This window comes from Nicotiana tomentosiformis, chromosome 7 (genome assembly GCF_000390325.3).
Source record: "Nicotiana tomentosiformis chromosome 7, ASM39032v3, whole genome shotgun sequence".
Lineage (NCBI taxonomy): Eukaryota > Viridiplantae > Streptophyta > Magnoliopsida > Solanales > Solanaceae > Nicotiana > Nicotiana tomentosiformis.
The window spans coordinates 109,641,945-109,714,033 of record NC_090818.1 but is presented as its reverse complement, the minus strand read 5'-3'; the positions used below and the strand labels follow the sequence as shown (position 1 = coordinate 109,714,033).

General features: G+C 37.2%; 4 protein-coding genes across 4 annotated transcripts; 2 read left to right on the top strand and 2 right to left on the bottom strand.

Moving 5' to 3' along the window:
- Positions 1-32,798: 32,798 nt before the first annotated feature.
- Positions 32,799-33,275, bottom strand: LOC138896194 (uncharacterized). Its single transcript, XM_070180981.1, has 2 exons — positions 33,092-33,275; positions 32,799-32,986 (listed from the first exon to the last, which is right to left on the bottom strand). Exons 1-2 carry the CDS (start codon positions 33,273-33,275, stop codon positions 32,799-32,801), a joined length of 372 nt encoding a protein of 123 aa, XP_070037082.1.
- A 5,813-nt stretch (positions 33,276-39,088) lies between these two features.
- LOC138896193 (uncharacterized) lies at positions 39,089-41,180 on the bottom strand. The gene is made up of 3 exons (XM_070180980.1): positions 40,760-41,180; positions 40,147-40,577; positions 39,089-39,499 (listed from the first exon to the last, which is right to left on the bottom strand). The coding sequence occupies exons 1-3, from the start codon at positions 41,178-41,180 to the stop codon at positions 39,089-39,091; spliced, it is 1,263 nt and encodes a 420-aa protein (XP_070037081.1).
- Positions 41,181-43,021: 1,841 nt separating this feature from the next.
- LOC104101239 (uncharacterized) lies at positions 43,022-46,803 on the top strand. The gene is made up of 3 exons (XM_009608688.3): positions 43,022-44,006; positions 44,783-45,322; positions 46,237-46,803. Exons 1-3 carry the CDS (start codon positions 43,089-43,091, stop codon positions 46,363-46,365), a joined length of 1,587 nt encoding a protein of 528 aa, XP_009606983.1. The 5' UTR covers positions 43,022-43,088; the 3' UTR covers positions 46,366-46,803.
- Positions 46,804-60,634: 13,831 nt separating this feature from the next.
- Positions 60,635-61,060, top strand: LOC138896192 (uncharacterized mitochondrial protein AtMg00240-like). The gene has a single exon (XM_070180979.1). It carries the CDS (start codon positions 60,635-60,637, stop codon positions 61,058-61,060), a length of 426 nt encoding a protein of 141 aa, XP_070037080.1.
- The last annotated feature ends 11,029 nt before the right edge of the window (positions 61,061-72,089 follow it).

Genomic DNA, 72,089 nt, shown 5'->3' with positions numbered 1-72,089 from the left:
TCTGATATTTCCATATCTCACGTGAATGCCACAATAGCTACTAAAGAAAGACCACACCTATTTTGCAATTTCACTTGTGCAAAATAAGTGAGATATAGTTTCTGCCACAGAAATTATACAACAGACACACCTAGGAGGGACTGCCAAATTTCTAAATAGCATCATCTGTGGGTAACCTATGCTGAAACAGTCTCAGCATAAAAAATGATATCTTGAATGGAAGCTTTTTCTGCCAAATCATCTTGGATGTCATGGAGATATTTCTTTGCCTTCTCACAGTATGCCAGACATTTTTACATGTGAAACTTCTTGTGGTCTCAGGTGTCCACAAAGAAAAATCATCCCTCTCTACATTTATATCAATACTAATGATGGTATTGACAATATTTATAGGTAAGAAGGTTCTTAGTGAACCCACATTCCAATTACCATCTTCAATGAAATATTTGACATTTGTATTCTTTGGTGCAACATCAAAATAAATTTGTTTTGACAGGGCCCTTGCACCTGTCCAGTTATCCCACCAGAAGGAGATGTTACCTGATCCAATCTTCCATAAGATATATTTCTCAGCATCTTCTTTGACATCTTTAAATCTTTTCCATGTATGAGATTTCCCATAAGTCCATTTTCTTGTAACCGGGTGCTTGCTTTTTCAAATTTTAGCTTCAAGGAACTCTCTTAACATAGTTTTCCGAGTTCTAAAACTCCACCACATCTTAATATATCATGCAAGGATCTAAAACCAACTCCACCTTCAAGAATGGTATAACATAAGTCTGCTCAAGCTTTTTAGTGATGTTTGCTTCTATCCTCAAATTTTCCCCAAAAACAAATTTGCCATGATCTTTTTCATTTGTGCTAAAACAGTTTTTAGAGGTTGTAATATAGATTTTACCAATACAGCTTTACCTCCATATGATAACATCTTTTATTGCCATTCATGAAGTGTGTTGGAAACCTTAGACACCATGTTATTGAAGTAGACCACTTTCTTTCTACCATAGTAGATAGGGCACCCTAGATATAACATAGGGAATTATAAATGAGGGAAACCAATAGTGCATTTGATATTCCTAATTTTCTGTTTATCACAATTTGATGGCACACAGAACCCTGACCTACTCCTATTAACCATTTGCCTGAAAGTTTTTCATATGCCTCCAATTTAGACATAATCATATGCAATGACAGTAAGTCTCTTGATGAAAAAAGTATAGTATCATCTGCATAGCACAAATGAGTAACTATAGGACCCTTTTTATCATATGAGTAAGGAATGAAACCCTCTTGTGGAAGTATGTTCATCAACTGAGATAGAAGTTCTTCTCCATCACAAATAAATATGGGGACAGGGGATCAACTTGCTTGATACCTCTACTAGACTTGAAGAAACCATGCCGAGCACCATTAATATTGATGGAATACCAAATATTTGAGATTAATCTCTACACTCTATCAACCCGTATTTCATCAAAACCCCATTCGTCTCAGCACTTTGCACAAATAATCTCAATCCACTCCGTCGTATGCCTTAGCCATATCCAGTTTCATAACAACATTATCGGTGATAGACCTACCTTTAATAAAACCAGTTTGAGACTCAGAGATCAATTTTTGCATCAAAGGACTCAATCTATGATTCTTGGATTTAGAGATAATCTTGGAGAAAAAGTTATTCAGGCTGACATGCCTCGGTTCATTAAATTGTTGTGGGCATTCCACCTTAGGGATCAGAGTTAGGCATGTATGAGTAAAAGCCTTTGGTTAATGAGATTCTGCAAAAAAGTCAAAAACCATTAGTAGTAAATCATACTTGATGATCTCCCAACACTTATAATAGAATTTTTCAGATATGCCATATGGTCCAGGGAAACAATGAGTATTCATGGAAAAGACTATGTCTTTTAATTCCTGCATAGTTAGTGGTGCTATCAATTTACTATTATTTGCTTCAGTCATCATCATCAGAATACAATTCAAAATTATGAAATCCCTATGTTGTCTTTCTTATGAGAACTGCTCCTGGAAATAAAATAGCTTATTGTGCAATATTATCATCCCCTTCTATCCATATCCCATCTTCTTTTTTCATCTTTTTGAGACTCAATCTTCTCTTCTTCCCTTTGATAACAGAGTGAAGAAATTTGGAATTAGTTTCACCCTCAACCAACCATTTGATTCCAAATTTTTGTCTCCAGTAGGCCTCTTTATCCTTCATAGCTCTAATCAAATTTGCATTGGCCTGATTAAGAGCACATTTGTTAGAATCAGAATTATCTTGGATGAACCTCTTTTCCAGCTCTTCTACCTTACCCTTCAATTCCTTGATCTTGTCAGATATATTACCTAGAGAATTCTTGGACCATTGAGATAACTTTCTGCATGTGTTCTTCAACGTCAAATGAAATCTCCAAAGAGGTGATCCCTGAACTCCTCAACCCAGGCTTGTTCCACCACATTCATCAAGTCTTCTTGTTCATTCCATAAATCTAGGAACCTAAAGTATTTCACTAGTTCACTGAGTTTTATCTTCATGGAGCATAAGGGAGGTGTATGATCAGAACTTGTGCTAACCATGTGAGTGACATTTGTGGTATAAAAGATGTTCATCCACTTATGATAGACAAGGACTCTATCTAATCGCTGCCAGATTCTTCTTTGAGAAGACCGGCCATTACACCATGTAAAAGCAGAACTAGTATAGCCAGCATCCACTATTCACAATCTATAATACATTGGAGAAAAGACAAGATTTTTGACATCCTATGTAGAATACCCTCCTTCTTCTCACGAGGGTCAGTGATACAATTGAAATCACCAGTAATGAACCAAGGCATGCTATAATTTTCCAGAGATGCTCCTAAGTTTATCCCACAATTCTTCTCTCAAATGATATTCACATTTTGCATAAACAGAAGCCATGAGAAGTGAAGTTCCATTGTATTTGATAATAAAAGACACATGTTGTTCATCCTCTTCCACCACATCTCAATCAAGATTAGCCTCCTAGTAAACCCAAATTTGATTGTTGTTGTTAGAAAGGCATGCTGGTATCCCAATATTCTTTTGTATTTTTCCAACTTATTTTGGCCTTATAGAAAGGGACACTCAAGGCAATAAAAGGAAATTTATGTGATCTAATTATTTGTTTAATTATTTTAAGAGCACCATTTGAATTAATGCTCCTTATATTCCAAAAAAGGGACTTAAACATGGTTATTAATCTGAGAAGTTGTGTTCTTGATATTTTCTCATAGGCCCTTGATTGGTGTATCTGCCACCTCTTCCTCTTATTGAATAGCTACCTCCTCTTCTTCCACCTCTGCTCCTATGAGATGAGTAAACTGTATTGGTAGTAATGTCTGTTGTTGAGGCTATAAGAACCTCAACCATATTCTCGGAAGCAAAAGTCTCAAGCAAAATATCTATATGTTCGTCACTATTGATCTCATCACTATCAACATAAGAATAATCATCACTATTTTATGAACTTTGTTTGTCTACATAATCCATGTCTCCTGCACTTTCATCATTCTCAGATGAATTCAAAATTTCATCTGATATGATGTGTTATGTCTCTCAATTATTGTGATTTCTTGTAACGATCCGACCTGTAATTTTGAGCATTGCATCCCATTCAACTATTTGAAGTCTTGTGTATCATCGTATGATGTATTATGACTTATGTGAATTGTCAGTTTTGGTTTTCAGGTTAGTTAGAATTTATTTAGAGGATTGATTTTCATGATAGAAGCTTTAAAGTTGGAAAAGTTGACTGAGTTTGACTTTTTAGTATTTAACCTCAGATTGGAGTTTTGATGGTTCCGTTAGGCCCGTATGGTAATTTTGGACTCATGCGTATGCCCGAATTTGCATTTGGATACTTCTAGAAGGTTTCAGCGCTAACTGGTGGAAGTTAAAAATTTAAAGGTTTGGAAAGTTTATAAGTTTGACCGGGAGTTGAGTTTGATGATATTAGGTTTGGATTATGGTTCTAGGTATTTGAATAGCTTCGTTATGTCATTTGGGACTTGTGTGAATAATTTGAGTTCATTCCGAGTTAATTTGATATGTTTCGGTGCGAGTTATGGAAGTTGAAAGTTTATTAAGTTTGATTTGAGGTACGATTCATCGTTTGATGTTGTTATGTGTGATTTGAGGCTTCGAGTAGGTCCGTGTTATGTTATGGGACTTGTTAGTATATTCAGATGGGGTCTCAAGGAACCCGGGTAAGTTACAGACGTGTTTCAGATCATCTTTCATTCATGTATGATGGTTGGTCTTTTTTGGATTTGGTGTGACCCCACCTGCAGAGCCATGGGTGCAAGTGCGGAGACACAAAAGCGGAAGTGGTATCGCAGAAGTGGAGACTGTGCTAGGGACAGGAGTCCGTAAATGCAGAGTTTTCTTCGCATCTGCGAAGGCGCAGATGCGGTGCATGAGGGCGCAGAAGGGAGAGACAGTGCATGTGCGTGAAGTTTGTTTGCACCTGCATTTTCAAAGAAGCAGAGATTTTCCATAGGTGCAATGACAGTGCTCATCCGCAGGTGCGAGATTTTGGTTGCACGCGCTTGTCTGCAGAAGCAGAAATTAGTTCGCAAATACAAACGACACTGGGTAAAAGCTATATTTTTTAGGGTTGGTCATTTTATTCTCATTTTTGAGACTTGGAGAGTTTGGCTAGATTCGAGCCGTTCGGAGGTCGGTAAGCGCGGGATGGCATTTATGGAGTATCATTTGGCTTGCTCGATATTGGATTTGGCTTGTTCAAGGTAAGTAACACTTCTAAACTCGGTGCTGATTGTATGAACCCGTGTGAATTATCACTCAGTTATTTATGTGGTATTGTGTAGTTACCTGATTTTATCTATAACCATGAAAATCTCTACGTGCAAAGGTAACTGAGCTGTGATCCATGTTAGAAATCATGTTTAGGCCACATGTTGGTACCGTTGGGACCCACAAAGGTCGTGTTACATGTTGAATTAATAGCTTGATTTGAAATTTATATTCGGTCACATCTATTATTTGTATATCATATCTTAGTCTATGTTGTCCTATATTCATACATCATATCATCACTGTTTGGGATGATTATCATGATTCTTGTGAGCCCGAGAGACTGGAGAGATTAATAACCGAGTGAGGCCGAGGGCCTATTATGAGTGATATTTATGGGTTCGGGTTGCACGCCGCAGCAGGCCTTATTGATTCATTCCAGGATTTGGCTTATTATAGTGCTTGAGCTGGATTGGCCCCTCCGGAGTCTGCACATCCATAGTGGGCGTAGTTGATATGGATGTTTGGGCCGGATTTGCCCTAGATTCATTTGCATTGGGCTAGATCTGCCCTGGATTTATTTATATATGGGTTGGAGCTTCCCTATATAGTACTGAGTGACTAAGTGTGAGTATTTATTTATGTTTGGGCTGGATCTGCCCTGTACAATACTGAGTGACTGAGTGACTGAGTATTGAGCATGATGAGTGAGATTATGAGACAGTGAGATTGAGTACTCTGAGAGTGTGAGTACATGAGTTCACCAATGAGATGTATTACATTTGACATGCGTACTTGAGATGCATGCATAGAGATGCATTTCCTCATGCTACCCCATTTTGGTGACATTCATGATTTCACTTGCATATCGACATGTAGGTATAGAGAAGTACTTTCCTCATGCTATCAGTGAAGGATTTGGGTTTTACTGTTATACCTAAAAAGCATGACTATTTTCCGTAACAGTTAACGTGCTGAGCATCATATCTCTGAGTTATTTCTTTTAGTACTTTATTACATTGCTATGAACTGTTGTTGGCTATTGGTGTTGGACTCTGACCTTTGTACCAGCTCATCACTACTTTCAACCTAAGGTTAAGTTTGTTACTTATTGAGTACATGGGGTCGGTTGCACTCATATTACACTTATGCACCTTGTGTGTAGATTTTGGATTCTGATGTAGCTGTGTATGGTGGGAACTAGCATTGAAGACATTCATGCATTACGGTTATAGCTGCCTCTTGTTCATGGCAGCTTTAGACTTATGAAAAATCTATTTATGTACATTTTAGACAGTTGATGTATTTATTTCATACTAGCTTTGTAAACCCTGAATCTTAGAACTCATGATTTGCACTACCAGTCCTTGGAGATTCTTGTATAAAATAATTCAGTTATATTTTTATTATTTCTCTCAGTAAATCTCATTTGAATTAGATTGTTGCTAATTGGCTTACCTAGTGGGTTGGGTTAGGTGCCATCACGATTAGTTGAATTTTGGGTCGTGACAAGTTAGTATCAAAGTTCTAGGTTCATAGGTTGTACAAGTCATGAGCAAGTGTATAGTAGAGTCTTTAGGATCGGTATGATGATGTCCATACCTATCTTCGAAAGGCTACAGGGCATTTAGGATAAACTTCTCATCTTTCTTTCCATATCGTGCGACATTGATTTAGCTTGAAGCGCAACTCTTTGAATTCCTTCCACGCACTCCTATGCGCATGTGAGTGCTCGGTATCAACTGTACATCGACGACTTGTGATTCCATGGATGAGGTGCGAGATGCAATTTCAGTGTGCTGATGATGGGTCAGTCTGGAGGACTTGAGGCCGGGTTTTGACTGTAGCTTGAGCACGGGGATTTCGGTTATGTGAATAGGTGTTTTTGGAATTATAAGTCTGGTAGTGTCCTTATTAGTGGTATTTCTGGCTCGATGAGTGGTTGGATGGCTATATGATGAGTATGATGTGACCACGGGATGTGTTCAGATTGTTTGAATGTGATGAGAAGAGTTTGCTTGAGATATAAAAAGGATTATTAGGTGCTTGATTTTTGTCTTGATGTGACGTATAGTCTCGAGTTATGAGTGTATTGAAGGATCTTTTATGTTTCCTAATTGTGGAACGGAGTGGATTCTCAGGTCTTGTTGATGAGTTCAGACTCAGGAAGATTAAGTGATTGTGTAGTAGTTGTGGCTGTGAAAGAGTATAGAGAGATGTCAGTTTGAGGCTAAGCAGGTGGGTTACAACATGGGGGTAATCTACGGATGTGTGATCCTTATGATGTTGTGTGGATGCTTTCTTTTCTACTAGTGGGCTATATTTGTATGGTTTGAGTTTGGATCGGTTGTAATAGTTGACCTGACCGTCACGTGGATGAATGCGAGCTTAGTAGATGATTTGAGGTACTATATGGTTGTGTTATGTGAGTTTATGAAGGATTTAGTTGAATCTCCCTACGGTATTATGGTAGTAATAGAGTATGGGTATTGTGAGTTATCAAATGTTTTGATCTATGGCTTTGAGGTAAGTGGGGGAGTCTGCTATCACCAATTTGATTGCATGGTTATGTGTTGTACTGGTTTTGGTTTGAGGCATACTTGTGAATCAGATGTGACTTGCGGAGGTTGAGATCGAAGATAACTCGAGTAAAGGAATTTCTGGATACGGGTTATGGTACACTTTATGGGTATATGGGAATCATGGGATGATTGAGTTGTTTATTCATGAAGGATATAGTGCGCGTGGAGTTGGAAATTTCTCGGTTAGTGAAAGGTGAAGATTACTTCTTTGGGTGATGTCGTGCTAATGGGGCATAGGTCATTCGGCCCGTTTGGTCGGTGCAATTGAGATATGAGCAGAGTGGATGACTTTCGAGAATGTTCTAATGGATTCAAGATTTATTTGTAGCAATTGAGAATTTTGCGGATTGGTATATGGCTAGAATCTGTGATTTAAGTTGGATGGTGTCAAGACTTGTGGCATTTCTATATCATTATGGATTCTATATTTCATCAGCAGGAAGGTGAAGGAAACGACTTTAGATTCACAGAAGGTCTCTTCAGAGTGGGTGTCTCGGTGGTGGTACTTTTGGGGAACTTAAGAGGGAATACAATGACTTATAGGCCTTAAGGCGGTATGGTTTTATTCTAGGATCTTGTGGGGTGAGTTTTGGTTGAGGATCATGGAATTATGGCGAAGAGGAGTGTCAACGTGAAGGCAATTCATAAGAAACTTGGAGGAAACGGGGCAACTTGGTAGTAGGTTGGATCAATATAGCAATGGTATGCTCGGTTCTTTTGGTTATTATGATAAGGTGATGCTTTACGAGCATTTTGTGGCAATACTCTTGGGTTTGGCAACCTGCGTGGCTTGGTTGAATTAGAGAGATTCAATTCTGATGGCTTGGTTGCGTGTTAATGGGTTTCGAAGAGTTTTAATGGTTTCTACTATAAGGCCCCGTAAACTTTCACAATGGAATTTTTGGTTTCGTGGTGCCGAAGTAGGCTTACGTGTTTGAGGATTGTAGAAATTCTTCACGGCTTGCAAGCTCGCCGCGACTCGTACCTTTTGGATTGAACAATGTGCTGGGGAGTAAAAGAAAGTTTTGGGCAGAAAAGGACATTTTTGTGGACCACATAACAGCCGCAGACTGAAGCAGTATTGCCTAGTTCCGGAGGGTAATTGTGCGGTTCATTGTGCGGACCGTAGAAACATTATGCGGTTGCATATGCGACCGCAGATCAGCGTCGGGGCTCCATTTTTCTAATTTTTTTTTACCCGACCTCATTTCGTTTATTTTGCCCTAGGGGTCATTTTTGAGGGATTATATGATATTTTAGAGAGTGGAGAGAGCTATTCTAGAGAGAGAAAGGGGAGGTTCAAGGATTTTACTACTCAACTTAAGTCAAGCCTTGGAATTTCACTAAGAGGGACTTGCTAGGACTTCAAAGATTAAGCATTTCTTTCCCCAATTCTTCAATTTCGGGATTAGGGTTAATTATGGATGATGATGGTAGATTTATTACATGCATGAGCTAATAGGGATTGTGGGAAAGTTGTATAAAATTCTTGGGTGGTTTTGTGGTTGAATTGGTTGAGGGAAAGGCCAGGTCATAGTTGTAACAGCCCTTGCCATATGAATTTCTCTAATCGCGCTTGTAATTCTCTCCTCCACTATAGATTGGCATCGTTAGGAGTGCTGGGAGATTAATGTTGCATTACGAAAAGCTCTTTCGAGGTATGAAGGCTAAACTCTTATTCTAGTATCAGAATTTCTGAATTCTTGTAAAATTCTATCATGTGTAGTTGAACTTGTAAGGCTATTGATGTTGGATGTTCAAGCTAGTAAATTGATTCTCAAATTTGCATAATGTACCCGAGACCTCTTGTGTTAAAGATTGACTATTGTGACTTAATTATGTTATACCCTTTGTGGGAGGAACGTATTGTATGAAATCAATGTGGTTAAGCTCTTATTTCTCATATGATGAAACTGTATGAACTTACACTGCTAAGGCCAAAGGTGCCAAGTGGTTGATTTGAAAGGAAACTCTTTTGTACAAACTATTATAGTTTTGTGACCCTAAATTGTGGTATTGTGATTACACCTCCACCCGCATATATTGGGGTGAGGCGGCGGAGCCGCTTTGTGTGGTGTTATGGTATTATGATTGCACCTCCACCCGCATACATGGGGGTGTGGCGGCAGGGCCGCTCTGTGTAGAGATAGTTGTAGAGGATCTCCGACTTGAAATTTATATATGTTATTGAAAGCTATTAATAAATTTTTTGTGGCTTTAACAGCTAATTAAGCATTTTATTGTTATCATAATTCATGTTGTATTTCCAAGTCCTTGAATAGGTGTTTGGTTTTCATACTAGTACTATTCAACATGTACTAACGTCCCTTTTGTCGGAGGCGCTGCATCTTTAATGGATGCAGGTGGTTCCATAGCGGAAAGCATTGACCAGTGATAGCGGTATACTCTTCTCCCAGTTGACTTGGTGAGCCATACTTCTTTTCGGGGTTGTGCATTTTTTTGTTGTTCCGTGTGTATTATGTTTTGAGGTATAGCCGGAGCCTTGTTACCGGCACCATCATTGTACTGTTTTATATCTATTAGAGGCTCCGTAGACATAGTGTGGGTTATGTATTAGTGTGGGAAAGTTAAACTAATGATGTCGTTATTGTATCTCCCGCTTCCACTGTAAAACTATGGTTGTGAAATGTATTGTTTTGGAGACTTATTAATGAAGTTTATATCCTCTTTATTTATGGGTGAGTTGGGTAGAAAGAAATCCAGTAGGCTTGCTTGGCCGGGTAATTTTGGTTGAGCGCAGGTCGCGCTCCCCGAGTTTGGGGCATGACCAATACCATGGTTAGAGATGAATATTTCCTACCAGTGTGAGTAGCATGTTGCGTATCGTGATTTTCTCTTGGGTGGGATCAATGGAAGGTTTCTGACTGATAGGGTATGTATTTTGCTAGTGACTCAGAGTTGATTATGAGATTCTAGTACTTTTCATATGATGGCATGATAGATGTGGTACATTGTATGGTATTAAGATTTGCATGTGCAAGGTCACGGGTTAGTTTGGAAGGGAAGGTCATGAATTTTTAGACAACATGGACGATTTCAGATGACTAGATGCTAGGGAAATCAATTACAATAGATAAATCTAAGATCTTTACATTTCTCCCAAATGGCCAACAAAGTCAACCCGAGGCCCGCCCGGTCAAAACCCTTCTCCAATGGTAAATTCCGACTATCCATGACCCCACGAGTTTATATATATGGTTAGTTTCAAAATTTGAGTCCAAATCGATTCTCAAAACACCATTTCTTATTTTTCAAAAACTTGACAAGGTTTCACAAATCTTCACTTTGATTCACATGATTTTGCTGATAAAATCTAAGATAAATTGATGGAATATGATTAGGAATGGATTAGAATCACTCTCCCAAAGTTCATTGATGAAATTCGTTCTTCAAAATCACCACCTACCGAGCCTAGGGTCCCAAAATATGAAAATGAGGCTAAAAATCTCGTCCCTTAGCTTTTTGTCTAGTCGCAGATGTCGCAAATGCATCCTGGGATTTGTAAATGCAAACCCCGTAAATGCGATGAAATCATCGCAAAAGAGAACTCCTTGCATCTCTGCTGTCATCACAATTGCGACGACTAGTTCGCAAATGCGAATACTAGAACCTCGCAAAAGTGATCTATGTTGTTGCTAGGCCATCTTCGCAATTGCGAACAAAAATGTTTGCAAATGCTATCATAACAGACTTGGACAAACACCGTAAATGCGATCCCCCACCTCGCAATTGCGAGGTCTGCAGACCACACTAGCAACAGAGCTAGTCTCCAAAGTCCAAAATTAGTGCGTAGCCTATCCGAAACTCATCCGGGTCCTTGGGTCTGCAAACCAAACATCAACTCAAGTCTAAAAACATCATACGAACTTAACGCGAGATCAAAACACCCTAATAATTCCTAGAACTACGAATCAGACATCAAAATGTATGGTATTTTAAAAGAAACTCGAGAACATGCAAATTTATAGCTGGACGTCCGAATCATGGCAAATTAACTTTGTTTTGCACCATATTTTGCAGACAAGTCATAAATGGTGAAATGAACCTATTCCAAGTTCCGTAACGGAAATCCAAATCCGATAGAAACTAAGTCAACCTACGGTGAAACTTAGGAATTCTTTAAGCCTTCAAATTACTAGTTTTCAACAAATTACATTAAATCAAGTTAGGGACTTCTGAATTCGATTCTGGGCCTATGCCCAAGTCTCAAATTATGATACGGATCCACCCGGACCGTCAAAATACTGATCCGGACCCATTTACATTAAATGTTGACTGTAGTCAACTCAAATTAGTTTTAAGGCTAAATTTCACATTTTCTTAAACTTTTCATATAAAAACTTTCCGGAACAAGACACAGACTGCATACACAAATCGAAAAACACTAAACGAAATTAGTCAAGTTCTCGGAGCTCAGAAATAAAGGCTAAAACTCAAAATGACCTATCAAATCATCACATTCTCTACCTCTAAAATAAACATTCGTTCTCGAACGAACATTGAAAGGTACCTGAACTGGTGAAAAGGTGTGGGTATCTACTACGCATGTCGGACTCAGACTCCCATGTGGTTGTCTCGATTAGCTGACCTCTCCACTACACTCTAACTATACGATAACTCTTAGACCTCAACTTCCCGTCCTACCGGGCTAGAATGGCCACGGGCTCCTCCTCATAAGTCAAATCCTTGTCAAATTGGACTGAGCCGAATCTAACACATGGGATGAAATATCGTGATACTTCCGGACCATGGACACATGGAACACCGGATGGAAAGCTGATAAAGTAGATGGCAATGCTAGTATATAGTCCACCTCAGCCACTCTTTCAAGAATCTCAAAGGGTCTGATATAACTAGGGCTCAACTTGCCATTTTTTACAAACCTCATCACACCCTTCATGGGTGAAACCCGGAGCAATCTCTCCCCAACCATGAATGCAACATTACGAGATCTCTGATTGGAATAACTCTTCTGCCTAGACTGAGCCGTGCGAAATAGATCCTGAATCATCTTGACCTTTTCCAAGGCATCCTGAACCAAATCGGTACCAAACAACCGAGCCTCTCCCGACTCAAACAAAACAATTGGGTGCCTCCCGTACAATGCCTCATAGGGAGCCATCTAAATACTCGATTGGTAGCTGTTGTTATAGACAAACTCCGCAAGCGGCAAGAACTAATCCCAAGAACCCCCAAAATCCATAATGCAAGCACGAAGCATATCCTCCAATATCTTAATGGCATGCTTGGACTGCTCGTCCGTTTAGGGGTGAAATGTAGTACTTAACTCACCCCGTGTGCCAAACTCACAAATTATGGCCCTCCAAAATTGCGAGGTGAACTGCGTACCTTGATTAGAAATGATGTACACGGGCACACCATGAAGACGGACGATCTCACGGATATAGATCTGAGCTAACCGCTTTGAAGAATAGGTAACTGCCATTGGAATGAAATGTGCCGACTTTGTCAACCTGTCCATAATGACCCATACCGCGTCGAACTTTTTCTGAGTCCGTGGGAGCCCAATAACAAAATCCATTGTAATACGCTCCCACTTTCACTTAGGAATCTCCAGCTTCTGAAGCAAACCACTAGGCCTCTAATGTTCGTACTTTACTTGATGACAATTCAGACACCGAGCTACATATGAAACTATATTCTTCTTCATTCTCCTCCACCAATAATGTTGTCGCAAGTCATGATACATCTTGGTAGCACCCGAATGAATGGAATATCGAAAACTATGGGCCTCTTCAAGAATCAACTCACGAAGCCCATCCACATTGGACACACAAATCTAACCTTTCATCTGCAATAACCCATCATTTCCAATAATAACCTGCTTGGCACCACCGTGCCACACCCTGTCCTTAAGGACAAGCAAATGGGGGTCATCATACTAATGCTCTCTAATGCGCTCATACGAAGAAGACCGAGAGACCATGCAAGCTAGAACACGGCTAGGCTCCGAAATATCTAACCTCACGAGCTGATTGGCCAAATCCTGAACATCTAATGCAAGCAGCCTCTCACCAACTGGAATATACGCAAGGCTACCCATACTCACAACCTTTCTACTCAAGTCATCGGCCACCACATTGGCCTTCCTGGGATGATACAAAATGGTGATATCATAGTCTTTTAAGAACTCCAACAACCTCCCCTGCCTCAAGTTGAGATCCTTTTGCTTGAACAAATACTGTAGATTCCGATGATCTGTGAACACCTCACATGACATGCCGTAGAGATAGTGCATCCAAATCATCAATGCATGAACAATGGCTGCCAACTCTAGGTCATAAACATGGTAATTCTTCTCATGAACCTTCAACTGACGTGATGCGTATGCAATCACCCTACCATCCCGCATCGAGCCCAATACGCAATGAATCATAATACACCGTATAGGATCCTGAACAAGTGGGCAACACCAACACTGGCGCCATAGTCAAAGCAGTCTTAAGCTTCTGATAGCTCAAGTCACACTCATCCGACTACTTGGATAGAGCATCCTTCTGGGTCAATCTAGTCAATAGGGATGCTATGGATGAAAACCCCTCCACGAACCGCGATAATAACCCGCCAAACCTAGGAAACTCTGAATCTCTGTAGCTGAAGTGGGTCTAGGCCAATTCTGAAATGCCTCAATCTTTTTTGGATCCACTTTAATGCTCTCGACCGATACAATATGCTCCAAAAAGATGACAAGTCTAACCAAAACTCACACTTTGAAAATTTGGCATATAACTGACTATCTCTCATAGTCTGCAGTACAATCCAAAGATGCTGCTCATGCTCCTCTCCACTAATGAAGTATATCAAGATATCATCAATGAATACGATCGCAAAAGAATCCAAATAGGGCTTAAATACCCAGTTCATCAAATCCATAAATGTTGCTGGGGCATTTGTCAACCCAAACGACATCACTAGGAACTCATAATGAATATATCAAGTCCGAAAAGCCGTCTTAGGGACATCTGATGCCTTAATCTTCAATTGTGAGTAGTCATACCTCAAATCAGTCTTCAAAAATACTTTGGCACCTTGAAACTGATCAAATAAGTCATCAATCCTCGGCAACAGATACTTGTTCTTGATAGTGACTTTGTTCAACTATCGATAGTCTATACACAGCCTCATCAACCCATCTTTATTCTTCACGAACAACATGGGCGCACCTAGGGTGAGATACTAGGTCTAATGAATCCCTTATCAGGAAAATCTTGCAATTGTTCCTTCAATTCCTTCAACTCTGGCGGGGCCATACGGTATGGTAGAATAGAAATGCGTTGAGTGCCCGGAGCCAAATGGGTTGAAAGCGGGTTTCGACACGTGATAACTCTTTTAAATGATATTAAAATAGAAGAGTTGCCACCTAATGATTTTAAGGTGCGTTAGAGAACTTATTTGCAAATAACTTTGTTAGAACTAGTCTAGGTTACCAAAGATCGGGTAATGGCTCAAATTACCTCAAAGAGAAGGTGTTAAGCACTCTTCGAGGTCCATAATTGTGGGTCCCTCCCAAAAATCATGTTATGTAGATTATTAGATTACAATTGTCCTAAGTGATCATATAAGTGTGGGAAGACAAAGAATTTAAAGGTTCTGTTATGAACATATGCAAAGCAAATCGGGGAAAAATTTGACTATATAGATAATCAATACAAGTGTTTAGAGGTTGCAAGGTATAATTTAATTTTTCTATGTTCGACGACTAAATATGAACACTAAACTTATAACGAAGAGAGGGGAGGGGTCCTAAGGTTTTTAGCCTAAAGGATCACCCCGTGCAACATAAATAATACTTCGCAACTTTCTTAGGGTAGGGGTTGCTCATATTATTCAGGGGGCACATGCTATCATCTCATGCTACCCAATTACTATGTTAAATTTGTTTACCTAAAGCATTCTAATTCAATTCTAAACCGAGTCCTAGGCGTGCACTACCCGTCCTATGCCTATGGTCCAAAAGGCTTTGGACCTGCTATTTGAATGGTTCTAGACTTTACTTAGGATGCTCAAAAATGATAAAACTAGCGCGCATTCAAAACATATAAGACTTTACATAAATACAACAAATGGCTCAAGTTCACCTCCACACATAAGCAAGAAATGCACGCAGACAGATTTAGGCAACTGGACAATTTTAGAGTTAAGAAAACTTATAGCCATTAAGTTCTATAGTTATAATTTCTAGGTGATTCTGATTTCCAATATTTGTACAGTCAATACGGCGGATTTAGATCAATGAATTCGCAACTTATAAATATTACAAACCCTATAGGCATGATATCTAAATGTTGCGCAGTGAGGCAGTGAAACACCTTGACAACCCAATGTTAATAGCGTTAATTTCAAAAATAGTTCTTCTAAGCGAGTGAGAGTATCCTCTAGGTAGAATTTCTAACAATTGACAATTGGACCTGATTTTATAACACTTATCCCTATAGGCAAGTCGTCTAAGTGGGGAAGTACAATTAAAATAATGAAAGCAACTGATTAATTAATTAACCTTATAATCATGGTATTTAAATAAGTGTCATCGAAGCGTGTATTATTGCACCTTATAGGCATGTTGTCTAATAGTTAAGCAAGACGTTTGATCCCTAGAAACATTGTCACGACCCAAACTCCCTCCATATAACGTCGTGACTGCACCTAGTCTCTACGACTAGGTAAGCCTAACAGATTGCAGAAAATAACAAAACAAGAGTAAAACTTGGCAACTAACAGTAGTGGATAACTGAATAACTAGTAACAATGCCGCTCGACATGTATAATAACTAATACTCTATAAATACACAGTCTTCCCAAAGCCCGAAACATCATAAGTCACAAGCTACAGAAGGAAACTAGTATCCCTATATACAAGAGTCTAATAAAAGAAGTACGGAAGGTAAATGACATAGGAGAGAAGAGAGAGGGACTTCGAGGTCTGCGGACGCGGCAGAGGTACATTGAAGTCTTCGTACAATAGCAAGCACTCTCAGCTAATAGTGGGACTGATAAGAAGCACCTGGATCTGCACACAAAATATGTGCAGAAGAGTAGCATGAGTACACCACAACGGTACCTAGTAAGTGTCAAGCCTAACCTCGGTCGAGTAGTGACGAGGTCAGGTCAGGCCCACTGGTAAATAATAAATAAGGCATGAGAATATACAGTATAATGAGAGACTACAATTTATCAAAAGGAAATACAACGAGACAATAGTACAACACACAAGGGTAAACAACAGGGGATCTCCCGAGATACCGTCTCGTATGTAACACCTCGGGAAATTTTGAAGTACTTAAGTGTAAAGCCTGGTAAAATTTGCAAAAGAAAATAAAGTTTCATGGTGCCGAATTAGGCTTACATGCTTGAGGATTTTATAAATTCTTCGCAGCGAGCTTGTGAGCCGCGGTTCAGAATTTTTGGGTTGAACAATACATCGAAAAGTAAAGGAAATTTTTTGGCGGAAAATTACAATTTATGCGGTCCATTATGCAATCGCAGAATCACTCTGCAGACCGCATAATGGCTGCAGAGTGAGGCAGTTAATTGGTTCAGTTGGAAGCAATTATGCGGTTGACTATGCGACCGCATAACTGTTATGCGGTGCACTATGCGACCGCAGAACAGTTATGCGGACCACATAGTGACCGCAAACTCAGGCAGATTTTTGGTCATTTTGGACACCAATTATGAGACAACATATGCGGTTCGCATAACAATTATGCCCGCAGAACCTGTTTCGGAGCTTCATTTTTGGGTTTTTAAAATCCGCCTCTACTTCGTTAAATACACTCTTTGGGCCATTTTTGAGATATAATCTAATATTTTAGACTGAGAGAGAGTGCCCTAGAGTAAGAAGGTGTTCTTCAATAATTGATTCTTCAATTCTTGCTCAAGTTTTGGAAGATTAAGAAGGGAAAACTCACTAGGTCTTCATCCTAGAGGTAAGATTCTACACCCTAACCCTCAATTTTGAATTTTGTCTAGAAATGGTTAATTAACAAGATAATTTTTGGGAATGAGAGTTGTTTATTTTACATGAATGTGTTATCAAAGGGTATAGGAATATTGTTGAGCTAAGAATGGTAAAGATTGGGTTGTGGGATGATGGAATACTCCAAAGAAGGACCTTGAAACCCTATGCACACCTAGTGTTTGATAAAATGCTCAAATGAGCTAGAACCATGATCATCTTCCTAATTTTGATTCAATTTGTTATATTTCTACAATAGATTGAAGTTGCTAAGAATTTCGGAAAATTTAGAGTGTAAGGAAGCTCGAGTGAGGTATGTTGGCTAAACTCTTCTCTTAGAATTGAATCCCACGATAGTCATGTAAATTATGTAAGTCCCGAGTGATTCATTATGAAATTGGCTATTCCGAGTAAGATTGGGTTGAAAGATATATGTTCAACAAGCATCCCAAATGCTTTATTCATATTATGTTACCAATTGAGGATGCGTTAAAATATGGGTTGTGCATTAATAATGTTTCAACTTTAAGTCAAGTTCAAATGAAGGCTATTATGCCAAATTTTGTGAAATATCTCTATGTGCCTTAGACTCTAAATTGCTCACATGCGTACTACACACCTTGATTTGAATTGTGTTTGTTGTTGTTGATGATGATGATAATTGAAATTGAAAAGGTGAGCATGAAATACTAAATATGGCCAATGTGCCACGAATGATCTTATGATTATGGCCATTAGAGCCAATGAAATGAAAAGATGTGAAAGTGATATGAAATGCGATGATTGATATAAAAAGGTTGATGTCTCAAATAAGACAACCTAGCTGGTCGGGTCATGATCGGACACCATGCTGCACACATGGTGGTGATTGTGATGGAAATTGTAATTGAAATTGTGATTGTGGTCGATGTCCCTAATGGATAGCCTAGCCGATCGGGTCGTGATCGGACTCCGTGTTAAAGACGGTGGTATTGATATTGAGAGTAATTGTGGTTGATGGCTCTAATGAGATAGCCTAGCCGATCGGGTCGTGATCGGACTCCGTGCTGAGAGTACAGTGGTACTGGTTTTGTGAATAATGGTATTGTGGACAATGGTATATCGATACTAAAAATATCCCAGAGTGAGATATAGAAATTAATTTGAACAATGTCTTGACCCTAAATTGAGGTTTGATGTTGATTAAGACTTTCATTGATATTATGATAATCTTGTTTGTATTATTTGTCATTCTATTGAGAGGGTGTTTAGTTATACATACTAGTGCTATTCGACAGTACTAACGTCCCTTTTGCCTGGTGAGCTGCATCTTTAAATGGATGCAGGTGGTTCCACAACAGGAGATATTGATCAGTGATAGCAGTACACCTTCTTCCCAGCTAACTTGGTGAGCCCCACTTCATCCTAGGGTCATGTATCTTTTGTACTTTGTGTATTCGGTTTAAGGTATAGTCGGGGCCTTGTTGCCGGCATTATCATTGTACTCTTCTTTATCTAGAGGCTCCGTAGACATAGTGTGGGTTGTGTATTGGTGCTGGGAAAGACAAACTATGTTATATTGTTGTTGTATTATTTGTCCATTTGAGACTTTAAAAATGATGAAACTATTGGAAATGAATTGGTATTGTAGACATGAACACATTTTCGCCTAATTAATGAAAATAGGTATTATCTCCATTCGTGGATGAGTTTGGGTAGAATGAAATCTAATAGGCTTGCTTGGTCGGGTTCACTCGGTTGAGCACCGGTCGCGCTCCTCAGTTTTGGGGCGTGACATCGTAGTCCCAAAATAAATATATAGGGAGAACTCACGAGGTACCGCCTCATAGTCTCAAAAGAATATGTGCAGAGAGAACTCCCGAGGAACCGCCTCGTAGTCTCAAAAGTAAATGTGCAGGGAGAACTCTCGAGGAACCGCCTCGTAGACTCAAAAGTAAACACACAGCTCAAACCGATAAATACAACAATTAACAAGATTTCTACAGTTATACTGATAAAGAACAAGGAAAAGCAGGAAATCAACTAGGAATGCTTCACAGAGTTCAAATAAGTAGTTAAAGCACGTAGACATGCGATATTAGACTACACAGGATAACTACACATATTAGAATAGCTCAATTAAGAATGAAAAACAAACTAATACTCATTTAAACGGTATAACTCAAATTAAAGGAAACACAAGTTACTACTCAGTAAAATAAATTGGGTTTTACAACAAATAGCCTGTGTACGTACTTGTCACCTCACATACACGACGCTCACATATCACAAAAATACCAAATCCTAAGAGAATTCCCCCCCCCCCCCCACAAGGTTAGGCAAGCCACTTACCTCGAACCAAACTCATTCAATTGGCAACAATGCCTTTTCCATGAATATCCGACTCTGAATGGCTCAAATCTATCCAAAATCAATTATATGTCATAAATACAACTATAAGAAACTAATGTAATTAATGAAATCAAAGCTAAAGCAAGAAATTAGAAAATCGCCCCAAAAAGCCTCCCCGGGCCCACGTCTCAGAATCGGGTAAAAGTCACAAAATATGAATACCCATTCACTCACGAGTTCATTCGTACCAAAATTATCCAAATCCGATATCAAAATCCCAATCAAAACTCAAAAACTTAGTTGAAGAACTTCTCCCATTTTTCCCAAAACCCTAGGTTATTCATCTAAACCCTTGATTTCACCAATTTTTACATGTTAATCTACCCCTAATCTATGTATTTAACTCATGTTGTGTAGAAATTACTTACCTCAAAGTGCTAGGTGAAAATCCTCTTCCAAGAGCTCCAAACATCGCCCAAGAGATGAAAGAAAGGAGCTAAATGGCCTAAGTCTCGCATTTAATAAAGTTGTGTACATGTCTTAGATGTCGCATTTGCTACATCTGGTTCGCAAATGCGACAAAAAACATCGCAAATGCGAACTCGACTCCCACTACCAAGGTCGCAAATGAGACCAAGGACTCGCAAATACGAACCCTGTCAAGGTCGCAAATGCGACTGATTTCTCGCAAATGCAAGTTATGCCCAGATCAGGCTTCTTCGGAAATGCGAAAAAATTCTCGCATTTGCGAGACCTGCAACAACTGCCAAGAAAACCAGAAAACTTCAGCAATTTGCCCAAGTCCCGATAGATATGCAATTAACACCTCTAGAAACTCACGCACAACTAGTGCTGAATCCATGGAAGGAACCTCCGCACTCGAATCACGAACATAGGCCAAATATGCTATACATACCTTCTTGACCATACGTTGAGCCTTCACATAAGAAATAACCCTACCGGTAGAGTGGCTATGGGTCCTTCTCCACTATAATCTAGGAAACCCCGACATAGCTAAGGTCACCGTCTTTGCGTGATAACCCAATATAGCATGATAAGGTGACAACCAATCCATGCCCAAAAATAACATCAAAGTCCACCATGTCAAGAAGTAGAAGATCTAGACTAGTCTCAAGACTCCCAATACTAATCACACACGAGTGATTGACACGGTCTACAATAATAGAATCTCACACAAGCATGGACATATACACAGGAGCACTAAAGAATCATGAGGCATAACCAGATATGAAGCAAAATAAGTTGACACGTAGGAATAAGTAGCCCGGATCAAATATAACTAAAGCATCTCTATGGAAAACTGGAGCAATACCTGTGATAATGGCGTCAGATGACTCAACCTCGGGTCTAGCAGGGAATGGATAAAAAATAGGGCAGGTTCCCTCCACTGTGACCTCCGTCTCTCGGACGGCCTCTAGCTGGCTGGCCTCCACCTCTAACAGACTGGCCTCTACCTCAAATAGCATGATCTCCACCTCTGGTTGCTGACCCCTACCTCTAGCTGGCTGCATGGGCGGTGGAGTAACCTGTGCCGAGATCATGGCATGAGAACTCTGCTGTGGTATTCTGCTCAACAATCTCGGATAGAACCTCCTGATGTGGACGGTACCCCTACACTCAAAACACGCATCCTGCTACTGTGGCTACTGAAGCTGAAGCTGAAGCTGAAGCTAACCAAAACGGCCGGATAACCACGGTGATAGCTCTGGATCGAAGACGCACTGATAGGAGCTGATGGTGCACTATAGGCTAGCTGCCAAGGATGAGATACATAAGGACCACGACTATCCGAAGCACCGTGGGATGCCTGAAGTGCTGACTGAAATGGCCTAGGAGGATGGCCTCTACCAAAAGTACCCCTGCCTCCAGACGAGGCACCACTGAAACTACCGGAATGACGAGGCCTCTTATCAGACACCGGGCCCCTCTCCTGACCATGAACCATCTCTATCCGTCTAGCAATATCTACGGCCCTCTAAAAAGAAATATCATCTCCAGTCTCCTCGGCCATCTATAGCCTGATACTGAAAGTGATCCCATCAATAAATCTCCTCACTCTCTCCCTCTCAGTAGGGAGTAAAACAATGGCATGGTGAGCAAGGTCCACAAATCGAGTCTCATACTGGGTAACAGTCATACTACCCTAATAAAGATGCTCAAACTACCTGCGATAATTCTCTCTTAGAGTGAAAGAAATGAACTTCCCCAGAAATTGTTGTGAAAACTGATCCCAGGTAAGTAGAGGTTAACTAACTGGTCTAGTCAACACATAATCCCTCCAATATCTCTTGGCAGAATCGGTCATCTGGAACACTGCAAAATCGACCCTATTGCTCTCAACTATACCCATTTTGCGCAATACCTCGTGGCAACAGTCCAAGTAATCATGTGGGTCCTCAGAAGGTGCACCGCTGAAATTAATAGGACAGAGCTTGGTAAACTTATCCAACCTTAGCAAAGCCTTAGAAGACATAGAGGGCCTATCACCGGCTTGTGCCACAATAACCGGCTGAACCACCCCAACTGGCTGAGCTGCTCGAGTCTGATAAAGGGGATCCGCCTGCTACCGGTTGTTAGTAGCGGGAGTCTGTGCTCCTCCCCTATCTTAAGGAACAGCTGGTGTCATTGGAAATGCACCGGTCTGGGCCACACTCTCCATAAGGCCAACCAAGCGGACTAGAGCATCCTGAATCATTAGAATGGCTACGAACCCCTCCGGGACATAAACCGGTCCGACAGGCATGGTCTGAGCAAGGACCTCCTCCTCATGATCAATCCGAGGCTCTGTTTCGGGTGCTGCTGCTTGAGCTCTAAGATGAGCTATACCTGTGCCTTTGGCTCAACCTCGTCCTTGGCCTCTGCCCTTGGTAGTAGCTGTCACAGGAGGCTCTAACTCCCGTTCGGTTGCCTATGTTGTGCGTGTTCTCTCCATCTGCGAGAGAACAAGAATAAAATGGTTCAATTATTAATAATAGAATGAAATCGCACTATAGAGATGGAAAGAAATTAAATTTTCCCTAAACTCCATATCCTATGGAATATAAGTACATACGTCTTCGTACCGATCCTCCAGACTTTACTAAGCTTGCTCATGACTCGTGAGACCTAGGCAACCTAGTGCTCTGATACCAACTTGTCACGACCCAGAATTTTCACCCTCGGGACCGTGATGGCTCCTAACATTTCACTTGCTAGGCAAGCCAACGTTAGATGTAGGCATTAACTATTTTTAACAAATCAAATGAAAACTAATAAGCGAAATAAAGTGAAATAAAGTAGATAAATCTGATAACCGGCGATATCCAAATACAAATACTAGAACTGGTGTCACGAATACACGAGCATCTAGAGTACTACAAATAATAATCTGAATAAATGCATAACTGTCTAAATCGAAATAAATAGCTAGGGTAATGTAGAAGGGGACTTCATGGTTGCGAACGTTGTGCAGTTGTACCTCAAGTCTCCGTCAAGCAGCAGAAGCAAGCAATCTACTGATCGCTACTAGGACCAACTCCAAAATCTACACAAGAAGTGCAGAGTGTAGAATGAGTACTGTCGTGCCCCGTTTTCTCGCGAAAGCAGGTTTCGACACGTGACAACTCTTTTAAATGGTATTTTGAAAGTATATATGGTATTTATAAAAATATGAGGGCAAAATTAGGCACCAACAAGTACAACTGACCCCCTGTACTCTGTAAGTGCCGAGCCTAACCTCGACAAAGTAGTGACGAGTCTAAGGAATAATAATAATAATAATAATAATAATAATAATAATAATAATAATAATAATAATAATAATAATAATAATAATAATAATAATAATAATAATAATAATAATAATAATAATAATAACAGGGAAGGAAATAGGAAATGACGGTAAAGTAATTAATTTATGAAAATGTACTCAATCCTCGCAACCAGAGAATCCAGAATATCAGACCTCAAAATATCATATAAAAAAGGCTGAAAACTAACACAATAACATAATGAACGTACACAATTTATTGCGGCGCGCAACCTGATCTGACCGTACACACAGAATCACATATAAAATCTGTCACGGTGTGCAACCCGATCCCACCATATCATTATAATCAATGTCATATTCCTCTCTTATTTCACCGTATCATAATTTATCAATATCAAGTATTACATTCACAATCGTTGCGGCACGCAACCCGATCCCATCATATTATAATAAACAATATCAAAATCCTCCCTTATTCCACCATATCACAACCGTTGCGGTGTGCAATCCGATCCACAATTATTGTCAATAAAAGCAATCAATTCAATAGCTCAATTTACAAGAACGTCTGCAATTAAGGAATATGAAAGCAAAGCAATAAAGGAACCCCGTACTTATCAAAGGAATACTACAATTAATACAAAAGCAATAAGGCAAGCCAAGTACATGACAATTAAGGTGTGCAAGTAAGACAATTAAGGCAAGTAGCAATTAATCACGAAATCATGGAAGGAACGAACAATGTAATACAAGAATAATTAATGACAAGTAACCAATTACGGCATAGAAGGCAATTAAAGCATTTAACAATTAAGGCATAGGTAAGATAATTCATGAAATAAGAGAAAGACATGGAAAAAATTATTTTGACGGCGTATATACACTCGTCACCTTGCATAGACGCTTCTAAAATTATTTTGACGGCGTATATACACTCTCAAATCAAGGTTAGACCCAACACTTATCTCGCTCCGCAACCAAATCAAATCTCAACCTGGGCCTTTCCTCTAAAATTCGCCTCCAAACCAATTAAATCTAACCAAAATTAACTCCATATCATCAAACAATGCTAGGGATATAAATTACAATAGATAAAGCTAAGATCTTTACACTTCGCCAAAATTGTTAACAAAAGTCAACTCAGTGCTCGATCAAAACCCGGGTCCAATGGTAGATTCCGACTACCCATGACCCCATGAGTTCATATATGTGGTTAGTTTCAAAATTTGAGTCCAAATCGACTCTCAAAACTCCATTTCTTATTTTTCAATAACTTGACAAGGTTTCACAAATTTTCACTTTGATTCACATGATTTTGATGTAAAACTCAAAGATAAATTTATAGAATAGGATTATAAATGGATTAGAGTCACTCAACCAAAATTTTTAGATGAAGTTTCCTATTCAAAATCTCCTCCTACCGAGCCTAGGGTCACAAAATATCAAAATGAGGCTAAAACTCTTGTCCCTCAGCTTTTTGTCCAATCGCAGATGTCGCAAATGCGACCTGGGGGTTCGCAAATGCAAACCCTACAAATGTAAAGAAATCATCGCAAAAGCGAACTACCCGCATATCTGTTGTCATCGTAATTGCGATGACTAGTTTGCAAATGCGAACACTGAAACTTCGCAAAAGCGATCAAATGATCGCAAATGCGATCCCTGCTGTTCCCAGGACATCTTCGCAATTGTGAATAAAATATTCACAAATGCGATCATCACATACTTGGCCAAACATCGCAAATGCGATCCCCTACCTCGCAATTGCGAGGTCTGCAGACCACACCAGCAACAGAGGGTCTTCAGTTATTCTCCAAAGTCCAAAATTAGTCTGTAACCAATCTGAAACACACCCGAGCCCTCAGGGCTCCAAGCCAAATATCAACACAAGTCTAAAAATATCATACAAACTCGCTCACATGATCAAACTACCAAAATAATACCTAGAACTACGAATCGGGCATCAAAACGTATGGTATTTTCAAAGGAACTCAAGAACATGCAAATTTGCAACCGGACGTCCGAATCACGTCAAATCAAGTCATAAATGGTGAAATGAACCTATTCTAAATTTTGGAACCGAAATCTGTAACCGGTAGCAATAAAGTCAACCTACAGTTAAACTTAAGAATTCTTTAAGCCTTCAAATTATTAGTTTTCAATAAATTATGTTAAATCAAGCTAGGGACTTCCGAATTCGATTCGGGGCATACGCCCAAGACTCAAATCACGATACGGACTCAAAGGGACTGTCAAAACACTGATCCGGGTTCATTTATGCAAAATGTTGACCGTAGTAAATTCAAATTAGTTTTAAAGCAAAATTTAACATTCTCTTAAATTTTTTAGATAAAACCTTCCAGGAACAAGACACGGACTGCGCACACAAATTGAGAAACACTAAACGGAGTTAGTCGAAGGCTCAAAATGCGGAAAAAGACTAAAATTCAAAATGACCTATAGGGTCATCATAAATACCCACTCAAAATAGGCACAATAAGGATACACGTACAACATTTCAACCACATAAGCAAATAAACAAATCTTGGCAAACCAAAATAATACTCAACAACACAAGTAGGGACACTGCCAAGGAAAGTACTCCTAAGAAGCCTACCATGCACAAAATCATTACCCATTATGAAGCCTACTCCCAACATACTACATATACTGCCATTACCACCGAAAAATCCCATCACCCAATCGATCACTCAATATCACTCACCTCACCCCAACAAAACAAAAAGAAAACCCAAACCCATCCGACCACCCTCAAAACAACCATCCTTACCAAAATATCTCGCAGAGACACCAACACATACACAACTGAAAATTACCGCAACTACAGCCACCGCAATAACTACCACCACCAGCGATACCACCACTACCCACGTTACCACATCCCCTACGAACACCATCAAACCCAAATGACCGACTACTATTTTCAAACAACTGTAATACCAATCCCCATTGCCATGAATCAGACACCCAATGTAATGCCAATCACGCAAAAGCCACCATCAGCTCCGTGGATGGATGTACATGGACTTTGCCAACATGCCCAATTCTTATTGGAGAATACCTAGGAGCTCATCGAGCACCTTCAGTAGGGATGGGGTCCAAACATAGGGATCAACATGGAAACAATGCACAATCAGGAAATAGCGGCTTTAGAGATGGTGAACCACCTGAATGCAGTCGTGCAACAACCACCATAGACACAGGAACACTACTAGACAACACAGGTCCAGGAAGTCTAGCGGGTCCATACACCCCCACAAAATAGCTGATTGCTCTCATCACCATAAATGGATGAGATAAATCTACCATAAAATCTGGATATCGGGGAGAATGCAATACCAATGGAGCCATTGTCCCCTTTGAACCTGGAAGAGGATATAATCATCTTAATGAACCCAGAAGTGTAGGCACCAAGCATCCTAGACCAAATGCTACAACACATCACACCGAGAGAGTCATTGTCGACAATACTCCTCGAAAACACATAGAAAAATGATTCTTTATTATGGTTCCAAAGAATGTACTCCGAATAGCAGTGAATGTGCGCAAATACCCCTACTCGATAATCCATAAATATGCAACACTGATTCTGCCAACTCTGACGGAGGAAGACTTTCCACTAGCAGGGAAGAATGTGGAGGACTATCTATTGGTTGCACACCTGCGCATGTCACTGGCTCCAGGTGGGAGCTCACACATAACCAATGAACCCAAAATAAAGATCCTCCTTTGGATTTGCAGGGGATGCAACAACCAAGAATTCAGGTGCAATTTCAAAGACATTGTTGACTGGAACAACCCGTCAATTATCTACTTTACTGAGACGCATATGTAAAGCCACTACGAGCTCATAGAATTTATTGGCTTCACTACGCAACTGACATTTCCTCTTTCATGGAACACATGAAAGAATGGAATAGGACTACCTTTGGGATTATTTAAAAAAATACATCTCTCCCGAATTCTGGGAATCCAAAACTTGCAATCAGAAAATAAAACCCAATTCCATCAAAACCTAGAAATTAATCTGATTCAAGAATACAACACAATCCTTCAAAATGAACAAAACTTTTGGAAATTAAAATCAAGAGTTCAATGGATTACTCATGGGGATACTAACACAATATTGTTTTCATATATCCGCTATCCAATGGAGAAGAAAAAATAGGATATTAAGGCTTAATGACTCTGTTGGTAATTGGACTTTTGACCCTCAAGGAATACATGATATTATTATAGAACACTTCAAAAATATATACACAACTGAACTAACTTCTTGCCCAAAAATCATGACACCTAACCCAAGCCTACTCCACATACTATTAGACCAAATAAAGAAACTCTTGTTAGACCTCTTTTACTTTTCGAAACTAATAATTCTATAAAATCCTTTAAACCATTAAAGGCACCGGGCTCAGATGGCATCCACCCAATTCTCTTTTAGAAATACCGGTCTGACACAAAATCAACTATCATTGATACATGTACAAATTTTTTTACTACTTTAGTAATTCCGGAGGACATAAACAGGACTTACGTAATACTTATTCCTAAAGTCAAACACCCACAAACTTTCAATATAGGCCCACCAGTCTATGTAATACAATCTACAAGACTATTACAAAGATCATAGTAAATCGTATGCATCCCTTCCTCAATAAATTATTAGTCCTAACCGGTGCAGTTTTATTCCATGAAGGAGAGCACTTGACAATGCAATAATTATACAAGAAGCAATCCACTCTTTATGTAATGGGAGGACTGGAAAGATGATGCTCAAGATCGATCTTGAAAAGGCCTTTCACAAACTTAAATGGTCATTTGTTAGGAGCTCATTGCACGCACTACATTTTCCACAAGACCTAATAACGCTTATCATGAACTGCATATCTAGCACAACAAAATCAATCATTGCTTATGGCAAACCTACCGACTTTTCAAACCTTCAAGAGGCATTCGACTAGGTGATCCACTCTCTCTGTATCTATTCATCATCTGTATGCAATCTCTAACAAGACACATTGATTATGAAGTAGATATTTTGAATTGAAAACCCATTAAAATAATCCAGAGTGGCCCCACAATATCATACCTCTTATTTGTAGATGACCTTATTCTTTTCTCAGAGGCGGACAATGCTAGTCCAACTTCTATCATAAACATATTTAACTTCATATCCTGTCAATCTAGTCAGAGAATAAATGTTTCAAAATCAAAATAAATATTTTCCTCAAATGTATCACCCACCATCCAAAGAGCCCTAGCTATCAGCCTAAACATTAAGATAAAAAAAATATGGTAATATACCTAGGCTTTTCAATTACCAATTTACAACCAAAACGTTTGGACTACCAATTCATACTTGATAGGATGAACACTAGACTAAAATTATGGAAGGCTAAACTCTTAAACTTATCAGGGAGATTAACTCTTATAATATACTCTCTCTCGCATTCCCACCCACTCCATACAACTGAATCTCCTTTCACCTAAGACTAGAAATAATATTGATCACATCCAGCAAAATTTCCTATAGGGCTCTACCATATACCACATGAAAATGGGATATTAACTTCATCTAAGCAAAAAGTAGGTCATGGGCTATACAAAGCAAACGAAAAAAATATTGCCCTCCTCTCAAGCCTATTATGGAGATAGCTCTCCAATCCCAAGTCTTTATGGGCCAAAGTGATGAAGGATAAATACCTAAAAAATTTGCAAAGAAATAATATGACTTCTAAAAACAACGACTCTTACATATTGGAAAGAACTTTAAAAGAATATTTATTATTCTCCAAAGGACTAGTTTGGAATGTTGGTAATAGACGACATATAAGCATTTGGGAAGATAGAAGGAATATTGGCAAACACACACTAAGGGAACTAATATAAGGGCCTTTAACTAAAGAAGACAATAATAAAAAATTGATCCATATCATTAGTAATAAAAATTGGAACCTAGAAGCTATTCCATATGACCTCCCACCTACAATTTCTGACCTCGTTGCACAATCATACATCTCATTCTATGACAACATAAATGATTCATTCTTCTGGAAAGAAACAGAAGATGAGAACTTCACAACAAAATTCACATGCAACCTTTTCGTCAGTCTCATAGAAACAACCCATAATTCTGACAATTTTAATTATTTTTGGATAGGGAAAGCACCATGTCATAACAAGAAAAAAACTTTTCTATGGCTACTAGTCCATCAGCGACTCGCCACTGCAGCTATCCTGAGTCAAAGAAAAATAATTGAATCTAATAATTGCAAACATTGTGGGATAGAGGAAAACATAAACCACTTATTTTTTCAATGCCCTACGAACAATGTCAGATGGGGAATCTTAAACATTCCAACCCCAACCTTAAACTAATTAGATTGGATAAAGAGTACATGTACCCTACTCTGAACATCAACCTACCCAATAACACAACAATTCCCCTGTCAATTATAACACCAATAATATTTTGGCATATATGGCTCAACCGTAACCACAACTACTTTAGCAACTGTTCAAAACAAATCGACAATCACAGAACATTTACACACGGAATGGAATATGTTTACCTAACAAATGATAATTTCAAAAAACAAATGATCTCAAAAATACAAATAAAAAGGATACCACCACCACCAAACATCAATAAACTTAATATATATGGTGCACACTAAAAAAATACCAACATCGGAGGAGCAGGAGGAATTATCAGAGATTCAGACGGGAACTGGATTGATGCATTCTCTAGCCAAATAGTGGCTTCATCACCAATACAAGGAGAAATTATTTTCTTACTAAAGGGATTGGTACTTGCTTCCACAAAAAATCTAACACCGATAATAGTGAAAATAGATTCACAAGTATTACTCTCCCTATTACACGGCAAACTCCACAGCAAAACTAATGTTAATTTTCTTCATGACTGCAGGTCCTTACTTGACGTACTGGCCAGCCGGATGTTAGGCATGTCTACCATGAAGGAAACTAAGTGGCACACACATTGGCGCAATATGAAAGGAACTGCAACTTAATTACTACGCTGAGTGTGAAGACCATTTCTGGAGTAAACCACCTTTATTTGCTTTCTCTACTTTCTACAAATACTTATTAGGAAATTTATCGTTAAGATCAGTTCTGGGTTGTAATGATACTTCTTAATTTCTTGCTTAATAATAAATTTTCCTTTTAGCAATAAAAATAAAAATATATAAAATATATGTATTATCTAATCATGGGTAAGGCCTATCTTTAGCAAATTAAATCTAAACCATTAATTTAGAAGTGGGACATGTGTCTTCCATACAAGTAAGAACTTGAAGAAATGGAGATAATGAGAAATGGAGAGGAATTGTTTTAATCAAAAGTTCATCATATATATGGGGGGTTAGACTGGACCCCTACCTGTAGATAATCAAATAGAGTCGATACATAGAGGATGACATAAACCTTAGCCTACTTAATGAGATAAAGAATGATGTTACTCATTCTGGTGACTCTTTAATCTATAGAAACTACTCTAGGTTGGGAGGACTCCTCTATTGCAAGATGAGTACACTTAGTTTCACAAAAAGGTACTATGCATATATGTACCATAACTATACAACATTCTACTCTATCAATTAAAAGCATCACTAATAAAAAAATGATTTTTTCTTATTTTGATTTTGAATCTTGGAACCTCCTCCTTATCCATCTTCACTTCCGCTTTGATCTGACCAGGTAATGATTCAACATATTCAAAAATAGTTTGGCATCTTTGTTTTCCCCCAAGTTTGCTAATAAATCAGCCACCATATTTTCTTCTCTAAGAGTATGTACAAAAATAAACTCTCCTTTGTCTGATAGTTTTTTCATCTGCTCTATGATCCTTATAAGCTACCGAGGTGGTTTCATTTTGTTGTTAATCATATCAATAATTAGTTGCGAATCAGATTCCACAATAATCTTGATTCTTCTCCTACTAATGTAAAAACTTAAGCACTGCAAGATAGCTTTGGCCTCAGCCAAATTATTGGCGGATTGACCATATAATTCAACAAAAGCCAATATCATATTACCTAGGTTATCTCTAAGAATTTCTCCACAACCTGAACCTCATAGATTCCCTTTGGTACAGCCATCGGTGTTAAGCTTTAACCAATAATTATTCGGTTTTTTTCCATCTAACCAATTGGTCAGTAGTTATCTGTTGTGCCTTTTCAATTGTTAAGCATATATCTCCCCATGAATGAGGCAATTGTAACTTAGGGAATTGACAATCCAATAGAACCTTCATATATCTAGAAACTTGTTGATTTATGAACCTGACATTCATGTTGATATTATCAAATCTGGCAGAACACCTATTCTTCCACAATTCACATCATATAATAGAAGGAATACACTTTAGGAAAGTTGCATGAGCTTCATTCCTCGTCTTGTAAAGCCACCAACTAATTAGTAGTTGTCTGATATTTTCATATCTCATGTGCATGCCACAATAGCTACTAAAGAAAAACCACACCTATTTTGCAATTTCACTTATGCGAAACAAGGGGGATATAGTTTCTGCCACAAAAATTCTACATCAGACACACCTAGGAGGGACTGTCAAATTTCTGAATAGCATCATCCGTGGGTAACCTATGCTGAAGCAGTTTCATCATAAAAAATGATATATTGAATGGAAGCTTTTTGTGCCAAATAATCTTGGATGTCATGGAGATATTTCTTTGCCTTCTCACAATATGCCAAATAGTTTCACATGTGAAACTTCCTATGGTTTCAGGTGTCCAAAAAGGAAAATCATCCCACCCTACATTTATATCAATACTAATGATGGTATTGACAATATTTATAGGTAAGAAGGTTCTGAGTGAATCCATCTTCCAATTACCATCTTCAATGAAATATTTGACTTTTGTATTCTTTGGTGCAACATCAAAATAAATTTGTTTTGACAGGTCCTCTACACCTGTCCAGTTATCCCACCAGAAGGAGATGTTACTTGATCCAATCTTCCATAAGATATATTTCTCAGCATCTTGTTTGACATCCATAAATCGTTTCCATGCATAAGATTGCCCATAAGTGTATTTTCTTGCAACCGGGTGCTTCCTTTTGCAAATTTTGGCTTCAAGGAACTCTCTTAACATAGTTTTCCGAGTTCTTAAACTCCACCACATCTTAATATATCATGCAAGGATCTAAAACGAAGTCCACCTTCAAGAATAGGATAACATAAGTCTGCCCAAGCTTTCCAATGATGTTTGCTTCTATCCTCCAATTTGCCCCAAAAATAAATTTGCCATGATCTTTTCCATTTGTTCTAAAACAGTTTTTGTTGGAGTACAGACAATAAATGAAGAGGAAGAGCTTGTAAAATATATTTCACCAATACAGCTTTACCTCCATATGATAACATCTTTTCTTCCCATTCATGAAGTCTTTTGAAAACCTTAGCCATCATGTTATTGAAGTAGACCACTTTCTTTCTACCATAGTAGATAGGGCACCCTAGATATGACATAGGGAATTATAAATGAGGGAAATCAATAGTGCATTTGATATCCCTAATCTTATGTCCATCACAATTTGATGGCACATAGAACCCTGACTTACTCTTATTCACTATTTGCCCTGAAAGTTTTTCATATGCCTCTAATTTAGACATCATCGTATGCAATGACAATAAGTCTCCAGATGAAAAATGTATAGTATCATCTTCATTGCACAAATGAGTAACTATAGGACCCTTTTTATCAAATGAGTAAGGAATGAAACCCTCTTGAGGAAGTTTGTTCATCAACTAAGATAGAAGTTCTGCTCCAGTCACAAATAAAGACGGGGACAGGGGATCTCCTTACTTGATACCTCTACTAAACTTGAAGAAACCATGCCTAGCACCATTAATATTGATGGAATACCAAATATTTGAGATCAATCTACACACTCGATCAACCCATATTTCATCAAAACCTCATTCGTCTCAGCACTTTGCACAAATAATCTCAATCCACTATGTCGTATGCCTTAGCTATATCCAGCTTCATAACAATATTGCCCTTATGAGGAGACTGGTTGATCTTATATACCATCTCTTGGGTAAGTATTATATTATTGGTGATAGACCTATCTTTAATAAAACCACTTTGACAATTATAGATCAATTTTTGCATCAAAGGACTTAATCTATGATTCGTGAGTTTAGAGATAATCTTGGAGGAAAAGATACCCAGGCTGATAGGCCTCAGTTCATTAAATTGTTGTGAGCATTCCACATTAGGGATCAGAGTTAGGCATGTATGAGTAAAAGCCTTTGGTAAATGAAATCCTGCAAAAAAGTCACAAACCATTTGTAGTAAATCATCCTTGATGATCCCCCAACACTTGTGATAGATATTTTTAGATATTCCATCTGGTCCAGGGGCACTGTGAGTATTCATGGAAAAGACTATCTTTTAATTCCTGCATAGTTGGTGGTGCTATCAATTTACTGTTATTTGTTTCAGTCACTATCGTCGGAATACAATTCAAAATTGTGAAATCCCTATGTTGTCTTTCTTGTGAGAACTGCTCCCGGAAGGAAAATAGCTTCTTGTGCAATATTATCATCCCCTTCTATCCATATCCCATCTTCTTTTTTCATCTTTTTGAGACTCAATCTTATGTTCTTCCCTTTGATAACAGAGTGAAGAAATTTAGAGTTAGTTTCACCCTCAACCAACCATTTGATTCCAATTTTTTGTCTCCAGTTGGCCTCTTCATCCTTCATAGCTCTAATCAAATTTGTATTGGACTGAGTAAGAGCACATCTGTTAGAATCAGAGTTATCTTGGTTGGACCTCTTTTGCAGCTCTCCTACCTTAACCTCAAATTCCTTAATCTTGTCAAATATATTACCAAGAGAATACTTGGACAATTGAGATAACTTTCTGCATGTGTTTTTCAACTTCAAATGAAATCTCCAAAGAGGTGATCCCTGAACTCCTCAGCCCAGTCTTGTTCCACCATATTCATGAAGTCTTCTTGTACGGTCCATAAATCAAGGAACCTAAAGTATTTTACTGGTTCACTAAGTTTTATTTTCCTGGAGCATAAGAGAGGTGCATGATCAGAACCTGTCCTAACCATGTGAGTGATATTTGTGGTATCAAAGAGGTTAATCTACTCATGATTGATAAGGATTCTATCTAATCGCTGCCAGATTCTTCTTTGAGAAGACCGGCCATTACACCATGGAAAAACGGAACCAGTATAGCCAGCATCCACTAGTTCATAATCCATAATACATTGGAGAAAAGACAGACTTTTTGACATCCTATGTAGACTATCCCCCTTCTTCTCACGAGAGTCAATGATACAATTGAAATCACCAGTAATGACCCAAGGCATGTTATATTTTTCCAGAGATGCTCCTAAGTTTATCCCATAATTATTCTCTCAAATGATATTCACATTTTGCATAAACAGGAGGCATGAGAAGTGAAGTTCCATTGTATTTGATAATACAAGACACCTATTGTTCATCCTCCTCCACCACATCTCAATCAAGATTAGCCTCCCAAAAAACCCAAATTTGATTGTTGCTGTTAGAAAGGCATGCTGGTATCCCAATATTATTTTGTATTTGTCCAATGTATTTGCCTTATAGAAAGGTTCACTCAAGGCAATAAAATGAAATTTATGTGATCTAATCATTTGTTTAAGTCTTTAAAGAGCACCATTGGAATTGATGCTCCTTATATTCCAAAAAAGTGACTTAAACGTGATTATTAATCTGAGAAGTTGTGTTCCTGTGATTTTCTCACAGGCCCTTGATTGGTGTATCTACCACCTCTTCCTCTTATTGAATAGCTACCTCCTCTTCTTCCACCTCTGCCCCTATGAGATGAGTAAACTGTATTGGTAGTACTATCTGTTGTTGAGGCTATAAGAACCTCAACCATATTCTCGGAAGCAAAAGTCTCAAGAAAAATATCTGCATGTTTGTCACTATTAATATCCTCACTATCAACAGAAGCATAATCATCACTATCTTCTGAACTTTGTTTGTCTACATAATCCATGTCTCTTACACTTTCATCATTCTCAGATGAATTTAAAATTTCATCTGATATGATATGTTCTGTCTCTCCATTGTTGTGATTTCTTGTAACGACCAGATCGGTCGTTTTGAGCATTTGTATTCCATTCAGCTATTTGAAATCTTGAGAAGTATCGTATAGTGTATTATGACTTATGCGAATTGTCAGTTTTGATTTTCGGGTTAGTCGGAATTTATTTGGAGGAATGACTTTCATGATTGAAGCTTTAAAGTTGGAAGAGTTAGACTGAGTTTGACTTTTTAGTATTTAACCTCATATTGGAGTTTTGATGGTTTTATTAGGTCCGGATGATAATTTTGGACTCATGTGTATGCCCGAATTTGCATTTGGATATTTCTAGAAGGTTTCGGCGCTAACTGGCGGAAGTTAAAAATTTAAAGGTTTGGAAAGTTTATAAGTTTGACCAGGAGTTGACTTTGATGATATCATATTTGGATTGTGATTCCAAGAATTTGAATGGCTTCGTTATGTCATTTGGGACTTGTGTGTAAAATTTGAGTTAATTCCGAATTGATATGATATGTTTCGGTGCGAGTTAGGAAAGTTGAAAGTTTAAAAGTTTATTAAGTTTGATTTGAGGTACGATTCATCATATTGATATTGTTATGTGTGATTTGAGGCCTCGAGTAGGTCCGCGTTATGTTATGGGACTTGTTAGTATATTTGGACGGGGTCCCGAGGGACCCGGGTGAGTTACAAACGTGTTTTGGATCATCTTTCATTCATGTATGATGGTTGGCCTTTGCTGGATCTGGTGTAACTGCACCTACAGATCCATGGGTGCAGGTGTGGAGCCACAAAAGCTTCAGTGGTATCGCAGAAACGGAGACTATGCTAGGGGTAACAGTCCGTAAATGTGGAGTTTTCTTCGCATCTGCGAAAGTGCAGATGCGGCGCATGAGGGTGCAAAAGCGAAAGGCATTGCAGGTGCGTGAAGTTTGTTCGCACCTGCGTTTTCACAAAAGCTATATTTTTTAGGGTTGGTCGTTTTATTTTCATTTATTATACTTGGAGATTTTGCCTAGATTCGAGCCGTTCGGAGGTCGGTTCGCACGGGATGGTATTTTTGGAGTATCGTTTGGCTTGCTCGGTATTGGATTTGGCTTGTTCGAGGTAAGTAACACTTCTAAACTTGGTGCTGAAGGTATGAACCCCTGAATTTGTGTGTTATATGTATGGTGTTGAGGCGACACACATGCTAGGCGACGGGTGTGTGTGCGTGTACTGTGTGAATTGTGACTCAATTATTTCTGTGGTATTGTGTAGTTACCTAATCTTATCTGTAACCGTGAAAATCTCTACGTGCAAGAGTAACTGAGCTGTGATCTATGTTAGAAATCATGTTTAGGCCAGATACTGGTACTGTTAGGACCCATTGAGGTCGTGTTGCATGTTGAATTAATTGCTCAATTTGAAATTTATACTCGGCCACATCTATTATTTGCATATCATATATCAGTCTTTGTTTTCCTATATTCATACATCATATCATTACTGTTTGGGATGATTATCATGATTCTTTTGAGGCCAAGATATTGGAGAGATTGATGACTGAGTGAGGCCGAGGGCCTATTGTGAGTGATATTTATGGGTTCGGGCGGCATGCTGCAGCAGGCCTTATTGATTCATGCCAGGATTTGGCTTATTATAGCGCTTGGGTTGGATCGGCCCCTCCGGAGTCTGCACATTCATAGTGGGCATAGTTGCTATGGATATTTGGCTGGATTTGCCCTAGATTCATTTGCATTGGGATGGATCTGCCATGGATTTATTTACATTTGGGTTGGATCTTCCCTATACAGTACTGAGTGATTGAGTGTGAGTATTTATTTATGTTTGGGCTGGATCTGCCCTGGTCCAGATCATCCATGTATAGTACTGAGTGACTGAGTGCGCTGAGTATTGAGCATGATGATTGAGATTATGAGACAGTGAGATTGAGTACCCTGAGAGTGTGAGTACATGAGTTCCCCAATGAGATGTATTGCATTTGACATGTGTATTTGAGATGCAGGCATAAGGATGCATTTCCTCATGCTACCCAATTTTGGTGATGTTCATGATTTCACTTGCATATCGACATGTAGGTATAGATAAGTACTTTCCTCATGCTATCTGATAACGAAACATCTTATTTATTGTTGAAAGGTATTGGGTAAAATCACAGATTTTCTGACTCACTCATATTTTGGTGATTTCGGCGAAGGATTTGAGTTTTACTGTTATACCTGAAAAGCATGACTATTTTCCGTAACTGTTAACGCGATGAGCATCATATCTCTGAGTTATTTCTTTTATTACTTTATTACATTTCTATGAACTGTTGTTGGCTATTGGTGTTGGACTCCGACCTTTGTCCCAGCTCATCACTACTTTCAACCTAAGGTTAGATTTGTTACTAAAGCTGCTGACTTTCATGATTAAGAGTATTGAATGCAACATGATTCTTATTAGCAAATAATGTGGTAAGTGAATTTTGGTTGATTTGGGAAGTGCTAGGCTATAAATTTGGTATAGAGTAAATATATTCCTTAAGGTGTGAGGGAGTTGTGTGAGTTCTGGATGATCTTCTCAATTGTGGAAGATCTAACTGGTTGGTGAGGGTGGAATCATCATTCTGTTGTTGTGCATGTCTTTCACGTGAAGTAGTAGTTTGATTTGTAGTGGTTAGGTTTTCAAGTGGTGAAGCAGTATGGGTAGGTGAATTATTAGGTGAGTCAGTGGTGACAGAATCCGAGGAGTGTGCATTCCTATCAGATGGGTGACCATCTCTCAAATTACAAGGGTTAGGATTAATACATGTAGAAGTGAAATCTGAAAATGATTTAGGGAAGCTAGAAGGATTTGACTGAGACTTAGTGGCAAAAGGAAATATATCTTCATGAAACTTAACATCCTTGGAAACATGTATCCTCCTAGTGGCCAAGTGTAGGACCGCGTACCCCTTTGTTCCAAAGGGATACCCTATGAACACATGAGGTGTGGATCTTGGTTCAAACTTATCCTTATGAGTTTTCAAAGTAGTAGGATAACACAAGCAACCAAAGCTCCTAAGATGTGAATAATTGGGCTTATTATCATATAAAATCTCAAAAGGACATTTGTTTTTAAGAACTGTGGAAGGCTGTCTGTTTATCAGGTATGTGGAAGTGAGGATGGACTCCCCCCAATATTTCATGGGTAATTTGGAATGGTATAATAATGTCCTGCTTGTCTCAAGTAGGTATTTATATTTTCTCCTCCATACTTTTTTGCTGTGGTGTGTATGGACAGGTTTTTTGGTGAACAATTCCCTTAGTCTGGAAGTATGACATTGATTCATTATTGACAAATTCTAGGCCATTGTCAGACCTAATAATTCTGACTGTGGTTTTGAACTGATTTTCTATCATGGAGTTGAAGGCTTTGAGGATCTGGAGTATATTACTTTTACAGCTCAACACGTGAGTCTAGGTTGATCTACTAAAATCATCAACCAAGGTCAGAAAGTATCTATGATTGTCATATGTGTTTATATGATAGGGGCCCATAGATCCAAGTGTATTAGTTCAAAGATTTTAGTAGAAATATTGCTACTATGGGCAAATGTAAGTATGGTTTGTCTAGCCATTGGGTAAATTAGGCAAAAGAAAGGCTGTCTGGGAGGAAAAGTGATAGGCATTGTGGAAATTCCCCTCATTTTTACAAAAGGTACATGTCCTAGTCTATTGTGCCACAAGTGATCAACAACATTTCCATGAGACATAACAGAAGACATTGAAATGGAATTAACAGTAGAAGAGTCAGTCTTATTCATTGAATGGAGCATATTTATATCATTGGGTGGACATGATGATTTATTTACAAATGCAGATGAATGAGGAGGATGACTCTTAACTCTACTTGTAGTATCAACAGATGTAGGAATACATGAACTAAAGTACTTGAAAAGATCAAAATTGAAAGCAGAAATGAAATTTGACTTAGATTCATGACTAAGACACATTGAGTAGAGGAACTATAGGCCACTCTTAGATTCATGACTAAGACACATTGAGTAGAGGAACTATAGGCCACTTCTTGCCTTACCAATTTCCAAAGGCCTCTTCATTTAAGGGGCCATTATTAGACATAGATACTTATTGAAATTAACCATACAATTGAGATGCACAGTTAATGAATGAATTGAGATGAGATTAAATTTGAAGCTGGGTACATATAATACTCTAAACAAAGTTAGACTAGGACCAAGGAATGCATCTCCTATTTCTGTCACTTTGACTCTGTATCCATTAAGTAGGGTAACTAAAAATGGATAAAGTAAAGTCTTGATATTGGTTAGAAAGGATTTTCTATAAGTCATGTGATTTGAGGCTCCACTATCTAGTATCCATACATCAGCAATAGATTTAAAACATTTAAACATAGTTATTTTTGCAATCTCTTTATAAGTAGAGCAAGCTAAAATACATGCAAAGTTTGTGACTCCACATGCAATATTGTTTGGATTCTCCCTTGTATTTCCATCTTGGAAGGTCTCCAGCATGTTCAGCAATTGTCCATATTGTTCCTTTGTCAGACCTAGCATACCTTAGTTTGAATTCGTGTTCTCTGATCCTTCAATACTTCCACCAAATGACTCTTCACAACCTCCATGAACATTTGCAGCAGACCCTGCATTTCTGCCTTTAGTGAACTTGAAGTCTTGTGGAAATCCCAATATTCTATAACGTGTTTCTTTTGTGTGCCCTGGCTTCTTACAATAGTCACAGAAAAGTCTTGACTTGTTGTGTGTGTGACTTCCATTTCCTCTGAATGAATTATTCCATGTGCCCCGTCTATGTGGAGTATAGTTAGTTCTGAATGTGTTCTGACCAGGCCATTGGCATTTAGTGATGCAGATTCCATAGCCAATTGGTTACTCGGCCTGACTTCTCTTTGCTTCTCCTCTTGAATTAGAATGGAGAAGGCTTGTGCAATGCTAGGCAATGGGTTCATCATTAAGATACTATCCCTCACAACTGTGTAAACTTCGTAAAGTCCCATTAGAAACTGAATTAGTCTGCGATCCTGTTCAGCTTTATGCATGTTTGCTTTGGCTCAACAAATGCATGACAACTACATTGTGCGTGGGCATTTAAGGTGTTTAGTTCCTCCCAAAGTCTCTTCATTTTTGTATAGTATCCTGTGGTGTCCAAAGTACCTTGACTAAGGTCATTTATTTCCTTTTGAATCTGGTAAAGTTTTGCCCCTTTAGTTTGATCGTATCGATCCTCCAACTCCTGCCATAATTCGTTGGCATCATTGACGTATTGTAGACTGTCTGCCAAGTCATTTGAGAGTGAATTAAGAATCCACGATGTCACCATGTCGTCACATCGAGCCCACTGGTCGAAGTTCGCATCATCGGAGCCCGGCTTCTTATATTTTTCGGTGATGAATCTGACTTTATTCTTCACGGAAAGAGCTCTAAGAACACCTCTCCTCCAGGATCTATAGCGAGTTCCATCGAAAGCTACCGGTACCAGCACTGTTCCGGCACTCTCGGACGGGTGCATATACGGTGGACTAGTTGTGTCTAGGCTAGGGTTAGTTCTATCTGAGGTATCCTTATTTCCAGCCATGATTCAGTTGAAATTAGTGAATAATATTGATCACTTATGAAGGAAATGAGAGAAAATCACACAATTAACCTGTGAATCTCAAAAACCCTAAATCCTCGATTCCGCGATTTGAGAGAAGCAATAACAACGAAATGAATAACAACGAGATGAAGAAGACGAGATAGACAATCTTACAATTGGAACGTTTGCTCTGATACCATGTTGAATCCATGTGTTCTCATGGTGGAGACATCCGTCATTGACAGATGAGCTGGTGAGAGAGGAGAGGAAATGAATATTCTAGAAGATGTGAAAATGATTTCTGTATATCCAAAGTATCTAAGTATCTCGGTTATATACAAACATGGGACCACATATCTAACTACTGAGTGTAATTACAAAACTGTCCCTAACTAACACTAACTACAAAGGAGATAAATACAAATACAGTGTAAGTCTCAATAGAACTAATGAAACTGTAAACAGATTAAGTCATGACATGTTCATAGATTAATCATATTTTAACCCGTCTAAGTTGAGGACTCGCCAGTCGTAAACCCAGATGAAATTGGCAATTGACGTGGCAGTAAATAGAATATAGTACTATTTATTAATTTCTTATGAATTGACGTGGCCAAATTTTGACTTTTGCCAAACAAAAAAAAAAACCATACTTAAATTTGGAGACGCTTGTTCCATTAATTACTCGAAATCATTTTCTTGCAATTCTTTATAAATTGTAAATTAATTCTTCAAGAGCATCTTGTTTAAATGTCCCTAATTACATGTAACCTATCAAGATGTGTTAATTGATTTAGGATATTTATTAGCAATTTAATAACACCAGGTCATTCGTTACATAGATGTTTAATTAGAAAACAGGATGATCTACAGTTCATTGATCTCATTTGTCCTCTGATCCATAGTATATTTCGAAGCATAAAAGCCCATTTTCTATTTTCCATTATTTAAAATTATCCGATAAAATATTTTAATATTTTTTCTTTTTTAAACCTTAGTGGTTTAATCAAAATATATAAATCATAATTTCCCTATTGAGGATGTGCACAACTCTTCCACGTAGAAGTTGACACCAAGAACTTCATTTGTTTATTATTCTTGTGTGTTATTTCTGGTTAAAGATTAATGTTTAGACATTCATAGTGCTCAAGTTGATCTTCACCACTCTTTAAGCATTTAAAACTAGTATGATCTTCTGTCTAGTGTCTATAAAAACTCCAAGCAAAAAGGAAAACATAAACAAAAATAACAAAAGACTGTTTTGAAAAAATTAATTGATACGTGCAAGTTGACTCAAAAAATATCTTCTTTCTACTTTTGAAAGATGACTGACTGTTCTACATGGCTGCCATATTGTATTGACCTTTCGTTGATAATTTAGGACTCATGAACCACCCAATAAAGATCATGACTTTAGGTAGAGAAATGTATATTTGTATCCGTTCTCAAAAATAATAGCAGATAAAATGTATAATTTTTGTATATTTATGTTTCATGTACAAATAAAACATACTTATTTTATATATTTTTCAGCTATAAAATACAATTAGTTTCAACCAGTTGATCAGTTTTATATTTTCCCCTTGTTAGCTCCATTGCACAATCCAACATGCATAAAAAAAGTTTCCTTGTGATGAGACTTACAAGTTTTCTCATATATATAGAATATAAATATAAAATAAAATCTAAAAAACCGAAAAATATAGAAATCAAATCCTATAACCACCCAATCAGGCAAAACTAGGAGACATAAATAAACTTTAGCGTCCCTTAGCTTTAAGACTTAGGATTTAAGTAGAAGACCACCACCTTTTGAAGCCAAAAAAACACAAAACAAAAAAACATAACAAGCTTCCCTGTTTGAGAAAAACTCTTTTTCCCTTAAAAAAGCAAGAAAATTTGAATGAAATGTCTCAGCCACCACAATCTTCTTCTACTTCCAATATTCAAGATCCATTAAAACTCTTGACAGTACATTACTACGTCCCATTATTTCCTAACACAAAAATCACTAATATTTTCACCATTTTGATGAAGGGTTTTCTTGCAATTTGCTTATTTGCTTCCATTTCTCTAATTTCCTTCACTGCTTTCTCTAATCGGTCCAAATGGTTTAGCTGTTCAGATTGTGCTGAACACGAGAAACTATTTTCACCACAACATTCATATGCGTATACTTCTGCCGTTACAATTAGTAACAAAGAAAGAAATATCAAAGAAGAAGAAACAAACATAACCCATATTTTATTTGGTATTGGAGGATCCGCAAAGACTTGGAATAATCGTAAAAGTTATTCCGAACTATGGTGGAAACCAAACGTGACTCAAGGGTTCGTTTGGCTCGATGAAAATCCCCAAGAAAACGAGCCGTGGCCTGACACTTCACCACCCTATAAGGTCTCAGAGGACACGTCATCGTTCAAGTACACGTGTTGGTTTGGTGACAGGTCAGCAGTGAGAATAGCAAGGATTGTAAAAGAGAGTTTTGAATTGGGATTAAAGAATGTAAGGTGGTTTGTTATGGGAGATGATGATACAATATTTTTTACGGAGAATTTGGTGACGGTTTTAGGTAAATATGATCATAATCAAATGTATTATATTGGTGGGAATTCTGAAAGTGTGGAACAAGATTTAGTGCATTCTTATGGTATGGCTTATGGGGGTGGTGGAATTGCAATTAGTTATCCTCTTGCAGAAATTCTAGTGAAAATTTTAGATGGTTGTATTAATAGATATCATGATGTCTATGGTTCTGATCAGAAAATTGGTGGTTGTATGTCTGAAATTGGCATTCCTCTCACCAAAGAACTCGGCTTCCATCAGGTATACAAATGTTTCATTAATTCTAAGGTTTTTATTTTCATTGGAGCAACATAGGATATTTTTATATATAGTCAAATTATTTTCAACTTGAAAAATAAGATAAGCAATTTGTTAGAGTTAATCAAACAACTTTGAATGTGTAAACCAAAATGAAGATTTATAGAAGAAATTAGAATTGCCGAGAGTCTATCGGAAACAACCTCTCTACTTTCACCAGATAAGGGTAAGGTCTGTGTACATACTATCCTCCTCAAACCCCATTTGTGTGATTACAGTGAGTTTTTTGTTATTGTTATTGTTGTTGTCGTTATAGGAGAAACTAAAATTGTAGGATGATTTCTTCCTATTTGCTTAAGTTTTAGTGGGTATGTACACCATTTTTTCAAGAGATATATAATATTTACTGTAATATTTTCCCGTTTTAGCTTTTAGGGACAGACTTATACTGGATTCAAATAATATTTTATGACCCGAAATTAATTTTACATGTGCTTATTTCAGCACTCACAATTTTTGTTCAAACTCCAATATGAATTAATGTAAGTACTATCTTTTATTGTGTTAGATTTAAGTTGTATATATTCTGACAGTGTAAATAACCTTTTTTAGATAGATATACAAGAAACTCACGCGGGAGCACCAATTTTTTTTAATTTTATTTGAGAACTCAAAAAAATTTAGTTCAAAACTCCAATATGAATTAATTTTTATATTGTTCTATATATGTTGTGTTAGATTGAGTTGTATATATTCTGACAGTGTAAATAATTTTTAAGATGGATATACAAGGAAGTCCACGGGGGCTTTTGGCAGCTCATCCATTGGCACCAATTGTATCGCTGCACCATATAGGCGTTATACATTCTCTAATTCCATTAATGGATCGAGTTGATTCAGTGAAGAAGGTGATCGAAGCTTACAAAAAAGACCCAAGTCGAACAATGCAGCAGAGTTTCTGTTACGATCTAAATAAAAACTGGTCAGTATCAGTGTCATGGGGATATTCAATTCAGTTATATCCAAATTTAATGAATCCCAAAGAATTGGAGACACCAATGAGAACGTTTGAAACATGGAAAGGGTTTGAAGAGCCATTTACGTTTAATACTAGGCCAAATTATATAGAACCATGTCAAAGGCCTATAGAGTATTATCTGGATCAAGTTTTTGAGATTGAAAATGGAGAAACTTTGACAAGTTATAAGAGAATTGGTGATTATAACAGGCAATGTGAGAATGAAAATTATGCACCAGCATTAGCAGTTCAGATGGTTAATGTCACGGCTGCAGTTCTATCTCCCCAAATATGGAGACAGGTAAATTTGTGGTCTAATTTGGTTTATGAATCTTTTTTTTTTTTTCGCTTTTCTTAATTTTGCAGACGACTAATTTTTTGTTTATTAGCCTAGTACTAGTATTTTTTTTCATGAGCCTACTACTAGTATATTTTGTATAGCCAAAAATATATTTTAAAAAATAATTTTCCAAAATTAAGTTATTTTAGATTTTTAGTTGTCAGAAATTTTTTCGAAAGGAAATATTTCAAAAGGGAAGTTATTTTCTTTGACAACTATAAGCTTCATATCACTATTCCAACCAACAGACAAATATGATTATCAATTTGTAATATTAAAAAATCTCATGAAAACAATATCAGGTTTACAAACATTACTATAATCTTCAATACAATTTTTTTTTTTTGAAAAATATATTTTCATTCTTTAACAAAACACCCCAAAAATAATTCAGAAGTACGGAGTAAGTTATTTCCCGTCAGTTAAAACAAAACTTTTCCGCAAGCAAAGTCTCCCATTTAGAATTTTTCAAGTATAGTCTCCCAAATTTCAACATAATATTTTAATTAATCAACATACCCACAACGTGTCAATAACATTTAAGTGGTTCTGTTGACTATGAAAAAGCTGTTTAATATTCGTCAACATTCGACCAGAAAAGGTACCAAATCAGTTTGGTAACGTGACCCCTACTAAATAGTAAATACACATTACTAGAAAAGCCACAATTATTTGCGAGAATGGCTGTTTATATTCTCTCGTTGACCCTAACTAACAACACATAAATTGAATAGCCAAAATTTGCTGCGAAAATGGCTGTTTATATTCTTTCTACGTGCAATACAAGATTTGCTTTTGACTTGGAAATGTTTTATTTGTCTGATTTCATTTAATTAGTGACTAACACGTTTGTTTGACCAAAATACCTAAAACAGGCACCACATAGGCAATGCTGCGAGGTTATGAATGGTGAAGATAGTATTGAAACTGTTCTACAGATCAGACTTAGAAGCTGCAATAAATGGGAATCAGTTACACTCCCCTTTGACTACGACGGGCATTAATCGACATGCAACTGAAACCTTGCTAACCAAATTGTATAGCGTATTGTTATATGTCCTCAATTATTCTCCTCTCCCCTCTTTTTGTCTTTTTGATATATGATGGCATATAATTCTCGTTTGTACCTGATGAGCTATAGGACAGATTTTCTAAAGTGTATTCTGTAGCTGAAGACTGAAGTAATTTAGTGCTCCATACGAGGAAAATGAAAGCAGAATTTGTTCGGATCCTCCAAATGAACAAAATTTGTTCAGTGATTCCCACATTGTTATTGTTAATGCAGTTTTTATTGTGCTCATTCATGTAGTTGTATTTAGTACCTCTAAGAAATATTGTTATCGGTTGTTATCCTAAGTTGATGATCAGCATAAAAATAGTTAAGTACAAGGATTTGTAAAGCTGACTTCTAACCAATTTGAGATGGAGGATTATTTGGTTGATTAATGATTCTTTTCTTCTGATTCTATCCGTTTTGTCAGTTTCTCGAGCATTTTTATGATTTCGGGGTTAGTCCCGGGTTCAGCTTCACTCGGCTTCTCCGTGATTGGTTTGTTTCTGCGAGTGATTTCCCGAGATAGCTCGGGCTCAACACTGTTGGAGGCGCGGCCTTGGTTCTGTAGATGGGTTATCGCTACCTGTTGGGCCTGTAGCATTTCGAAGATCACTCGCACGTTGATCCCATCTCCTTCACCGTCGTGTGTATTTTGGGCTGCCAATCGGACTACCCCGCGGACGCTGTTCTCGGGATCGGTAGGTAGATTCGCATTGATGGCCACATGTGAGTTAGCGTCGATCGGGTCCGCGACCGGAACCCCGATGGGATCGACAGGTGGCACCTCGTTACTGGGTACCATATTGTTGTTCTCGCAATGGTGACCGGACTCAACATCCACATCTAGAGGTGCAGATTGGTAGTTCGATATTTTTAACTTTGACGTGAAATTAAAGACACTTCAAAGAACAAGTGTAAAATATGGTGCGTTATGAAAATTTGTATCAAATTGCCACTATTATCCTTAGCCCCACGGTGGGCGCCAAACTGTCAACCCTAAAAAACAGACAGCAATTAAATTTGTAAGTGATTTTAAGGATACACATAATTTGATACAAACGATAAACTGTGTTATACTGAACAAATAAAGATATAGTAAATTCAAACCACGCGGGAGGATGATTTTAGCCTTGATAAAATATCCGCCCTTGATCCGGACTCACAATGGCTAGCACTGATGAATGAGAATAAAAGCTTTCAATAAGAGTGAAAATAATAGTATATTGCTTTGGGGTGTGTATTACAATGTGTTCAATGAATAATCAGACTCCCATTTATATAGTAGGGGAGTTTTACCCTAAGTACAATTCTATAAAAGGTAAAAATCTCCCGTTTAATTGATTACTGGATTTTCGTTGGTACGTGCCAAGATCTACGCCGTGATACCCAGTTGATCGCGAATATTACGGCCTTCAGTTAATCGTGTTCGATTTCCCAATAATGCTCTCCGAAGTCTCTTGGGACTTTGCCCGATCACAGGGTCATGGCCTTGATATACTCGAGGGCAGGCGTTGTCCCCCCGGTGCCTGACTCGATGAATCCCTTACCTCGATTCTGGTTCCTTGTCATCGCGTCCCTTACTCGATTTATTTTATCAGGAACCGGGCCGGCTTATGGGTCCGATTTCACCCGTATATAGCATCTAACTCAATCGTTTTACCTATTTAATCTTAATTTGGTAAAGGCTAGTGTTAATATAAAACTACATCTATTCTTCAAAGACTTGCATGCCAATACATAATATATAGTACACAATATATTCACGTGCACATAAAGTGAAATAAATATCGAGAACACATCAAGAAGGACATATTTTAGGAGCAAATGTGGATTTTATTCCAAGTAATACCTCTCCGAGAAAACTCAATAGCACCTACCTTAAAGCTAGGTATAAAGTTAAAAAGGACAGTCCGGTAAACTAAGCTCCCGCTATGCGTGGGGTCCGGAGAAGGGACGGACCATAAGGGTCTATTGTACGCAGTCTTACTCTGCATTTCTGTAAGAGACTGTTTCCATAACTCGAACTCCTGACCTCCTGGTCACAAGGCAACAACTTTACCAGTTACGCCAAGGCTCTCCTTCTAGGTTTAAAGTTAGTTAATAAAAATATATAGATTGATTAGTCGGGTTAATAGGTACCAAATACTAGATGGTTGTACACTTATACCGGAAGAAAAAATTGATTAAGTAAACTAAAACTTTCAAGAACCTGAACAAAGATGTACGGTTATAAAAATCAAAGCCAATGACAAAAAGGTGAAAACTTACGATTCCAGGGTCGACCAAATCCCAAGAGCGCCACCGATATTGAAGGGCCTCGATTCCAAGAAGTTTGTTCAGATACCCTTCCCTCTGAGCACAGTTCCGAAGCCAATCCCAAAGAAGTTTCGCATGCCCGAAATTCCTAAGTACAACTGTCACGACCCGAAATACCCACATTCGGACCGTGATGGCGCCTAACATTTCACTTGCTAGGCAAGCCAACGTTAGAATAATATTAATCAATTTTTAAATAATTTTTAAATTATTAATAATCAAAGAAACAAATGCGGAAGCAAAGTTTGAAATATAGTGAATAATCCATAAATACAACGGTGTCTAAATACCATCCCAGAATTGGTGTCACAAGTGCATGAGCTTCTAGAATAAATACAAATAAAGGTATGAATAAAAATAAAGCTGTCTGGAAATAAACACACAGCTAAAGTAAAATAGACGAGGACTTCAGTACTGCGGAAGCCATGCAGTTATACCTCAAGTCTCCTCTGGTAGCTGAAATCCGAGCAAGTTTATGGTACGCCGCTGGGACCAACTCCGAAATCTGCACAAGAAGTGCAGAGTGTAGTATCAGTACAACCGACCCCATGTACTGGTAAGTGCTGAGCCTAACCTCGACGAAGTAGTGACGAGGCTAAGGCGGTTCACTTACATTAACCTGTACGCAATATTAATGACAACAACAAATAATAGAAATAAATCAGGTAACTCATTTATAATAATTGAAGCCAACTCAGCAGTCATAATCCATTATTATTTCAACGAATTCTGTTGCAGCGTGCAACCCGCTGTCACAATATATTCACATTCAATTCCGTTGCAGCGTGCAGCCCCCTCTCCCAATATATTCCTTTTAATCAAGTCTGTCGTATATTTATTTCAATCAAGTATATATAAATTTTTTAATAAGTCTGTTGCGGCGTGCAATCCGATCCCCCAATATTGAATTTTAATAAGTCTGTTGCAGCGTGCAATGCGATCCCCCAATATTGACTTTTAATATGTCTGTTGCGGCATGCAATCCGATCCTCCAATATGGACTTTTTAATAAGTTTGTTGTGGCGTGCAACCTGATCCTCCAATATGGACTTTTTAATAAGTCTGTTGCGGCGTGCAACCCGATCCTCCAATATATCAATTTCAATCAACTCTTATAGAAGAAATTTCCCCAATAAATGCAATAATTAATATAAAATTATAAGACAACAAGCATACAATAATTATGATTTAATTATGAAACAAACAATGACAAATAGCAAATTATTATAAAAATCAGGGAGAAAATAAGCAGTTTAATATTTAATATGCTAAATGTCAAATAACAATTAAAACACATAATTCAAATAGCATGTAACAATTAATGCAGGAATTCAAGAATTTATATTTGACAAAGAATAGGAGAGAAATAATTATTATAATAATTAATTCATGATTTAAAATAATTTATGATTTTTCAAGTAATTATGCAAACAATTAATTTAACGACGTATAGACACTCGTCACCTCGCCTATACATCGTTCACATGCATTTCACATAACAAATAATTTAAGGGTTCTATTCCCTCAAGTCAAGGTTAACCACGACACTTACCCCGCTTTGCAAATTTCAATCAATTACTCAACCACAAATTTTCCTTTTAAATTTGTCTCCAAAAGCTTCAAATCTATTCACAAACAATTCGATATATTCAATACGAATAATAGGAATTAATTCCATATGAATTTACTAATTTTTCGGATAAAAATCCGAAATTTATTAAAATATTCGACAGTGGGACCCACGTCCTAAATCCCGAAAAAACTCGCGAAATTCGAACACCCGTATCGATACAAGTTCAACCATACAAAAATTATCCAATTCCGATATCAAATGGACCTTCAAATCTTAACTTTTTGTTTTTGGAAAATTTTATAAAAATTCCAATTTCTTCCATCTAAATCCAAAATAAATGATGAATATAGACTTAGATTTATGAAATACAATCACTATATGATAAAGAACACTTACCCAGTTCGAAATTGTGAAAAACTCCTTTGAAATCGTCCCTAAGCCGAGTTATAATTGAGGGTTTGTGAAAAATGGAAAAAATCCCGTTTTGGTTCTGTTTTAAGTCACAGGGGTCAGGCCTTCTTCGCGTTCGCGAAGGGCCTGTCGCGTTCGCGATGAGTAGCAGCCCGTGGCTTTCGCGTTCGCGAGTCCTCTTTCACGTTCCCCCATGCCTCTAAAGCTTCGCGTTCGCGTTGAGCTGGTCGAGTTCGCGAAGGGTAAAGTCTCCATAGCTTCGTGTTCGCAGTCCAATCTTCGCATTCGCGAAGAAGGAAAATTCAGCCAGCTCAGTTTGCTCTTCGCGTTCGCGAGAATACATTCGCGAACGCGATGAAGGAAATACTAGAAGCCCAAAGTCTGTAGAAAACCAGATTTCCTAAGACCGAAATCATCCCGTAGCCTATCCGAAACTCACCCGGTCCCTCGGGGCTCCAAACCAAACATGCATATAAGTTCTAAAATATCATGCGAACTTGCTCGCGTAATCAAATCGCCAAACTAACACCTAGAACTACGAATCAGACACCAAATCAAAGGAAGTTTTCAAGAAAATTTTAAAACTTATAGTTTTACAACCGGACGTCCGAATCACGTCAAATCAACTCCGATTCTCACCAAATTCGGCAGACAAGTTATAAATATTATGATGATGCAATATGTAGGGGTGGTTGTTGCTCCTGATCAGAAAACATACTCTAAATCTAGAGGAAATTTTGCTAAAGTGAAAGTTGAAATTGACCTTCTAAAGCCAAAATTGGACCAGTTATGACTGGCTTCAATAGGCTTGACGGAGTAGAAGATGGTGTGTGGTTGGATATTGAGTATGAAAGGGTACCAAGTTATTGTCTTTATTGTAAATTACAAGGTCACGATGAAAGTCAATGTAGAAATAGAGTCAGGGATGAAAGAATCAAATCTTAAAAAGAAGAAATTGCTAGAGCTCAGAAGGAAGAAATTGCTAATAGGGAGACATGAAGCAAAGGAGATGATGAATTCCAAACTGTAAACAGAAGGAAGGGACCAAGAGAAAGGAAGATAGGAAGCACACAAAGTCAAAATGAAAATCAAGATCAGAATACTACACATCAAAAGAAAGGACACACCTAGACCTACAAAGCTAATAGGGGCGTTGTGATTAGGGAACCAATAGAAGGCAACCATACAATTATGTTATAAGAAGTTTAGGGCAAGGGTAAAGGAAAGTTATATAAAGAAAATAATGATTAGGTCATTGAAGAAGAGGACAGGGAACAAGATAATGATGCACTTCAGAAATACTAAGTTGAGGTGCCAAAAAATAAGAAAGGAAGAAACAGAGCCAAGAAAAAAGTCAAAGGGAAGAACGAGAATGAGACAACGACTCAAAAGTGTGATGAAGAAGTACATGCACCTATTCAACCTAATGAACAAAAAAAGGCTGATAATACTAGTACTTCAAAAATCAAACCAAGTGAGAAGGTTGAACAAAATCAAAGATCCAGGAGCAAAGTAGCATTCAGTCAATTCCTGAGAATCAAGAACTTGAACCACTCAGTAGAGTCACAGATGAGGCTACAAACCATGCTATTGATGCAGGAGAGTTCCAGCACAATTATCTTATATTGATATCTGGAACTAACCTGGACAGAAATGCCACAATTCAAAATCCAACTAGTCATGATGGTACCTAACCCAACCCGCTAGGTAAGCCAATTAGCAACAATCTAATTCAAATGAGATTTATTAAGAGAAATAATAAAAATATAACTGAATATTTTTATACAAGAATCCCCAAGGGCTGGTAGTACAAATCATGAGCTTCAAAGATTCAGAGTTTACAAAGCTAGTATGAAATAAGTACATCATTTGTCCGAAATGTACATAAACAAATTTTTCATAAGTCTAAAGCTACCATGAAAAAAAGGCAGCTATAACCGGAATGCAGGTATGTCTTCAATGCTAGCTCCTGCCATACACAGTAACATCAACATCCAAAGTCTGCACACAAGGTGCAAAAGTGTAGTATGAGTACAACCGACCCCATGTACTCAATAAGTATCAAACCTAACCTTAGGTTGAAAGTAGTGATAAGTTGGGACAAAGTTCGAAGTCCAACACCAATAGCCAACAACAGTTCATAACAATGTAATAAAGTGGTAAAATAAATAACTCATAGATATGATGTTCAACGCGTTAACAGTTACAGAAAATAGTCATGCTTTTTAGGTATAACAGTAAAACCCAAATCCTTCACCGAAATCACCAAAATATGAGTGAGTTAGAAAAACTGTGATTTTTTCCAAAACCTTTCAACAATAAATAAGATGTTTCGTTATCAGATAGCATGAGGAAAGTACTTCTCTATACCTACATGTCGATATCCAAGTGAAATCATAAATGTCACCAAAAACCGGGTAGCATGAGAAAATGCATCTTTATGCTTGCATCTCAAGTACGCATGTCAAATGCAATGCATCTCAGTGGTGAACTCGTGTGCTCACATTCTCTGAGTATCAATCTCACTCATCATGCTCAATACTCAGCGCACTCAGTCACTCAGTATTGTATAGGGCAGATCCAGCCCAAACATAAATAAATACTCACACAGTCACTCAATACTGTACTGAGTAGATCCAGCCCAAATGTAAATAAATCCATTGCAGATCCAACCCAATGCAAATGAATCCAGTGCAGATCCAGCCAAAAAATCCATAGCAACTGCGCCGACTGTGGATGTGCAGACTCTGGAAAGGCCGATCCAGCCCAAGCGCTATAATAAGCCAAATTCTGGCATGAATCAATAAAGCCTGCTACGGCGTGCAACACGATCCCATAAATATCACCCACAACAGGCCCTCTGCCTCACTCAGTCATCAATCTCTCCAGTCTCTCGGGTGAGTTTCAGATGGTGATAATCAGCCAAAACATTGATGATATGATGTATGAATATAGGACAACAAAGATTGAGATATGATATACAAATAATAGTTGTGACCGAGTATAAATTTCAAATTAAGCAATTAATTCAACATGTAACATGACCTCTATGGGTCCCAACAGTACCGGCATGTGGCCTAAGCATGATTTCTAACATGGATCACACCTCAATTACTATAGCACGTAGAGATTTTCACGGTTACAGATAAGATTAGGTAACTACACAGTACCATAGAAATAACTGAGTCACAATTCACATGGTGCACGCCCACATGTCCATCACCTATCATGTGCGTCACCTCAACACCAAACATATAACACACATATTCAGGAATTCATACCCTCATCACGAAGTTTAGAAGTGTTACTTACCTCGAACAAGCCAAATCCAATACCAAGTAAGCCAAACGATACTGCAAAAATACCATCCCGTGCGTACCGACCTCTGAACGACTCGAAACTAGCAAAAATCAACTCAAATGCATCAAATAATTCCTAAGGAAACAATTCCAATCGATTAAGGTCGAATCTTTAATCAAAAGCCCAAAGTCAGCCAAAATATTAAACCCGAGCCCACACCTCGGAACCCGATGAAACTCACAAAATCCGACAACACATTCAATTACTAGTCCAATCATACTAGTTTCACTCAAATCCGACTCCAAGTCGATGTTCAAAACTCAAAAATTCACTCTATGAAACTTTAGACAATAACCCCCAATTTCTGAAATCATCAACCAAATGCCTAAATCGAGTATAGATTCGTGAAATATAATCAAAACTGAGTTAAGAATGCTTACCCAAATTCGTGTGGGGAAATTCCTCTCCAAAGTCGTCCAAAACCGAACTCTAAGTCTAAAAAATGAGAATAAAATGACCAACCCTAAAAAATATAGCTTCTGCCCAGCGTCGTTCGCATTTGCGAACCAATTTCCGCTTCTGCAGACTCGTGTGTGCGACCAAAATCTCGCTCCTGCGGAAGAGCACTGCCAATCAGCACATCGCACCTGCAGAAAATCTCCGCTTCTACTAAATCGCAGGTGCGAACAAACTTCATGCACCTGCACTGCCTCTCGCTTCTGCACCCTCATGCGCCGCATCTGCACCTTCGCAGATGCGAAGAAAACTCCGCATTTGTGGACTTCTTCCCCCAGCACAGTCTCCGTTTCTGTGATGCCACCACAACCTTTCCGTCTCCGCACCTGCGCCCATGGCTCCGCAGGTGCGGTCACACCAGAACTAGCAAAGGCCATCCATCATACATGAATGAAAGATGATCTGAAACACGTCTGTGACTCACCCGGGTCCCTCGGAACCCCGTCTGAATATACTAACAAGTCCCATAACATAACACAGATCTACTCGAGGCCTCAAATCACACATAACAACATTTAAACGACGAATCACAACTTAAATCAAACTTAATGAACTTTTGAACTTTCAACTTCCATAACTCGCGCTGAAACATATCAAATCAACTCGGAATGAACTCAAATTTTGCACACAAGTCCCAAATGACATAACGAAGCTATTCAAATTCCCGGAACCACAATCCAAACCCTATATCATCAAAGTCAACTCTCAGTTAAACTTATAAACTATCCAAATCTTCAAATTTTCAACTTCCGCTAGTTAGCGTTGAAACCTTCTAGAAATATCCAAATGCAAATCCGGGCATACGCCCGAGTCCAAAATCACCATCTGGGCCTAACATAACCATCAAACCTCCAATCGGAGGTCAAATACTAAAAAGTCAAACTTAGTCAACTCTTCCAACTTTAAAGCTTCAATCATGAAATTCATTCCTCCAAATAAATTTCGAATAACCTGAAAACCAAAACCGATAGTTCACACAAGTCATAATACATCATACGATGCTGCTCAAGACTTCAAATAACTGAACGGAATGCAAATGCTCAAAATGACAGGGCGGGTCGTTACATTCTCCCTCACTTTAACATACGTTAGTCCTTAAACGTGCTAATAGTCGTTCCAAAGCCATCAAATCACTGTGCCACCTTACCATGCACATGCTTGGGGGTGATCCCACGTCACCCTATTCCATATAGGCCCGACAGCGCAACTTAACTGAAGATCATTACTTCAACCTTAGTCCATAAACCTCAGAATCCAATTTTCCACATTCGAAATTCCTTACAAGATCTGAATCTCGAACCTACACATTGTATAAGTCTGAACAAGCCATATCAAGTCATATCCATAACCAAAGTTGTAATCACATAATATACCACGCGACTCGCATAAACATATCAATAATTTCCGATCAGAGTAACTTCTCAAAACAAACTCGATATCGGTAGTAAACGTCATATCAAACAGAACCACATTCTAAAACCTTCGTACACCGTCGATGATGAAAGATACACGCAGAAACTCATAACCACTTATCAGACCAACAAGTCATGGAACTCTCCGTCTTTCGACAAGAACTATAGCCAATTCCTATGCTGACTTCCAATATTATCCTTCCAAATATACTACAATCAGATTCGATAGCACCCATTATAGGTCTGAAGACCTTATCTTATCAAATACAGTCGTCCTACTGACATGCCATACCAATACAACCTTAAGCCACAAACCGTGCACCAATACACAACACTTCAAGTGTACTTAGACATAGAAAATGACTCAAATGAGAGAACCGCTCTGCAAGCTCAACCAGTACCACCACAATGCAGTGCTAAGAACCCATCACCCACCGTAGAACCAAAACACACAAATCTAACCCAAAGGATCATATCCCAACATAACTTCGCTGCAATGCGTGACCCCATCCAAACACTGGTCCACATGAAATACCTAAATTCACAATGCTCAAATTCAACATCCATGCACAAATTGATGTCTAGTACCAAAAGTTCATGAGCATAACCACTGAGAAGTAAACAACACCATATACCACAGCTCGGAAAGACCATAACCAAGGCGCAATTAACCATTCCACACCCCAAATCACCAAGTCACACGAATCACGTTATAAGGCTCAAACAGAACCACACTATGTGTGCATATAACCAACAAATCACAAACCATCGTAGCATATAAGAGTAATACATAGATCATATAAGAACACGAATAAGCTCAACTCTAACCGAACGACACACCCCTCAACACTAACAGTTCTAAGTCAACAAATCCGACTCGGTGTAGAATACACATCCTCATTGGGCCTACCAATGGGCCCCCAAAGCAACCCTAGTCGTCTACAAATAGATAAATAATCCTCTGAAAGTCCACAATGACCTAGCCATAACACATACTAACATCTGGCCAGCTTTGGCCACATCTTCACAGTACACAACCCTGAAATAATCTATTTTCGAGAACTCTCTCAGTCTCCAAATCCATAGAATACATGAATCACCATATCTGATCCCAACTCCACCGCCTGAATGTCTAACACATCTCTCATACATGACCATCCCACGAGGAATACTTCTATAATTCTTCCGTGCCACATAGCAAAAATCCAAATATTAGCAGTCGATCAACCAGACGAGTACCGCAATACCAATGAAGCATCAGTAAGTCAACACTAAGTGCACCTTCTGAAATGTACACTCTCTTCAGACAATACCAAGTAGTAACATCATTCATCTAGTCATCTGAAACCATCCATGTTGTCTAAGAATTCATGACCTTCCCTTCCAAACTAACCCGTGACCTTGCACACGCAAATCTTAATCCCACACAACGTACCACATCTATCATGCCATCATATGAAAAGTATGAGAATCTCATAATCAACTTTGAGTCACTAGCAGAACACATACCCGATCAGTCAAAAACTTTCCATTGATCCCACCCAAGAGAAAATCACGATACACAATATGCTCCTCACGCTGGTAGGAAATATCTATCTCAAATCATAGTAGAAACCATCGAAATTCTTCAAAATCCATTAACATACAACCAAGACATCAGAACTGAATCTCTCTAACTCAACCAAGCCATGCAGGTTACCAAACCCAAGGTTATTGCCACAAAACACCCATAAAGCATCACCTCATTATAAGAACCAAAAGAACCGAGCATACCATTACTATATTGATCCAACCTACTACCAAGTTGTCCTGTTTCCTCCGAGTTTCTTCTGAATTGCCTTCACATTGACACTCCTCCTCGCCATAATACCATGATCCTCAACTAACACTCACCCCACAAGATCCTAGAATAAAACCACACCGCCTAAGGCCCAGAAGTCGCTGTATTCCCTCTTAAGTACCCTAACAGTACCACCACTGAGACACCCACTCTGAAGAGACCTTCTGTGAATCTAAAGTTGTTTCCTTCACCTTCCTGATGCTGAAATGTAGAATCCATAATGATATAGAAATGCCACAATTCTTGACACCATCCAAATTAAATCTCAGATTCTAGTCATATACCAATCTGCAAAATTCTCAATTGCTATATATAAATCTTGAATCCATTACAACCTTCTCGAGAGTCATCCACTCTGCTCAAATCTCAATTGCACCGACCAAACGGGCCGAACGACCTATGCCCCATTAGCACGACAACACCCAAAAAAGTAATCTACAACTTTAAGCAACCGAGATATTTCCTACTCCACGCGCACTACATCCTTCACGAATAATAACTCAATCATCCCATGATTCCCATATATCCATAAAGTGTAACATAACCCCTATCCAGAAATTCCTTCACTCGAGTTATCTTCAATCTCAACCTCCGCAAGTCACATCTGATTCACAAGTATGCCTCAAACCGAAATCAGCACAACACATAACCATGTAATCAAATTGATAATAGCAGACTCCCCCACTTAGCTCAAAGCCATAGATCAAAACACTCGATAACTCTCAATACCCATAATCTATTACTACCATAATACCGCAGGGAGATTCAACTAAATCCTTCATAAGCTCATATAACATAACCATATAGTACCTCAAATCATCTACTAAGCTCGCATACATCCACGTGACGGTCAGGTCAACTATTACAACCGATCCAAACTCTAATCACACAAATATAGTCCATTGGTAGAAAAGAAAGCATCCACACAACATCATAAGGATCACACATCCGTAGATTACCCCCCATGTTGTAACCCACCTGCTTTGCCTCAAACTAACATCTCTCTATACTGTTTCACAGCCACAACTACTACACAATCACTTAATCTTCCTGAGTCTGAACTCATCAACAAGATCGAAGAATCTACTTTGTTCCACAATTAGGCAACATGAAAGATCCTTCAATACACTCATAACTCGAGACTATACTTCACATCAAGATAGAAATCAAGCACCCAATAGTCCTGTTTATATCTCAAGCAAACTCTTCTCATCACATTCAAACAATCTGAACACATCTTGCGGTCATATCATACTCATCATATAACCATCCAACCACTCATCGAGTCATAAATTCCACTAATAGGGACACTACAGGACTTATAAGTCCAAAAGCACCTGCTCACACAACCAAAATCCCCGTGCTCAGGCTATAGTCAAAACCTGGCCTCAAGTCCTCTAGACTGGCCCATCATTAGCACACTGAAATCACATCTCGCACCCCATCCATGGAATCACAAGCCGTCAATGTACAACTTATACTGAGTGCTCACATGCGCATTGGAGTGCGTGGAAGGAATTCAAAGAGTTATGCTTCAAGCTAAATTAATGTCGCACGATAAGGAAAGAAAGATGGGAAGTTTATCCTAAATGCCCTGTAGCCTTTCAAAGATAGGTATGGACGTCATCATACCGATCCACAAGACTCCACTAGACACTTGCTCATAACTAGTACAACCTATAAACCTAGAGCTATGATACCAACTTATCACGACCCAAAATCCAACTAGTCGTGATGGCACCAAATTCAACCCGCTCGGTAAGCCAATTAGCAACAATCTAATTCAAATGAGATTTACTAAGAGAAATAATGAAAATATAACTGAAAAGTTTATATAAGAATCTCCAAGGACTGGCAGTATAAATCATGAGTTTTTAAGATTCAGGATTTACAAAGCTAGTATGAAATAAATACATCATCTGTCCGAAATGTACATAAATAGATTTTTCATAAGTCTAAAACTACCATGAACAAGAGGTAGTTATAACCGGAACGCAAGTATTGCTTCAATGCTAGCTCCTGCCATACATAGCAACAACATAATCCAAAATCTTCACACAAGGTGCAAAAGTGTAGTATGAGTGCAACTGACGCCATGTAGAGGAACATTTCACATGACTCTGAGCCAAACTCTTTTGAGGAGGCAGCTGTGAATCCTTCATGGCAAGCAGCTATGACACCGGAATTTCAGGCCTTACACAATAACCACACTTGGGATTTAGTACATTTACCTGCAGGAAAGAAAGCTATAAGTTATAAGTGGGTATACAAAATCAAACACAAAACTGATGGGAGCATAGAGAGATTCAAAGTCAGACTAGTGGTGAAAGGTTACACTCAGGAAGCAGGGATTGATTATACTGAGACATTCTCCCCAGTGGTGAAGATGACTACGGTTAGGATATTGGTCACTATTGCAGTAAAAAGGGGGTGGGGTATTTACCAATTGGATGTAAATAATACTTTCCTCCATGGGGACTTGCATGAAGAAGTATACATAGAGATTCCACAGGGTTTGATAGTAGATGACAGTAATCTGGTGTGCAAGCTCAGAAAATCTCTATATGGGCTCAAACAGGCTAGCAGATAATGGTATGACAAATTGACAGAATCCTTATGTTCAAAAGGTTTTCAGCACTCAACAAGTGACTACTCACTGTTTTATAAGAAGGAAGGAACTTCAGTGGTGTTTGTAGCAGTCTATGTAGATGATGTGATCCTGACTAGCAATAAGTTAGAATAGATAGAAAAACTAAAGACATTCCTGCACAACCAAATTAAGATAAAAGATTTAGGAATATTACATTACTTTTTGGGTCTGGAGATACTGTATCAACCTGATGGAATCCTGATGACTCAAAGGAAGTTCACTAATGATTTGCTGAAGGAGTATAACTACTTAGGCTACACTACTGTATCATCTCCTCTTGATTCCACAATCAAGTTGAAGGCTGGAGAAGGATCCTTACTCTTATACCCAATGTACTATAGAAAATTGGTTGAAAAGCTCAATTTCCTCACTAATACAAAATTGGACATAGCATACAATGTCCAACACCTGAGTCGGTTTATGAAAGCCCCAAGGGAGCCACATCTGAAGGCTGCTTGGCATGTCCTGAGATACCTGAAACAAGATCCTACATTGGGAATCTTTCTATCCAAGGATCCCAATTATGGACTAAAGGCTTATTGTGATTCAGACTGGGCATCTTGCCCTGACTCAAGGAAGTCAGTCAGTGGCTATATTGTCTTACTTGGTGATAGCCCTATTAGCTGAAAGTTCAAAAAGCAGAGCACAATCTCACTATCTTCTGCTGAAGCAGAGTACATGTCAATAAGAAAAGTGGTGGGAGAGTTAGTGTGGGTGAAAAGGTTGATGGAGGAACTAGCAGTGGTCTGCAATGATCCTATTCCTGTGTTTTGTGATAGTCTGGCAGCTGTTCACATTGCAAGAAATCCAGTTTTTCATGAGAGAACCAAACACATAGAGGTAGACTGTCACTTTATGAGGGGCAAGATTCAAGATGGGCTTATTACACTGCATCACATCTCCACCAATACACAATTAGCTGATAATATAACCAAGGCTCTCACAAGGATTAAACATTATGCTATTCTTGGCAAGTTAGCAGTGAATTCCTTACCTCCAACTTGAGGGGGGGTATTGAGACTTACATTGTATTTGTATTTATCTCCTTTGTAGTTAGTGTTAGCTAGGGGCAGTTTTGTAATTACACTCAGTAGTTAGTTAGATATGTGGTCTCATGTTTGTATATAACCTGTACATTGAGATATTTTGGATATACAGAAATTATTTTCACATCTTCTAGAATATTCATTTCCTCTCCTCTCTCACCAGCTCATTTGTCAATGGTGGATGTCTCTACCATGAGAGCACACGGATTCAACAAGTTCAAATTTGCATTAATTTGAGCTGGACAATGGCTGTTAATGAGGTTTACAATTTTGTTATTTTTTCTTAATTATTATTATTAAACAAATAACAGATAATTGATAAAACTTTCAAATCATGTCAGCATCTTCAATTAATTAAGGTGTACTTATGTGATCGCGTTTTCAAAAGCTCGTCAATCTGGTAGTTCCTTAAATATTTCAAACGATTGTTTTGTTGCCTGAGAGATGAAAATTCAGAAATCAGTCTTTTCATGATTTTAAAGAGAAATTAGTATTAGTGCCCGTGCGATGCGCGGACACAAATCATGTCAAATGATGATGTAGGTTGTTTGAATCATATGCGAATAACCGTAAAATATAAACCTCAGATAAAAATTATATAACATTAGATATTAACTATAAAGCAGGATATGAAATTATTGTTCAAATCTCGTAGTGGACAACCTATTTTTTTTATATTTGTAGTAACCTAACCCCTTGATTTTAGTACTTATATTTCGTTTTGCTGTCAATATTATAGAATACTAAACATGCCATATTGTGATCTATCTTATTTGAGCACATTAGGTCATATTATTTTAACAAAATTCTTACTATCACTTTGTTTTTATCTGAAAGTCAAATATATTTTACTCATCACATCATTTTTACAAAAATTCTTTTTTCTTTTTTTTCTTTTCTTATAGTTATTGTATTATTTATTATTTAATGTTATTATACTAATATATAATTTTTATTAGCTTAATAATTAAATTAATATCTTGCTTATTATCCTTATAATAGTTTTTAATAAATATAAATATTTTATTCTTAAAATTTGGAATATTTTTATGCATGTATCCTCATATTCGGAATTTTTAATCATTTAAATCTATTAGTAATATTTTTAAATATAATTTAATTATTTTTAAATTAATTTATAGTATAAGTATCCTTACACTACCTCTATTGTTTCATACATTCTCATCCCTACTATAAATTTTAATTAGTTTTTATATTAATGTTTTGCCTATAACAAAAATAATATCATATTTTATTTTAAATTGTAACTTCAAATTAATCTAAAATATTAATACAAAAGTTATTCGATTAATATGTTCCAAATGTATTGAGTTCTCTTATAATTATTTTTGTATTAGATGCAGTTAAAAAAATTACTTTTTTAGCTTTAAGATACAAATATAATTTTTAATTTTCATTAGTAAAATTAACTATATTAGAAATTGTAATTTTATTTCAATCATAGAAAAATATTTTCTTAATTATTTGAACACATTATATCTAAATGTTGTAGTAGTATTTTCACTATCATTTTATTTCTTTACATAAATTTTCTTTCTTTTTTGAGTTTTAAGATACAAATTTAATTTTTAATTTTTATTAGTAAAATTACCAATATTAGAAATATATTTTGTACTTTTAAATTTTTATTTTGATTTTTTTTTTATTTTTTATAAATAAGACTTCAATTTCGTGGTATTATCCATAGTTTGAGCATTCTCATCATAGTTTTAAGCACTTTCTAATCTCAAATTCAAATAGTCATCCTTTCATTTCTAATAGTAAATTTTTAATAATTTAACGTAATTCTGCTATTTTTTAATATAATATATAGTCTTGTTACTTTTTATGTGGCTTTTCATTAACTTGTAACTTTATATAATATCATTATCAAGTATCAACTATTATTATTTAATATAATATAGATAAATATATAATTTGTTTAATCATAAAATAAATATTTATTTTGTTTTTAAAATATTGATTCAAAATTTTAAATTATTTAAATTTTAATAATATTTTTAAGTATTATATATTTACTTTATTTTAGTTTCTAAACTTATGATTTATAAATATACTTACATTATCTCTAATTTATTTTTTATTATTCAATATTTTTAGTTTTTGATTTTATCTATTAGACTTGAGTTACGTGGACTTATCCATATTATGACTTTTCTTATCACAATATAAAAAAGTTTCTCATCTCAAATTTAAATAAGTTTTACCCTTTTCTCTATGATAAAAAAATCTGAATTTTTATTTTTTTCTCTATTTATTCTTTATTTTTGATATTATATTATTCAATACCTAATATTATTACAATGTCATGTGGATTTTTATTAGCTTGTTTGAATTTAATATCTATTTCTACCACACTCATTTTAATATAATATAGATAAAAATTAAATAACTTTCTCATCTCAAATTTAGATAATTTTTATCATTCTATTTTCTAAATTGGACCGCATTTTCAAAACATTATGTTATTCTTTCAAACTTAAACTAATTTTACTCAATTCAAATATTAATCATACAAAAATATTTTCATAATTGTTTGAACATATTACATCTAAATGTTGTAATAATATTTACGTATAAAATATTCGTTTGCCAGATTTATCGATATTAATATGACTTTATTATTCTTGTTATTAAAATATTTTTTACTGATTATTTAATTTTTTCTTACCTTATAAATAATTTTTATACTTTATGTAAGATCTTATTTTGCTGCTTGAATTTATTTAATTTTTAAACTCAATAAATCTTTAATATCTTAAGTAAGGTTATGTTTTATTTTATATTTTAACTTACTCCAAAGTATAAATAGTCATAGGTTATCTCAATTTATGTATTTCTATATTTTTTATTTTTTTATTATAGTTTTTAATTAATTGTTTACCTCCATATTTCTAGCTAATATAGAAGAAAATCTATGAGTGGGGTCAATATATAGATATAAATATAGATATAGATATAGATATACATATAAATATAAATTTATCTAAGATCTATTTAGATTAGGTATAAGATCTATTTCATTCAACTACTTTCATTAATTATGTTTCCATTTATAATTTTTAATTATTATTATTGTCCTAAAATTGCCAAGTGACTTCATTTTAGCTTGTCACTTGGCTTAACCACATGCTTCACTACCGTTCTTTTAATATAATATAGAAATGGAGTTTTGAAGAGAAATAGAGGGTTATATCAGAATGTGAGGGGGGAAGGGTTTAGCTGTTAAGCATGGTTACTCATTTAATTGCCTATAATTAAGGGATCCTCTGTATTATAAATTTATATACAAATTATAAATATAGATACCATCTATAATTAAGAAAGAATCCCCTAAAAGTTGTAATTAAGCATATCTATGTAAAAATTTCTTTTCTTTTCCTTCCCTTCTGTCCCATATTTTCCAAACAAAGGAACAAGCTTTTTGTCGCAGAAAGGCTAAGGAAAATCTGCACCATATAGCTGTATATAGCTGTTCCCCAAATAATTGACGCCAAATATATATATTTTTATGTATTAACGTATAATGTACATATAATATTTGAGAAAACTTTCCCCAATTTTGCTTCAAAAGTTGAATAATCTTTACATGTGAATGAATACTTTTTCAGTTGATTCTCTCGCTAACAGTTACTGTAGATCGTCACGACCCCTGATTCCCTCCGTAGGATGTCGTAATGATACATTGTCTCTAAGACTAGGTAAGTCTATTAATGCGAAATAACAATAGAAATCTAAAATTAATAAATCTAAAATTCACATGATTACAACTCCCAAAAACCCGATAGGAATAAATCACAAGCTTTTAAGAATTTTTCCTCAATGTATCTATATATCATAGTCTAAAGAAAATAAAGAAGCAACATAATAAGGACAAAAGGGGACTGCGGAGTCTGTGGACGCTGGCAAATATTCTTTGAAGTCTCCGTACACAGGTAACTCACTGATATCTGGGCTGATAGCAAGTACCCGGATCTGCACAAAAGATGTACAGAAGCGTAGTATAAGTACACCACAACGGTACCCAATAAGTGTCAAGCCTAACCTCGGTAGACTAGTGACGAGTTCATATCAGGCCCTACTGGAATAATAAAGATATGGTAAAATATTTAACAATATAATAACAATAAATGACAATGAAAATGAATCAAGTTAGTAGTATGTCACCATTATATTACACAGAATAAGGGCAAATAATACCTCGCGGAAAAAAAAACAGAAATTTACAACTTTAAGAAAAATTACGATAATAATCAAAGGCAAATGCAACCATAAAGAAATATCAACAAGGGCACTCCCGAGGTACCGCCTCGTAGTCCCAAATCATAAATAAATTCACAATATCTCATTTCCTTATATCACCGCGGGAGCCTTCACAATTTATTTTAAAGAAAATATTTTTCCTGAAATAGCATCCCACGTTTTAACCACCCTTATTACACCGCATGACTTCTAGTAGTTCCCCTACTAGTCACGCGTATCAAGCTACCCTTATCTCACCGCATGCGCATCAATATCACAATATATCATAATTTGCACCTCAAGTGCCCAAATATTTCAATTTGCCAAAATAAACAACATCAACAATATTTTTCATAACAGGGAGCTCACAGCTCAATCACAATAAGTACAAAATATCATAAAATATTCGAAAATAAATAACTCAGCAAAAAATAATATTTTAAAATATTTAATGCATTGCCTCACTACCAAATTTAAAATATCAAATATTTCATATTAATAATATTTAAATTACAGAAATTTTCACATTCAAATAATGCACAGAATAAAAGAAACCAAGTTTTAACTAAACAGGTAAAACAATTAGCAGGAAAAGGTCAAGCAAATTTAAAGTATAAAAAATCAGATCAATGATGAAGAATATAACAAGATAAAATAATTTAATTAATATGCAACAGTGATCTACACAATTTAAAAACATAATCTTTCACATTTAGCCCGAGTACACACTCGTCACCTCGTGTACGCGACTTTCAACATATTACAATTATCACATCAATATTAATCATAAGGGAAATTTCTCCCACACAAGGTTAAACAAGTCACTTACCTCAGACTACGCTCAATCAGTCAAGTAGAATGCTTTTTCCTCGATTTTCCGACTTCAATCGGCTCGAATCTAGTCATAATTAATTCGATTCAATCAATATAAATATAGGAATAAATTCCATAAAAAATATAATTTTCCCATAAAAATTCGAAATTTCACCCAAAAATCGACACTGGATCCCACGTCTCGAAACCCGATAAAAGTTATGAAATATGAACGCTCGTCCAACCATATAAATTTTACCAAATTCCGACATCAACTCGACCTCCAAATCCTCAATTAAAGTCTATAAAACTTTCTACCATCTTCAACTCAATTAAGTGATTTAGGGATAAAAATAATAATGGATTTGGGTATTTTGATCTATATTGAGTTAAGAACACTTACCCCGTTATTTTTCTTGAAAATCGCCTTTTCCCGAGCTCCAATTTGGTAAAAATATCCCATTTTCAGATCTTAAATATTCTGTCCAGGTTCGCATTTTCGAATGAACAATATTTTTCATGAACAGTGTTCGCAATTGCGAGTGAACAGTATTTTCGCAATTGCGATAAATAGTTCGCAATTGCGAATGAACAGTAGCTCACTAGAAACCAGCAAACTCAAACTTCTCTGAAATGATCCGAAACCACTCTGAAACTCATCCGGAACCTCCCGGACATAAACCATATATGAATTTCAATCATAGAACATGCTACGGACCTGCTTGCGCACTCAAAACACTGAAAAGAGGTCGTCTTGACCCGATATTGACCATGGTCAAACTCCTAAATTTCTTAACTTTACTAGTCTCTCAATATAACAACAAAAATACAACCAAGCCCATCGGGGGCCGTCAAATTATACCAACAAGTCTCAAAACATAATACGAACTTAGTCGAGGTCTCAAATAACATCAAACAACGCTAAAACCACGAATCATACCCCAATTCAAGTTTAAGGAACTTAAGAATTTCCAACTTTTACATTCGATGCCGAAACCTATCAAATCAAGTCTGATTGACCTCAAATTTTTTACACAAGTCATAAATGACATAACGGAGTTATGAAAATTTTCAGAACTAAATTCCGACCTCGATATCAAAAAGTCAACCCCACGGTCAAACTTCTCAAAAATTCAACTTTCGCCATTTCAAGCCTAATTCCACTATGGACTTCCAAATAATTTTCTGGGCACGCTCCTAAGTCCAAAATCACCCTACGGAGCTATTGGAATCATCAAAATTCTATTCCGGGATCATTTACCTATAAGTCGACATCTGGTCACTATTTCAACTTAAACTTTAAACCTTTAAACTAAGTGTTCCAATTCATTCCAAAACCTCACCGGACCCAAACTAACCACTTCGGCGAGTCACATAATAATTATAAAGTATAAATTGAACAGTAAATAAGGGAACATGATTGTAATACTCAAAACGACCGACCAGATCGTTACATAGACAAATAGCTTGTCAAATGCATGTTTGTGCATGTGATGTCTATCTATATCAGGTATTTCTATTTCACAATAAGCTCACCTATTGTTCAGCTTTTATCTCTAAAGAAACAGTAGATCCCTTATGAAAACAGTTCATTATTTGTTCATTCTTCAGATAAGGACAGGGAATGATCAACAGCCTGGTACATGCAACAATATGGACTTCCATAATTAGTGACTAGCTTTAGCTATTGTTGTACCTTCGTTAGTTCGTGCTCTCAAGAACCTGGGTTAAACTAAAGACTGCAAGACCTGTCAATTCAGAGTACCTATAAATCTAAAGGAAACTATTAGCAACGCTTTCAATTTCAAGCAAGAAAGAATGTCGTTTGTTTCTTGGATATTTCTTGTCACTAAAAGTCTCATGCCCTTTAATATGATAGATTATGTTTTTATTGAATATGCCATACTTTCCTGCTTGGTACGTACCAAGTAATTCATAATAAATTCAAATTTAGCTAAAGCAGCACATTCCCAACCATTACCTTTTTTGAATTCGGGTCGATACATTAATGTTGAACATAATTAGTACGTGTTTATAGTTTATAGCTTTGTATGCAAAAAGTATGTCTCATATTTCATATTATATAATGAATAGGTTCTTTCAAGTTAATAAAATATTAGTCACTTGTTGCAATATAATACCTTGGTTCTTATTGTCAAAAATTTGATTGGTAGATATGAAAATTGAAGTAGTATAATTCAGAGTTAAAATATTAGACAAAGTTCATGACTAAATAAGGAAATAAAGAATTTTTCTAAATATTAATTATAAATTTGTGAATCGTACCAAGTAATTCTTAATAAATTTGTGAATATGCAATACTTTTCATGCTTGGTATGTACCAAGTAATTCATAATAAATTCAAATTTAGCTAAAGCGGCACATTCCAACCATTACCCTTTTTGAATTGGGTTCGATACATTAATGTCACGACCCAAAATCTAACCATGGTCATGACGGCGCCTATCGTGTTACAAGGCAAGCCTATTTCCCCAAATATTATTACTAAATCGATTATAAGAATTTAATAAAACAATATCAACATTTGAATTTCTCATAAACTAAATCAACTCTAAATATAATATAGAAAATACGAAAACGAGCCACAAACATTGGGGTGTCACTAAGTCATGACCATCTAAAACTATGAACTAAGATATATAAGATGTCTAACTGTCTAAAAGAAGAAATGACGAGGAATAACAAGGTCCCGCAGATACTAGCAGCTACCTTACAATCTCCACAGATAGACGGCCTGAACTCAACGATCGCCGCGCTCTAACTCACCCGGATCTGCACATAAAGTGCAGGGTGTAGTATGAGTACAACTGACTCAGTAGTAACAGAAATAACTAAGGAACGAAGCAGTAGAAACGATCCACAATTAAGTACAAACAAGAGTAGACAGGTAATCTCATAAATCAGTAAGACTACAAGAAAAATTAACAGGTAAATGCAGCAACAACAAAAGTAAATGCAACCTCACAGCAATGTCACTCCATCACTCAGCACTCACACTCAGCACTCAATGCTCAACACTCTGCGCTCACTGGAGGTGTGTACAGACTCCGCAGGGGCTTCCAAAGACCAAGCACTAAGCACGGATAACTCACGTGCCATCATATCAATACCTGGATCCGCACGGTCAACTCACGTGCTATGCGGACAAATCACGCGCTATGGTATTAATACCTGAACCCGCACGGTCAACTCACGTGCTACGCGTACAACTCATGCGCTATGGTATTAATTAATATCCTCACAACCATGCCCTTGGCCTCACTCAATCATGTACCTCACTAGCCTCACCATCATCAACAAATAAGGGAACACAACCCATATCAAGTATCATAGCATATTAGCAAATAATAGAGACTGAGGTAAACATGTACAATAATTTTTATGACTGAGTACAAATAATGTGAGTATAGATAAAGTCTAAGCATGATCTCTAACATGAAGGCAGACAAGTTCAACAACAAGTAACTACGTAAACACAGATGATGGCCATGAGGCCTCACGGGACGGACCAAGTCTCAATCCCTTGAGTACACCCACACACCTGTCACCTAGCGTGGGTATCACCTCTAAACAGTTACACGATATCAAATTCTCTGGGTTTATATCCTCAAAGCCAGAGTTAAGACTATTACTTATCTTAACAACGTAAAATCCTACTCCGGGATGCCCTCTTCTCTGGACTCAGTCTTCAAAAGCTCCAAATCTAACCATAATCAGATTAATACCATCAACATAGGCTAACAAATCGAATTCCACAATAAAAACTATAAAATATGCCAAAAATTCGAAATCGGCCAAAACTCGGCCCCCGGGCCCACATCTTGAAATCAGTCAAAAATAAAAGAATAATAAACCTCGTCCTCTCCCGAGTCTAACCATATAAAATTCATCAAAATCAGACTCTGTTTGGTCCCTCAAATCCTCACTTAAACTCTCCAAAACTCAAACCCTAACTCCCTCAATTTTACTTTGAAATCATCAATCAAATTCCAAAAATGAAGATGGATTCATGAAATATAACCAAAACTGAGTAGAGAACACTTAACCCAACCCGTATGGTAAAAATCGCCCCCAAAATCGCCCAAATCCGAGCTCCCCAACTCAAAATATAACCAAATGAACAAACTCTAGTTTTATATATTTTTCTGCCTGCTAATCTATCTCGTTTCTCATGCCAAACGATCCTGAAACTCTCTTTTTATGCCTCCAATAGATTCCTTGTGAAATTTTAGTCAAGTTAGGCTTTTGAATCACTCAATTTGACCTTATAATGAAAGAGATAGGTAGGTTTTAATATTTGCAAATCGTGCAGATGTTTAAATACACCGTCAGTGGCAATGTTGTAATTAATCTGAAAAATCTGGCAGACTAATTCTTAATAAAATGACCATAAAATCCTCATACAATGTCCAAATTCGACGATTCTTTTTTGCTACGGGTCCATAATTACGATACGGATCTAATGCTTCAATCAAAAAAAGAAACTGGAGCTCATTTGCTCAATATGATATCATTTATGCTTGAAGAAACGGCATCGAAACATAAGAAAAACGAGCGCAACACAACCCAAATCTATCTGAAACTCACCCGAGGCCCTCTGGACCTCAACCAATAATTCCAACAAGTCATATATCACTACCCGAACTTAGTCGAACCTTCGGAACACCCAAAACAACACCAAAACACCAAATTAACCTCGCATTCAAGCCTAAGAACTTCTAAACTTTTAACTTTCGTCAATTCAGGCCTAATTCTACCACAGACCTTCAAATTACATTCCGGACACACTCCTAACTCTAAAATCACCCAACAAAGCTAATCGAATCATAAAAATCCACATCCGAATTCGTTTACTCATAAGTTAACTTCCGATTGACTTTTCTAACTTAACTTTCTAACTAAGAGACTAAATGTTCATTTCACTCCAAAACTATTTCGGACCCAAACCTACCAATTCGATACAACTCAACACCGCTGAACAACACATAAAGAAGCAGGAATGGGAAAACATGGTTATAACTCTCAGAACGACTTGCCGGGTCGTTACATCATGTCGAACATAATAAGTACATGTTTATAATTTATAGCTTTGTATGCAAAAAGTATGTCTCATATTTCATATTATATAATGAATAAGTTATTTCAAGTTAATAAAATATTAGTCATTTGTTGTAATATAACACATTGGTTCTTGTTGTCAAAAAGATTATTGGTAAATATGAAGATTTAAGTAGTATAATTTAAAGTTAAAATATTAGACAAAGTTGATGACTAAATAAGGAAATAAAGAATTTTTCTAAATATTAATTATAAATTTGTGAATCGCACAGTAATTTTTTAGCGGTTGTAAATGCCTAATTTTTGCTTTTTATTTTTTCTACATTATAATTTTTAGGATCATTATATGTGTATTTGTAGGTTTTTGAATAAGACTTTAGTTTAATTAGTTGTGAAGGGGTTAAAGGGATTGAGTTTTTTTTATTTTTCATCCAAATTGGGCCGATATTTAAGGC

Excerpts from the sequence above, each read along its gene's own strand:
- LOC138896194 (XM_070180981.1), bottom strand. The coding sequence starts at position 33,275 with ATGAACAAACTTCCTCAAGAGGGTTTCATTCCTTACTCATTTGATAAA. Across the intron at positions 32,987-33,091 it reads AGGGCAAATAGTGAATAAGA|GGTGCCCTATCTACTATGGT; the intron begins GTAAGTCAGGGT and ends TGTCATATCTAG.
- LOC104101239 (XM_009608688.3), top strand. The coding sequence starts at position 43,089 with ATGTCTCAGCCACCACAATCTTCTTCTACTTCCAATATTCAAGATCCA. Across the intron at positions 44,007-44,782 it reads AAGAACTCGGCTTCCATCAG|ATGGATATACAAGGAAGTCC; the intron begins GTATACAAATGT and ends ATAATTTTTAAG. Across the intron at positions 45,323-46,236 it reads CTCCCCAAATATGGAGACAG|GCACCACATAGGCAATGCTG; the intron begins GTAAATTTGTGG and ends TACCTAAAACAG.
- LOC138896193 (XM_070180980.1), bottom strand. The coding sequence starts at position 41,180 with ATGGCTGGAAATAAGGATACCTCAGATAGAACTAACCCTAGCCTAGAC. Across the intron at positions 40,578-40,759 it reads AATAAATGACCTTAGTCAAG|TTGTGAGGGATAGTATCTTA; the intron begins GTACTTTGGACA and ends AAGTTTACACAG. Across the intron at positions 39,500-40,146 it reads GAACACGAATTCAAACTAAG|TACTTTAGTTCATGTATTCC; the intron begins GTATGCTAGGTC and ends GATCTTTTCAAG.
- LOC138896192 (XM_070180979.1), top strand. The coding sequence starts at position 60,635 with ATGACTCAAAGGAAGTTCACTAATGATTTGCTGAAGGAGTATAACTAC.